This window comes from Cervus canadensis, chromosome 9 (genome assembly GCF_019320065.1).
Source record: "Cervus canadensis isolate Bull #8, Minnesota chromosome 9, ASM1932006v1, whole genome shotgun sequence".
Lineage (NCBI taxonomy): Eukaryota > Metazoa > Chordata > Mammalia > Artiodactyla > Cervidae > Cervus > Cervus canadensis.
In genome coordinates this window covers 82,910,970-82,982,342 of record NC_057394.1, presented here as the reverse complement: position 1 = coordinate 82,982,342, position 71,373 = coordinate 82,910,970, and the positions used below count along the sequence as shown (strand labels likewise).

Here is a 71,373-nt window from a genome sequence, read left to right as displayed (position 1 = left end):
AAGAATAGAAAATTCAGGTTTTCTATTCAGTCCCAATGGAAAACTCTTTCCACAGCAATATACCATTCTTCAAATTTACACTGCAGTCAGTTAACTGATATATGGAATCTAAAAATATGATACAAATAAACTTATTTACAAAACAGACTCATAGTCATAGGAAACAAACTTTGGTTATGCAAGGGGGAAAGGGTGGGGGAGGGGTTGGATAAATTAGGAGTTTGGGATTAGCAGATACACACTACCATATACAAAATAGAGAAACAGCAAGGTCCTACTGTACAGCACAGGCAACTCTACTCAATATCTTGTAATAACATATAATGGAAGAGAATGTAAAAAAAGGAAAATATTTATTTATGTATGTATAGCTGAATCACTCTTCTGTATACCTGAAACTAATACAACACTGTAAATTAACTACATGTCAATAATAAAATAAAATAATGATTAATTAGTCAATTTATGAGCTTTTTACAAATGATCCTCTGGAGGAGAGCATGGAAACCCACTCCAGTATTCTTGCCTGGAGAATCCCATGGACAGAGGAGCCTGGTGGGCTACAGTCCATGGGGTTTCAAAGAGTTGGACTGAGCACGCACATACGAATTCATCTGATTTTTAAAAAATGTATATTATTTCTTTCTGAATGATATATCTTCCACAGTCCTCTGGACGCCCCCCTGGCCAGCTCCTTTTTCACTTTTTATAGAATGTCTAGAAAATCCCTCTGTAGGTAGTAGCTGTTAAGAAATGCCAACTCCCTGTCATCACAGGTCATTGCAAATACCAGATGGAAATTCCAGGAGGAACCGGATCATCCAGTCTTGTGATAAAATTCCTTTCAGTAATGGATTATCCGAATGGCTGAACGGTGGGTTTCTCTGCAACTTCATCAACTCCCCCAGACTCGCCCCTTCACTGCCAGGGGATGTTCTGCAGGTTTTGAGGCTGGTGGACAACAGAGTGTGCGCAGACGGATGGCTGTTCACTGTCTCCTGGTCAGGCCAGAGCTTGAGGGTGAGGAAGAGGGAGATGAAAGCCATGAACAGGCCTGGCATTCTCTCAAAAACAGTCCAGAGCTGTGCTCTCCTGTACAGGAGACCCTGACCACTTGCGGCTGATTTTTTTTTTTAAGATTTTTTTTTTAATGTGGGCCATTTTTAAAGTCTTTATTGAATTTTGTTACAATATTGCTTTTGTTTTATGTTTTGTTTTTTTGGCCCTGAGGCATGTGGGAATCTTAGCTCCCCAACTAGGGATCGAACCTCTATTTCGTACCCCCTGCATTGGAAGGCAAAGTCTTAAACACTGGACCACCAGGGAAGTCCCCAGTTGTGGCTGTTTAATTAACATTAAATGAAAAATGTAAATTCAGTTCTGCAGTTACACTGAGTACGTTTCAGGTTCACGTGGTTAGTAGATTCTGCCGGGTTAGAGGTGCAGATATAGGATATTTTCATCATCCCAGAAGGTTCTGTTGGACCCAGGGGGCAAAAAAGGAATGGAAGCTCAATTCATGCGGTGGCAGGAAGTTATTGAAGAAACGTTCAACTAGACAGATTGCTTGATGACAGCATTTTAGCTGAGAGCAGGGTAATGAAATGGGGCAGGTTTAATTTGGGGAGAAAGGAGAGGGGGGATAAAATTAATTGCTCATATCATAATCAATTATTTTGACTTTTAATTTTTTTATTTTAAAATTTTTTATTGGAGTACAATTGATATACAATGTTAGTTTCTGCTGTACAACAAATTGATTCAGTTACACATATACATGTATCCACTCTTTTTCAGAATCTTTTCTCATACCTGTCATTACAGAGTATTGAATAGAGTTCCCTGAGTTAGAGAATAGGTCCTCAGTTATCTATTTTATGTGTAGTAGTGTATATATGTCAATCCCAATCTCCCAATTTAAACCTCCTGGCCTTACCCCCAGTAAGTAAGTATGTAAGTAAGTAAAGTCACTCAGTCGTGTCCGACTTTTTGCGACCCCACGGCCTGTAGCCTACCAGGCTCCTCTGTCCATGGGATTTTCCAGGCAAGAGTACTGGAGTGGGTTGCCATTTCCTTCTCCAGGGGATCTTCCCGACCCAGGGATCAAACCTGGGTCTCCAGCATTGCAGACAGGTGCTTTACCGTCTGAGCCACCAGGGAAGCCCTACCCCCGGTAACCACATGTTTATTTTCTACATTTGTAAATATACTTCAGTTTTGTAGATAAGTTCGTTTATAGCCTTTAAAAAAATTCCATATATAAGCGATATCATATGGTATTTGTCTTTCTTGGTATGACTTACTGCACTCAGTACAAGAATCTATAGATCCATCAGTTTTGACTTTTCACATTTTTCACCCTGAGCAGGGAGTACACACTACTGATCTGTCCTGGGAACCATCCACTTAGGAAGACATTTAATTTCCTTGATCATATAGGGCTTTCTGCAGTGCTGTCATGTATTACTTTACGCATATTTTATGTTATACAAACAGCTCTTGACTTGGTGGATCTCTAGTCTTAAGCCTGTGCTCTCGTGTAGCTCAGCTCAGCTTGTGAAAGCTTTTTATGCTGGCAGATGAGAGGCTCTGACTTTATGTCTTACGATGTCTTCTGATAATTCTATTTCCATTCGCTTCACTCGTTCACTTGATGAGTGCTTATTAAATACCTACTAGGTGCCAGGCATTTGTTAATTCTTCTTCTTTCTTCTCTTCTTCCAAGACAGCTTCTTTCTTCCACTGGAGATTTTAAACAGTGATAAAATGAAATTGCCTAGCTAGAACTTAGTATTACAGAGTATTTTCTAAGTAGAGCAAGCCACGTTCTTTAGCCATCTGGGTAAATGGGTTAACTTTGATCTTAGGAGGAGACGACTTTGACAGCCTTCTTCTAGGGTCTGAGATTCCCTCCAACAGCTTGGGGTTCTCAGTGCCTGTACTGGTTTCTCGGGGCTGCCATACAAAGTACCACGAACTGGGGGGCTTCAAACATCAAGAGCGTGTTCCTCACACTCCAGAGGTCTGAAGTCAGGTGTCGGCAGGGCCATGCTCCCTCTAAGGCTTCAGGGAGGAGATCTTCTTGCCTCTTCCCACCTGGGAATCCTGGGCTAACAGCCATATCCTCCAATCTCTGCCTCTGTGCATCAGTGTGTCTGTGTCCAAACCTCCTTCTCTTTTCTCTTACAAAGGCAGCAGCCACTGGCTTCAGGTCCATTTCAGTCCACTGTAACCTCATCCTGTGACCTGGTTACACCTCAAGGACTATTTCCAAACAAGGTCATGGTTGCCAGGACTGGAGCCTCTTGTTGGAGAGCACAAAGGCTCTTCCTGGTGGCTCAGTGGGTAAAGAACCCACCTGCAGTGCAGCAGACACAGGTAGACATGGGTTCAGTCCATCACTGGGTTGGGACGATCCCCTGGAGGAGGAAATGGCAAACTACTCCAGTATTCTTGCCTGGGAAATCCCATGGACAGAGGAGCCAGGTGGGCTACAGTCCAACGCAAAAGAGTTGGACATGACTGAGCACACACAAGCAAAATTCACTCGGCAACAATGTGCAGGTTGTTGATTTTAGCCCCAGTAAAAGCAGCAAGGAAGCAGGACTCCGGGGAGAGCTGAGGTTCGACCAGGGAACTACTAACATTGCTCTGACCCTTGGTCCCTCCAGCTTCTCCAGAGAGCAGATGGGATGAGCTGCTAGGAAGATCAAAGCCAGCCGGGGACCAGAGGGCAGAGCGCTGAGCGCACTGGACACCAGCCGGGTTGTAAATCACTTCTGGTCCTTTCATTCTCTCCCACCACTCTTCCCCAGCCCGTCGCTCTCCTCCCCTCCTTCCTTTTCCTTTCAGTCTCTCTGTCATCCCTTTTCTTTGAGTCCAAAAACAAAGAAGAAATATATTATGTGACTGAAGAACTTCTGAGGGACTCTTGCATATTTCCCATTAAGTTCTAAGTATTTATGAAATTTTTTCTTTTACAAGGGAAACAACCCAAATCCAGCATTCTGGAGAAGCTAATAGAGAGGGTTTGTATATATTTTTTACGTTTGTCATCAACCAAGTTTTGGTGGAACTGATTTTCTCCACCAGTTTTCTCTTTTCTCCTGTCTTATTAATTTCCATAGCACACGGTAGCAATGTACAACATCTTGTTCATCAATATATAGACTTAAAAATATAAAGAGAAAAACAAGACATCTTTTCTTAACATTTCCTAAAAAGCTGATTCATCTTATAGGTTAGTCTACTCTGAATTTCATGAGACTTTTGTCCATTCTTATCACAAATACTTAAAAAGCACCCACTATAAACTATTTTGCTAGAATTTGTGGTCGATGCAGAAATAAATGTGACATAGTTTCTGCTTTCAGGAAGTTTCCAGTTTGAAGGGAGAAAGACTCAGATATAAAATAAATAACTGTGGTATAAAGTAAGATAGGACAAATGCTGCAATCCAGGTTCAGATGTTTGGGGAATGAGGGTTGATGATAACCGGGGGTACCTTGGAAGAGGTCAGGGGTTTGCACCAGGAATTCAAGAAGGAGAAGGTATCAACCAGAATCAGTTCCTTGAAGGACGTGGCCCTCTGAACACGGGGCAAATGTGCTGATCTGGACAGAGCGGGGCAGGTCCTGGGAAGGCGGCAACCAAAGAGTTAGATGGACAAGGCATGGAAATAGGGCTGGAAGAAGCCCGAATGATTCAGAAGAGAAGGGTTTTCTTTGAATTCCAGATGGAAGTGTTAGGACTTCATCACATGTTGCATGAAGAGACAGCAAAGTGTCTCACTGGAGGACCAGAAGGTCACCTGGGAAGCTGCTGAAGTGGCTCTGAGTCAGATATGAAGGAGGAAATGGCAGCCCACATAGTATTCTTGCCTGGAGAATCCCATGGACAGAGGAGCCTGGTGGGCTACAGTCCATGGGGTTGCAAAGAGTCAGCCATGACTGAGCAACTGAGCACAACATAACAGGTATGAAGATCTGACCCAGGAAGGGGAGGAGGACGTGAGAACAGGGGAAGCAAAGACAAAGCAGACATAGACCCAGGAGAAGTTGGCCATTGATGAGGAGGAGGGTGTCCTGGCAGCACCGTGGAGACGCCTGATGCCCTGCAGGACCCTCATGCAGGAACAGTGAGCTGGCCGTGGATAGTCCACGTGGGCTTCTGGTATTCTTGAAACAGTGATGTAGGGAAGTCCAGGGGAAAAGAAACATGCATGTTTGGAGTCATGAAGAGCAGTCAGAGCTCAAGGATGGAGGTTATCAACTAAGGAACAGATTTTACAGACAAAGTGGATACCGAGCCCTTTACTGCAGGAATATTGTATTATCCATGCTTAGTGCCAACATCTGCTGGATCATCAAAAAAGCAAGAGAGTTCCAGAAAAACATCTACTTCTGCTTTATTGACTACGCCAAAGCCTTTAACTGTGTGGATCACAATAAAGTGTGGAAAATTCTGGAAGAGATGGGAATACCAGACCACCTGACCTGCCTCTTGAGAAACCTGTATGCAGGGCAGGAAGCAACAGCTAGAACTGGACACGGAACAACAGACTGGTTCCAAATAGGAAAAGGAGTACGTCAAGGCTGTATATTGTCACCCTGCTTATTTAACTTATATGCAGAATGCATCATGAGAAATGCTGGCTGGATGAAGCATAAGCTGGAATCAAGGTTGCTGAGAGGAATATCAATAACCTCAGATATGTGGATGACACCACCCTTATGGCAGAAAGTGAAGAAGAACTAAAGAGCCTCTTGATGAAAGTGAAAGAGGAGAGTGAAAAAGTTGGCTTAAAACTCAACATTCAGAAAACTAAGATCATGGCATCTGGTCCCATCACTTCATGGCAAATAGATGCAGAAACAATGGAAACAGTGAGAGGCTTTATAAAAAAATAGTCTCAAAAAAGGGCTCCAAAATCACTGCAGATGGTGACTGCAGCCATGAAATTAAAAGACGCTTGCTCCTTGGAAGAAAAGCTATGACCAACCTAGAGAGCGTGTTGAAAAGCAGAGACATTACTTTCCCAACAAAGGTCCATCTAGTCAAAGCTATGGTTTTTCCAGTAGTCATGTATGGATGTGAGAGTTGGACTATAAAAAAAGCTGAGTGCCAAAGAATTGATGCTTTTGAACTTTGGTGTTAGAGAAGACTCTTGAGAGTCGCTTGGACTGCAAGGAGATCAAAGCAGTCAATACTAAAGGAAATCAGTCCTGAATATTCATTGGATGGACTGATGCTGAAGCTGGAACTCCAATACTTTGGCCACCTGATGGGAAGAACTGACTCATTTGAGAAGACCCTGATGTTGGGCAAGATTGAAGGCAGGAGAAGAAGGGGACGACAGAGAGATTGTTGGATAGTATCATTAACTCGATGGACATGAGTTTGAGCAAGCTCTGGGAGTGATGGACTGGGAAGCCTGGCATGCTGCAGTCCATGGGGTTGCAAAGAATCGGACATGACTGAGCGATTGAACTAAATTCTATACCACCACATAAAAAACTAACTGCTGATAAGATTTTTCTTTAAACTAAAATCTTGGTTTTTTACTGTTAAGAGAATAACAATTAATGGACTTATTGAATACATTTGGATCTTCTTTTCCTTATGTAAAATGTAAGGTAATGTGTACCGGCTCAATCATTTTCAATATTCTTGCTCTGTTCTATGATATTACACATAAGAGTGATATATGACTTAGGTCAAGATTTAAATAAATGTGAAGACCCAAGGTACAACTAAGTATTTAACATTAAAGTTTTAAATTTAATATTTTCCATTTTCCCCTCTAGTTATAAGTTCACAAACTCATTTTGAATCTATCCTAATGTCAAAGAACTAAGGTGTACGGTGTACTTTAATTGTTCCTGAATTTCCACGGTCTTTGGAATAAAAATATATTGCTTTGAATATATTTAATATTTACATTATTTGAAGACCTTCTGCTCATAAAATATTTCTATTACCTACTTTTCCTGCTTGCCTCAGATATTTAAGATTAGCAATTCTCCTTAATAATTTCTCCAGGATTATAGTTTTTATCACATGTTGTTGTTCTTATTTGGTTTCTTAGTCATGTCTTTCGCGACCCTGTAGACTGTAGCCTGCCAGGCTCCTCTGTCCATGTGATTCCCCAGGCAAGAATACTGGAGTGGGTTGCCATTTCCTTCTCTAGGGGATCTTCCTGACCCAGGGATCGAAACCTGAATTGCAGGCAGATACCTTACCCTTGAGTCACCAGGGAAGTCATCTGTTTAATAATTTGATAAGTTTTGCAACCTACCTTGGGATACCCATCAATGATGCAAACTACTTTAGAAAGTGAAGCATTAAAGAACCACTGATTTGTGTACTTTAAATGAGTGAATTGTATGATCTGTGAATTACATCTCAATAAATCTGTTACTCAAAAAGGAAAAAAAACAAAAACAAAACTCTTGCTACCCATGTAACATAGGAGGGTAAGGGACTTGGTCAATTTCTACTTCTTTTCTAGAATCTTTCTTTATGTTGTGTTACTTGTTACCCAGCTTGACAGCTTGGTAATCAACATCTTCATTTGTACATGTATCCGTCGAACTACATCGTAAGGCACTTGAAGCCAAGTTACATTAAAGCCCTTACATATGAACCTCTAAGTTGTAAACTTTCAAAGATGGGGATGTCCATCTGGTTCCAGCGAGGAGCCACACCTTGCCATCAGCATCACACGTGAGTGATACTGCAGTTTGCCCCCTGTCTCCTATTGCAGACGGCCCTCCAGCTCTGCCATCTCCCACCTCCTCCAGTCAGTCACTCTTCTTGCCTGTTCACCCAATACCAGCCCCTGTGTACCATCTGTTGTTCGGAACTACTGTACTTTTCAGGGTACTGTAATATAAGATTAAAAATGTTTTCTTTATCTCATTTTTAAATGTATTACTTGTGTGAAAAGTATTATAAACCTATTACAGTACAGTACTGTATAGTCAATTGTGTTAGTTAGGTATCTTGTTCAGTTGCTAATTCATGTCTGGATCTTTGTGACCCTATGAACTGCAGCACGCCAGGTTCCTTGGAGTTTGCTCAAACTGATGTCCATTGAGTTGGTGATGCCATGCAACCATCTCATCCTCTGTTGTTCCCTTCTCCTCCTGCCTTCAATCTTTTTCAGAGTCAGGGTCTTTTCAAATGAGTCAGTTCTTCCTATAAGGTGGCCAAAGTATTGGAGCTTCAGTTTCAGCAGCAGTCCTTCCAGTGAATATTCAGGGTTGATCTCCTTTGGGATGGACTGGTTTGATCTCCTTGCTGTCTAAGAAATTCTCAAGAGTTCTCCAACACCACAGTTAAAAAGCATCAGTTTTTTGGAACTCAGCCTTCTTTATGCTCCAATTTTATGGTTGGATACCTGGGCTAACTTTGTTGGACTTAACGAACAAATTGGACTTGAGAACGTTCTCTTGGAACAGAACTCGTTTGAATGTTAAGGGAATACTGTATTTTCTTGTATCTCTCACTAATTCTGCTTTTCTCTCTTCTCTCCCCCACAACCGCCCTCCACCCTGCAGCTCCAATTCGTCTGATCTCACCCACCCCAGCTTGATCCCGATCCCCTTGGAGTCCTGCTGGGAGCCACAAAGGACCGTCTAGTCTTTATGGAGGATGTGGCTTTGCCACCACTCCCTCCAGCACCTTCTTCCAGACTTTGTTTTACTTTCTTATCTATTGACTTTCATTATTACCTGGGTTTACCTTTTTTTTTAATTTATTTTTTGTTGAAGGCTCTTGATGAAAGTGAAAAAGGAGAGTGAAAAATTTGGCTTAAAGCTCAACATTCAGAAAACTAAGATCATGGCATCCAGTCCCATCACTTCATGGCAAATAGATGGGGAAACAGAAACAGTGGCTGACTTCATTTTCTTGGGCTCCAAAATCACTGCGGATGGTGATTGCAGCCTTGAAATTAAAAGACACCTACTCCTTGGAAGAAAAGTTATGACCAACCTAGATAGCATATTAAAAAGCAGAGACATTACTTTGTCAACAAAGATCCATCTAGTCAAGGCTATGGTTTTTCCAGTGGTCATGTATGGATGTGAGAGTTGGACTATAAAGAAAGCTGAGCACTGAAGAATTGATGCTTTTGAAGTGTGGTATTGGAGAAGACTTTTTTTTTTTTTTTTTGGAGAAGACTCTTGAGAGTCCCTTGGACTGCAAGGAGATCCAACCAGTCCATCCTAACGGAGATCAGTCCTGGGTGTTCATTGGAAGGACTGATGCTGAAGCTGAAACACCAGTACTTTGGCCACCTGATGCGGAGAGCTGACTCATTGGAAAAGACCCTGATGCTGGGAGGGATTGGGGGCAGGAGGAGAAGGGGATGACAGAGGATGAGATAGTTGGATGGCATCACCGACTCAATGGACATGGGTTTGGGGGTAGACTCCGGCAGTTGGTGATGGACAGGGAGGCCTGGCGTGCTGCGGTTCATGGGGTGGCAAAGAGTCAGATACTATTGAGAGACTGAACTGAACTGAATTGCTTTACAGAAATTCATTGTTTTCTGTCAAACCTCAACATGAATCAGCCATAGGTATACATATATCCTCTTCCTTTTGAACCTCCCTCCCATCTCCCTCCCCATCCCACTCTTGAGGTTGATAACCTCCTGTTGAGTTTCCTGAGCCAAACAGCAAATTCCAGTTGGCTATCTATTTTACATATGGTAATGTAAGTTTCCATGTTACTCTTTCCATACATCTCACCCAGTTTCTCTTCAGATCGTATAAATCTTTCGCCTTTTACCTGGATTTACCTTTTAGCAGAGTCTCAGAAGGGAGAGAAGATATATGTGTATGTGCAATCTGTCTTCAATAACTGGATTTAAAAGTGCTTTTACAGTTATTTTGGTTAGGATTTAAAGACATTAACTCAAATTCATGATTCTTAAAGCATGGTCCCCGGACAAGCAGCACCACCACCACCTGGGAGTCTGTTAGAAATGTAGAGTCTTGGGCCCCTCCGGGACCTACAGACTCATAAACTGTGGGGATGATTCTGAACAGTCCACATTTTAACAAGCCCTCCACGTGATCTCTTGCAAATTGAAGTTTGAAAGCCACTGATTTAGATAATTGGATAAGAGGACAATTTCTTTGTTATCTTCTGTGTTTTCCTATTAAGTTAATATTTATTTTGCTCTTTTATTTTCCCTTCTTTCTACTTTGTCTCATTTCTATTTTTCCCTATTTACTAACTGATCTGTACACTTAAATTTCAGTCTTCATTCTTTTCTAAAATAAGTATCTAAGTCTTTAAATTTTCATGAATTACTGCCTTTGTTATATCCCAGCAGGCTTTCAAATATGGTATTTCTATTATTTATTTACAAACATTAAAAAAATTCCACTATGGTATCTTCTTTGACCCATTTTCAGAAGTCTTTAATTTCTAAATAGAGGGACTTTTTTTTTCTTTTGTTAACCCATTGTCTTCTTTAGCAAATGTGACTTATATGTTATTTCTGTAAAATGTAAAGGCTTGTTTTATATTACTTTTTGTAAATGTTCCATTTGTGCTTGAGGAGAACATTTATTTTTTAATTATCAAATCCATCCTACATCCGTCAAATAATTCATGCTTGTTTGTTGTGTCCAAATTCTTCCATAGCTATAGTTGCTATTGTTTTTAGTTTTGTTTACTTGACATGTCTTGTTTGAGAAGGATATGTTGAAATCTTTCCACTTTGCATATATATTGTGCGATGGTAGTTTTACTTTGTTCCTGGAGTTTTAGCAATATTTGCTTTTTACATTTTGAGTGGTATAAGTTTTGAAATTGGAGTAACTTTTTGGTACACTGAACCTTATCATCATGTATCCTTAATACTGGGATTTCTACGTGGCTCAGTGGTAAAGAATCTCCCTGCCAATGAAGGAAAAGCAGGAGACATGTGTTTGAACCCTGGGTGGGGAAGATTTCCTGGAGTAGAAAATGGCAACCCACTCCAGTATTCTTGCCTGGAGAATCCCATGGACAGAGGAGCCTGGTGGAGCCTGGTGGGCTACAGTCCAGTTCAGTTCAGTTCAGTCACTTAGTCACGTTTGACTCTCTGCAACCCCATGGACTGCAGCACGCCAGGCTTCCCTATCTATCACTAACTCCCAGAGCTTGCTCAAACTCATGTCCTCATGTCCATTGAGTTGGTGATGCCATCTCAACCATCTCATCCACTGTTGTCTCCTTCTCTTGTCTTCAGTCCCTCCCAGCATCAGGGTCTTTTCTAAGGAGTCAGCTCTTCCCATCAGGTGGCCAAAGTATTGGAGTTTCAGCTTCAGCATCAATCCTTCCAATGAATACTCAGGACTGATTTCCTTTAGGATGGACTGGTTGGATCTCCTTGCTGTCCAAGGGACTCTCAAGAGTCTTCTCCAACACCACAGTTCAAAAGCATCAATTCTTCAGGGCTCAGCTTTCTTTATGGCCCAACTCTCATATCCATACATGACTACTTGAAAAAACATAGCTTTGACTAGACGGACCTTTGTTGGTAAAGTAATGTCTCTGCTTTTTAATACGCTGTCTAGGTTGGTCATAGCTTTTCTTCCAAGGAGCAAGCATCTTTTAATTTCATGGCTGCCGTCACCATCTGCAGTGATTTTGGAGCCCAAGAAAATAAAATCTGTCACTGTTTCCATTGTTTCCCCATCGATTTGCCATGAAGTGAGGGAACCAGATGCCATGATCTTAGTTTTCTGAATGTTGAGTTTTAAGCCAACTTTTTCACTCTCCTCTTTCACTTTCATCAAGAGGCTCTTCAATTCCTCTTTACTTTCTGCTATAAGGGTGGTGTCATCTGCATATCTGAGGTTATTAATATTTCTCCCAGCAATCCTAATTCCACTTTGCACTGCATCCAGCCCAGCATTTCACATGATGTACTCTTCATATGGGGACTTCCCTCATAGCTCAGTTAGTAAATCATCTGCGTGCAATGCAGGAGACCCGGGTTAGATTTCTGGGTCAGGAAGATCCCCTGGAGCAGGAAATGGCAACCCACTCCAGTATTCTTGCCTGGAAAATCCCATGGATAGAGGAGCCTGACGGGCTACAGTCCATGGGATGGAAAGAGTCGGACACAACTTAGGGACTAAACCACCACCACTGCCACTCTGCATATAAGTTAAAGAAGCAGGGTGACAATACACAGCCTTAACATACTCCTTTCCCAATTTGGAATCAGTCTGTTGTTCCATGTCCTGTTCTAACTGTTGCTTCTTGGCCAGCATACAGATTTCTCAGGAGGCAGGTAAAATGGTCTGATATTCCCATCTCTTGAAGAATTTCCCACAGGTGGTTGTGATCCACAGTCAAAGGCTTTGGCATAGTCAATAAAGCAGAAGTAGATGTTTTTCTGGAACTCTCTTGCTTTCTCTATGATCCAATGGATGTTGGCAATTTGATTTCTGGTTTCTCTGCCTTTTCTAAATTAGCTTGAACATCTGAAGTTCTTGGTTCACGTACTGTTGAAACCTCACTTGGAGAATTTTACAGTCTATAGGGTGGCAAAGAATTGTACATGACTGAGTGACTGAGGATGCATATATATATATAGATACATACATACATATACATACACACATATACATATATATGCATATACATACATACACACATACGTATATATATATATATACACACACATATATATTTGTCTCTAGGCTCTAAAATAAACTTAATGAAGAAGCATAATAAATCATGTCAGGTTTAACAATGTTAATTGATATATTTTACTCCAAACTCCAGAAAGATTTATTGTGGTCTCTGGATATAAGCCTAATGTGAATTACAGAGTTTTGGGTAATTGCTATGTATGCAGCTGGAAGAAACTAAGTAGGAAAGAAATCTATTACGTCACTATTAAGGATATAAATACAGAATTACTAGTGTTTAAATCTATTTTCAGTATTTCAAAATTGTATGTTTCATGGAAATGCTAAACTCAAAGAAGCTCATTGAGTCTTTAGTTTCTCTGTGTGAGCAGCTGCCAAGGGCTAATGATCATAATTAGCATTATTATTGTTAATAGTAATAATTAATAGTAAAGTCTATCTTAAAATGTGATGCTTTTAAAAAATGATACTGGAGATGACAAAAAGTATGTAATTTTTTCCTCAATATAGTTTAAGATTGTAAAGCTACATCATAATTATTGTTTCCTATAAAACACATCACATTTTAACTGAGATTATTTCCTGTAGTCAAGATATTTAAAGAAAATACTTTTGAGAAACACATCGAACTCCTTGGGAAAAGAGGTGCTATCTGAATAGAGGAAAAGGTATTATCATTCTTCTAATATTTGTACTAATGACATGAGAAAAAGACCCATTTGTCCTTTATGTGTAATGATAGAAATGTTTGAATTCTCTGGAAGTTAATTTTATTTCTGAATGACTCATTGAGCAGAAAATTTTAAAAACTCTTTTTTTCACGATAAACTTTGTTTTGAAAATTTCTTATATGCTGACTGTGTTCGTGTGCTCAGTTGCTAAGTCATGTCTGACCTTTTATGACCCCATGGACTATAGTCCAACAGGCTCCTCTGTCCATGGGATTCTCTAGGCAAGAATACTGGAGTGAGCTACCATTTCCTCCTACAGGGGATCTTCCCCCCCACCCAGGAACTGAACCCTTGTTTTCCTGTGACTCTCACACGCAGGAGGATTCTTTACCACTGAGCCCCCTGGAAGCCCTGTATACTAAGAAGAAGAAAAAGCTTTTCCTTAGAACTAGTGTGGGAAGTAATGGCTGATTTAAGTGGCTTCACACGGCTGGCAGGATGCTCTGGGTGTGAGACCCTTCATGTATCCCAGCCGCCGGAGAAGTACACGTCGTCAGACTGGGTGCAGCGGGGCCGAGGCTAGGAGCCTAGGGGAGTCTGATCCAATTGTCCTCCCTGATCTTGAGGCTGTGCTCCCCTCAACCTGGGAGAAGGTTGAGGAACCACATTACTGATTTACTGTCTTTTCAGAGCTGACCCTCCCCCAACTGAGTCATTTTCGGTAGGGTCATAGCTCACTCGTGTACATGCCATAAAAATGAGGCAGAATATTGGATATACAAAACTAGAGTTAAGAAAAGTAAAAGATGGAAATTGAAAATTCTTGTTGAGTTGTTAGAGGCAGTATATAATTTTAGATTTGGAAGAAGCCTTGGAAAATTTTAAATTAACCCTCTAATTTTACAAAGGAAGTAATATGAGCCCAGAGATTGGATGTTTCTATACTGCTCTTGCACTAGTCCAGACTTACCGACTCCTCATTAGGGACTTCCCTCTAGATAAAAAGTTCACTTAAAAAAAAAAAAGAAACAAAGACAAAACACCATCGTGTTACCAGGCTTTAATAATTTTGCATTCTACACACAGACTAGCAAATGCAAAGCCTGTTGTGTTAGGGTGTTAACGACTGAAGTCTTGTTTACTCCTTCCCTACCTTCAACTCTCCTTGTTTTCTTATCTGTCTTAATGGATGGATTCTTGTACAACATGCACACAGCTTCTCTAAATGGACGGTGGCCATAGATGTGTCTCCTGCCTTGACAGATGATAAAAAATCGATTTTCTGGGCCGTACGGTAGGCAGGTCCTCAGCTTGGATCCCACAGACGGGAAGGAGAGGCCAGGTGTGTCCTGGCCCCTACTCCTCCCCGCCCACCAGGCCATTGTGTGTCCAGCTGCCACTGAGGGACCCTGCTTCCCTTTCAGTTTAGGTGTCGCTGCTAACCTCTGTCACCTCCTCATGCCTCCATCCAAGTGCATTTGACTTGGATGGATTTTTTTTAAGAAAGTGTTTTTTTCATTTATCACAAACTCTCATTTTTAAAAATTTTATTTATTTATTAAAAAAATTTATATTTGGCTGCACTGCGTCTTCGTTGCTGTGCTTTCTCTAGTTGCAGAGAGAGGGGGCCACTCTCTAGTTGTGGTCGATGGGCTTCTCATTGCGGTGGCTTCTCTTGTTGTAGAGCACGGGCTCTAGGGCCCCCTGGCTTCGGTAGCTGCAGCTCTTGGGCTCTAGAGCACAGGCTCAGTAGTTGTGGTACATGGGCTTAGTTGCCCTGTGGCATGTGGGATCTTCTTGGACCAGGGATGGAACCAGTGTCCTCTGCACTGCAGGGCAGGTTCTTAACCACTGAGCCACCAGGGAAGCCCTGGGTGCCCTGAGAGGGGGACAGCCACAGAGCCACTAGCACTTGGGGCTCGGGAGACCCACAGTGGGTCTGCTAGGGAGACTTTGGGGGTCAAGGACCCTGATTACATAGCACACGAAGCTCTGATGTTCTTGCCTAGAGGGTGCGTGTTCATCTGAGCAGTAATTACGAAGGTGAAGATCTTGGAAAAGTTACTTGCCATTTAGGCCCTAGGCATTCCTGGTGGCTCAGACGGTAAAGAATCTGCCTGCAATACAAGAAACCCGGGTTCAATCCCTGGGTTGGGAAGATCCCCTGGAGAAGGGAATGGCAAAGAGTCGGACATGACTGAGCGACTAACCCTTGTAACATAAATGGGGTTTCCCTGCAGGCTCAGTGGTAAAGAACCCATCTGCAATGCAGGAGACGTAAGAGACATGGGTTCAATCCCTGGGTCTGGAAGATCCCTTGGAGGAGGGCATGGCACTCCAGTGTTCTTGCCTGGAGAATCCCAGGGACAGAGGAGCCTGGCAGGCTACAGACCACGGGGTCGCTCAGACAGGACTGAGCTCACACATTCACTGATGCAAAGGAGGCACCTGGAGGGCAGTGATGGCTCTGTCCACAAGGGGGCGCCTACATTCTTTGGTTTCATTTTCCACCTGGAAACCACCATTTACATCCTCACCCTGTCGCAGAAGAAACCGAAGAGGGTCTTAGCTTTGGCTGTCTGTACAGCTGATTTTGTGTCGCTTTCGGTAGTTCTGTTACTTTACAAACAGTTGTGACTTTTTTCCACTGGGACTATGGGATGTTAGTTTAGGACATCAGGAAGCGTGGGCTCTGCCTCTCCTGACCATCGGTGTCCCTCTAAAGCATGGGCTCCACGCTGTTTGGATGATCTGTGAAGACACCCCCTTCATCAGTGCCCATGAACTAGATCTGCCCATAAAATAACAGTTTCCAAAATGTGCTGCTGCGTCTTTGAAAGAGTATTGACATGACAGAGAAAACAAGTGGATTCATTTAAGATAGTGAAACAATGAGATGATCCATTTTCTCATGACAGGGACAGCCCTGGAGACATTCCCTGAATAGGGTCAGATGTGAGTCACGTGACATTTCTCAGTGGCACCAGGTATAAGGCAGGAGCTGCAGGTGAGGGCACAGGTAATCAAACACAAACTGCTTGACATGGCCAGGAAGCTGGAAATTAAAGAATGTGGTTTTCATCCAGGTGCCTATTGACAGATGAATGGATAAAGAAGTTATGGTAATATATACAGTGGAATATCACTCAGGCATAAAAAAGAACACATTTGAGTCAATCCTAATGAGGTGGATGAACCTAGAGCCTATTATACAGATTGAAGTAAGTCAGAAAGAGAAAAACAAAGATTGTATATTAATGCATATATATGGAATCCAGAAAGATGGTACTGATGAATCTATCTGCAGGACAGCAATGGAGACACAGACAATAGAGAACAGACTTGTGGACACAGCAGGGGAAGGAGAGGGTGAGATGAATTGAGAGAGTAGCGTGGAAACATATGCATTACCATATGTAAAATCGACAGCCAGTGGGAATTTGCTGTATGATGCAAGACGCTCAAACCTGGTGCTCTGTGACAACCTGGAGGGGCGGGATGGGGTGGGAGGTGGGAGGGAGGTTCAAGAGGGAGGGGACATATGTACACTTATGGCTGATTCATCTTGATGTGTGGCAGAAGCCAACACAATATTGTAAAGCAGTTGTCTTCTAATTAAAAATAAATAAATTAAAAAACAAACAACAACTTTGGTCACCTGATGTGAAGAGCCGACTCATCGGAAAAGACCCTGATGCTGGGAAAGATTGAGGGCAGGAGGAGCAGGGGATGACAGAGGATGAGATGGGTGGATGGCGTCACCGACTCAATGAACATGAGTTTGAGCAAGCTCCAAGAGATAGAGGACAGGGGAGCCTGGAGTGCTGAAGTTCATGGGGTTGCGAAGAGTCGGACATGACTGAGCCACTGAACAACAACAAAAAAACAAATGAAACAGCCGTGGCTTTCGAACTCAGTGTGAACTTGCAGCATAGATAGCGAAGTACGCAGGTCAGAGAGCGAGGGGCAAGTTAAGCTTGCTGATAGCGGACAAAAGTATGTGCACAGCGGTGCCTGAGCCCAGGGCCTCCATCCAGAGGCTCAACACGCAGTCCCTGGTGAGGAGGCAGCTTTTGAACAGATTCAGGCTGCTTTTCTGGGAAGTGTTTCCCTCTCTCGTTCCTGGCTCCGCTACCGCTCCTTTTGGTAGTGTCGGTTTAGTCACCAAGTCATGTCCCACTCTTGCGACCCCAGGGAATGTGTCGTCTGGCCTCTGTCCTTGGGATTTCCCAGCCAAGAACACTGGAAGGGGTTGCCATTTCCTTTTCCAGTCATTCCTCTTACTCCTAAACTAATACGACATGGGGAGGGGCTCAGGCTGGCTTTTTCTTCTGTAGTGTTTTCTGAAAGAAGAGACACGGCAACCTCTGCCACTCACAGCCTGCTCCCCTGGAAGAGGACGACTGGGGCTCCTCCACCGGCCGGCTCTGGGGGGGCACCCCACCCCCTTTCCGACCCGCACTGGACAGAGACCCACGCTGGGGGCCGAGTTCCCAGGCTGGTGGGGGGAGGCCAGGCCTGGGTGAGGATGCGCGGGCCGGGAGGACGGGCAGGCAGAGCGTGGCCGGGCCGTCATTATCTGGGGGTAATTGGCGTTGAGAGGGGAGGACCTCTAATGAGCTGCTTCACTCCCTAATGGCCAGGGGCCTGGGAATGAGCGCGGCCGCCCTTCCACATGAGCGGGCCCGGCACCGCTGCCAGGGCAGTTCTCGCCACCGCCCGCCGCGGCCCCGCTGACCGCAACAATGCCAGTGGGCCGGAGTGCCGGTGAGCCCTGGGGGCTGGCTGGGGTCCCCCCGAGAGCCAGGGTCCAGACAAACGCACCCAGCCTGTCTGCCCCCGTGTACACGACTCCCGAGTTCTGCCTGCAGAGTGCAAAGACATCTCTGCACCTCCAACCAGCACAGAGCCCCCCACCTCCACCCACATTTCCCTGGAACAGTGGACAGGGAGGGAGGGCTCCTACTGAAAGGACTCGCCCAGCTCAGCGTTACAGGTTAAACAGCAGGAGGGGGTGCACGGGGGCTTCCAGTTCTGGCTGTGAGGGCCACCGTCTGTGAGAGGGACCAGCCCTGTCTGGCCCCCTCATCCTTGAGGACTCCAGAGTGACCCCGACTTGGGGGAGGGAGGAAGCTGGCCTCCTGCTTGGGGTCCCTCCAGGGCAGGGCCAGCTCCCCAAAGCTCCACTAAATTCTGCATCCTTGGTCCCTCATGTGCCCACCCCAGTTCCTCCCCAGACGAGCCCCTTGGGTTCTAGTCATGGGCACTTTCTCTAAGTGAGTTCATTCATTTGTCTTTATTGCACTTAAGACCTTGGTAAGCTTGCGGTAACATGGACACATATACCACTTCCTCTGTGCAGAAAGACAGGAGTTGCGGGAAATACAGACTATTTTTAAACACAAAAACTCAGAAAAAAATAGGACAATATTTTTACTGAGTGGATTTGGAGATAAGCTGGGTCATTTTCATCACAGGAATTTTTCTTAAGCATAACTGATAGACTTAAACCCAGACCTCTTTTTTTGGGAAAACAAAACACGTGAGACTTTGAATTTATTTTAGCTGTTTTTGATTTTGCTTGTGTGGCAAGTGTTAATTTATCATCTTAGAAAAGCAAGGAGGGGAGAAAATGACAAACACGTTTTGTGTTTTGCTAAGTTTTAAGGAGAGCGGTTGCTGTTGTTTTTGCAGTGGTTCATTTCAGCTCTTGCATGCAGACACAAAAATTGCTTGTAAAATATAATTTCACTAGAAGATGATTCTGATGCAGTCAAAATAAGGAACCAGTGCTGAGTTCAGCTCACAAGCGACCAATTTTACTTCTATTACTGAGCCTGAAAATAGTTGCAGGTGCGAAAATTGGGGAGGCATTTTGAGTATTGGCCTTCCCATGCTGGGTCCCGAAATGTGCCTTCTCTGCTTTGGCTGAGTTGTTTTGGTGATTTCTAGCTTTTAAGTAGTGGAAGGAAGAAAAACAGACTTTACCTGATTTAAGAGCTTTCTATAGACTGGGTTTATTCTTTTCTTTGCAGAGTTTATTTATTTATTTATTTTTTCTTTGCAGAGTTGAGAGAAAGTGAGCACAGAGCACCAATTTCTGATTTGAAACACAACTTGTGGTTTCCTACTTGTTAAACACGTGCTGTTTAAGACACTTTGCCTAAGAGTTGATAAAGTGCTTGTAACGTCATGGTTGTTGGGGGAAATTCCCTGAGGAACCAATTTCTTGCTGTTGTTGTTCACCAAACAGAAGGGGAGTTGGGCTGCGAGGGTCCTGGTTTCCTGCAGCGATTTCTAAATTGGAAGTGGATTCAGGGTACGCGTGTGTGTGTGTGTGTGTGTGTGTGTGTAGTCTTGGGGTGAAGAAGCAAATCCCTCACTTTGAAAGCTCAAACGAATGCTTTCCTCTGGAGAAATAGAACAAAAAATGCAGTGGGCTCAGTAAGCATCCTTGACGCAATCTGTAGACGGAAGCTCGCCTCACAGTTAAGTGGTCCTGACGTGGGGTGGCGGTCAGCCCTCGGTCCACGGAGAACCCCCAGCACATGAGCAGAATGGTGGCCATGGGCAACCCTCAGGCCAGGAAAGCAAGATGCAGTTACTGGGGAGGACGTACAGCTAGCAGTTTCTACATATCCATCAGGAGGTATGAAAAAAAGAGTGCATGCATTTTAAAATGTAGCGCATTTCTTCTGCTCAATAAATGTATCATAGAAATCATCACCACATGTTTATTAGACACCATGCATTTATGAGCGAGCTTGGTGGTCTCCTTGGGCCTCTGCCAGGGCCTAATGGAGCCGTCAGGGCTGCTCAGGTTCCTCCTGAAGGGTTTCCTCTCCTTCCCGCACAGGCTGAGAAACAACAGCAAATGTCCCTGCATGGAGGGAGAGGAGGGAGGAGCTCCTAGTTCCCCTAAGGGGCAATGTGTCCCCGCTTTTCCAAGCTGGAGACCTTCTTCCGGAAGTCACTGTGCTCAGGAGCGAACGCGAGGAGGAGATAACCACTCACACAGGAAGAGGAAGATGTTAGCATCAGCCTTGGTTCAAAACTGGTTTCTGACCCAGTGTCAAGAGTCTCTGGTCCATCATGCCAGAGGGCATGCTGACCCAGCAATGAGGGTATACCTGGGGCTTGGCATGAAACATTGCCACCGTTCCTTCTGGAAACCAGGAAGGAAACATGCTAGGGGCAAAGTTAGCGCTATAATCTCAAGGCTGATGTGCATAAGACAGCTTGAGTGCAAAAGGAACACTCTGGAAAGAAGTCACAGGTACTAGCTCATAGAACTTGAGAATGTCTCCTCTTGTGGTGGTGTTGTTTAGATGCTTCAATCTTTCCCGACTCTTCGTGACCCCATGCACTGCAGCCTGCCAGATTCCTCTGTCCATGGGATTCTCCAGGCAAGAATACTGGAGTGGGTTGCCATTTCCTTCTCCAGGGTCTCCTCTTGTGTGGTGTCATCAAACACCCTGACAACCAGCGCTGTCGTGTCAGGAGAGGGCAACTGAATTTTTCTGGTGCAGAGTTTACTTGTCACGTGGAATCAGGCCTGGAAGGTGGCAGATCTTCTTTGCTGAGCCCCTGTGATGGGGCAGCCCCTTCTGGGGGGCTGAATGTGCGGGTGACCGCAGGGCTCACCCCGGGGTGGTGTTGGGAGCACGTCCTCTTCTATGGGAGGTGCAGAGAAAACCCAAGACACAGGGTAAGGTCAGAAATGAGGACAATGAAAGTGGGATGACAGAATCGGCGGAGAGGAGACTTAGGGTGGTATTCATATTAGGAAGAACTGTCATCTGGAGACGACAGTGACTCTGAGGACAAAGCAGAGGGACAAGTCAACTAGGAGAGAAATCTGAATTCAAGGAGGTGCAGGGACGGGGTACGGAGACAGTGGAGGAAAAACAAGGAGATCAATGGCACCTGATCCAGTCCTAACGTACTGAACGTGGCTCACTAACGGATCCTCTTAGAGAGAGAAACACGGAACGTGAATCAGGCGCAGCTCTGCAGATTAGAGCGCGCTTCGTGCCTGACTCCCAGGTGAGGATGCGCTTCCGGGAAGGGACTTGTTCTTCCGGAGAGCTAAGGCGTCCATGCCGTCCGCGTGCGGGGGGCTGGGTCACACTTCCAGGTGTGCTGTCTGTGAGCCCACCTCCACTCTCAGTGCAGGTTTCTGTGGTGTGTATTTATGAGCTTGTTTATTTCCTTTCTCATTGAGGATGTACAGCCAGCACCTGCCAGAGGAAAACTGGGTGGGACGCACTTGGGCGATTTCACCCCTGGGGAAGTTGAGTGCAGGGGGGCGTGGTTACAGGAGGTTTGCAGGGGGCGGCTGGTCCAGGGGGAGTGGTTAGTGGAGGTTTGCGCTGGCAGAGCGGCTGGGTCCTGGGGGCGTGATTAGCAGAGGTTTGCAGGGTCACAGGGTCCTCGGAGACCGTCGCCCCCGCCTCTGCTCTCCCTCTTCTCCCTTTTAAAATAAATTTTAAAAAAGTTTATTTTTTGGCTGTGCTGGATCTTCCTTTCTGCGAGGATTCTTTTCCAGCAGGTGAGCAAGGCTACTCTCTAGTTGAGATCCGCAGGCTTCTCACTGCAGTGGCTTCTCTTGTTGCAACTCCCGGGCTCTGGAGCACAGGCTCAGCAGTTGTGGGGCAAGGGTTTAATTGTCCTGCGACTTATGGGATCTTCCTGAATCAGGGATCAAACCCGTGTCTCCTGCATTGGCAGGTCGTTTCTTTACCACTAGTGCCACCTGGGAAGCCCCTACATATATATACATGCACACATATGTCATATTGATTATATTTCTTTAGAGAACCCTGGTTCTCTATGCAATGAAATTCAAAGATGCTTGCTCCTTGGAAGAAAAGCTATGACCAACCTAGACAGCATATTAAAAAGCAGAGACATTACTTGGCTGACAAAGGTCCGTCTAGTCAAAGCTATGATTTCTCCAGTAGTTATGTATGGATGTGAGAGTTGGACTATAAAGAAAGCTGAGCACTGAAGAATTGATGCTTTTGAACTGTGGTGTTGGAGAAGACTCTTGAGAGTCCCTTGGACTGCAAGGAAATCCAACCAGTCCATCCTAAAGGAAATCAGTCCTGAGTATTCATTGGAAGTACTGATGCTGAAGCTGGAGCTCCAATACTTTGGCCACCTGATGGGAAGAGCTGACTCACTGAAAAAGACCCTGATGCTGGGAGGGACTGAAGGCGGGAGGAGAAGGGGATGACAGAGGATGAGATGGTTGGATGGCATCACCCACTCGATGGACATGAGGTTGAGCAAGCTCTGGGAGTTGGTGATGGACAGGGAAGCCTGGCGAGCTGCAGTCCACAGGGTCACAAAGAGCCAGACATGACTGAGCAACTGAACTGGACTGAGAGAACTCTGATTAACACAATGGGGAGTGAAAAGTTCACAGTATTTCATGTATTTTTAGCCTTTATTTTTTTTTCCCTCAATGATAAACATATCAGATTGTTAGAAGAAAAGTAGATGTTGTGTTACTTGTAAATCAGAACCATTGGGCATAAGGATGCTACATTGTGATCTGGAAAACTTCCTCTCCATCCACATTTGAGATGAAACGCGTTTTGAAAGGAGTAAATAACTTAATGTAGGTTCAGTTAAAATATAAATGAAAATTGAATAAATCACTTGAAACATGTTACTTAACCTCAACAACATAAATTGTCTCATGAAAAACTAACAACAGTGTGGTAGACATCTCATACACATGATCACATTTAAAACTCTTACCACAACCAGTTACTTTCACTCAGAACATTAGTATTTTCAGCTAGTTTAAAAGCAGACATAGTTTCATCTTCTTATGCTTTCAAAATCACTAAAAACTCTAACATAATTTTGAAGGGCAATTTCAGCAATGTCTGGAAACTAAAAGTTGAGAAATTTCAACAAGTTGTTTTTCTGTGTAGCTTTCGTTTTTGAGGCACTTGATTGGAATTTGTGGCAGAACTCACACTAGACCAGGGTTTATTAACCTCAGCATCGGTGCATCTGGTTGGATAATGCTTCCTCGGGGGTCCTGCCCAGGGTAGAGGGTGCACCTCTACCCTGTAGGTGCCAGCAGCACCCCTGCTCCCCCATTGGTGGCAGCCAAACAGATCTCCAGATGTTGCCTGGAATCCCTGGGGATAGAATGACTGCAGTGTAGACACAGATGCCGTGAGCAAGGCCAGGTATGTGACTAAGTGAGGGACCACAGCCTCAAGTAAGTCCAAACAAGAGCCTGCTTGATAGAAAGGTAAAAGTTAATGAATCCCTTGGCCTCCCTGGTGGCTCAGTGGTAAAGAATCAGCTGCCAATGCCTGGAGTCACAGGAGATGGGAGTTCGATCCCTGGGTGGGGAAGATCCCCTGGAGAAGGAAATGGTAACCCACTCCAGTATTCTTGCCTGGAGAATCCCATGGACAGAGGAGCCTGGAGGGCTACATTCCATGGGTTGCAATGAGTCGGACACGACTGAGCAAGCACAAGGAATCTCAGAACATTTGGAGCCGGCAGTGTTGGCTCCTCACACTTGACATGTGGCTAACAGGCAGGGGTTTTGCTGTGCGTGACTTCCCTGGTCCCTCTCCAGCCTAGTTTCACCAAGATCAAGGCTGCAACCTACCCAGAATAAGAACACCATCTAGTGAGAGAGCTCTTACACCCTGTAGTAATGACACTGTGTTTGAGTAACGATGGTTCAGTTCCATGGAAAGTTCCACAACAACCAAGTGTGGGTCCTGCCGGTCCTGGGAGGGAAGACCGAGGGTCAGCAAGAATGTTGTTTGCTGAGAGCCCTCTTTCTGAAATGAGCTGAGATATGAGTGGCTTTAAGCAAAGGAGGAAGTAGGAGAAGATGAGGGAGAGGAAAGTTGGGTGCCCGGGTGGTCAGTGTGAGGTGTCCACCTGGAGAGGCTGCAGCCCCCTGTCACCCAGTCAAACCATCCACCAGGCTTGCTCTCCAGTATGTGTGATGTCGTTAATGTCTGGACCACATGGCTTGAAGCAGGAGAGATGATCCTAGCTAACCTGGCTGGCCTGATCCAGTCAATTTAACCTTAGAAGCAGAAGTGAGGAGACTTCTCTGGAAGTTCAGTGGTTAAGACTCCATGCTTCCATTGCAGAGGGCACAAGTTCGATCCCTGGTCAGGGAACTAAGCTGCCACATGCTGCTCAGCATGGTTAAAAAATAGAAAAAATAAGTAAAAATTAAAAAAAAAGAATGCTCATTCTTAAACAACAACAACAATAACAACAAAAACAACAAAAACACACAAAAAAAGAAGAAGAAGGAGAAGCAGAAGTGAGGTTTCCCTGAAGTGCAGGAAATTTCTGCTGTGCTCCAGAGTTTCAGCCTGCAAGCCTGCCCAACTTGGAATTTGCCAAGACAGCCCCCACAGTGCCTTTCAATCACCCTCCCACCCCTCCCCCCTTCTCTGTTTCCCTGGAAGCCTAATGAACAAACTGATTTACAATAGGAGAACCACCACCATTGTTATTGTCAAGGGACATAATGAGGACAGGACCCTATCTCATTTATTTTGTTTCCTCCTGGACCCTGGCACACGGGCGCTCAATAAATGATGAACTGAATGAAATTATTATGAGCAATTATGCAAACAGCTCTGGAGTATAGAAAACAATATTTTGAATGTCTCTGCTAGGAAGGAGGTGATTTTTATGGAAAAGGGCATCGTTTAGCTTTCAAAATTCAAAAACAGTGTTTTTCATTATGTAAGTAACATTCAGCCCACCATTGAAAGTCTGTGAACTAGAGCACAAATACACGGAGAGTTCATGGTTGTGACCAGCAGGGCCAGGCATCCCGCAGGTCCACCAGGGTTCCCTCCTGCCCTCCCGCCCCAGGCAAACGTGCGTCTGTGTGGTGGGGGTCATACTGTCTTAAAAGGTTTCTTGTTTTGTTGCTTTTCCCTTTGTTATGAATAGTCTTCATACATATCATTTCCTCTTTATTGTTCCTTTGTTGAAAATAGCTTTACTGTGTACATAACATTAATTTATGCTCATTAATAACTTTTACTGAGTCTCTTTTAGGCACCAGGCATTTTCCATGGTCTCTCTGTTTTTATTCTCAAAACAAGTACGTGGCAAATACCATCTGATGAGGAAACTGGTCTCAGGATTATTCATGAACTTGTCCAGCCTGCCAGGTAGCAGGGTTCTGAAGACTGTCCTCTTTCTACCTTGCTATGTTGTCTTGTTTTGCTTTTTTCACTTGATCTTCTGTAGATCCAGGAGTTTCGAATTGTGGGGAACATCCCTTTGCATCTTGTTCTGTGGAAAAGAATATGTCAGAGACTCAGGATCTGGCCCTGTATTTTATGTTATAGTGCAAATGGTTTTCTACAACTCAGCAAAGGGGAGCATGCCTTTTTTCTTTAAGTGCATGAATATTGGTGTTTTGCTTCAATTTATGTTTTCAAATTTAGTTCGCATTCCAATCATTTTTTTGCAGAGGAAAAAGCCATAGTTTTTATGTTTGGGTTCATCGCTGGTTAACTATCCCATTTGAAATCCACATAGTCAGATACATACTTGAAACCCCTTCCATGGACACCCAACCCTGTTTGGAAGGATGGAAAGCACACTAAGAAAAATCTAGCTGTCATTAAAAAAACATTCAAAGACTACTAATGGGCACCATCAAATGGATCTCATTGTAGCTTTTCACTGAGAACTGATTCAAAATGTAGCATTCTCTCCATGTTGGCGTATGCTTAGAAACACTAAGAATTCTTCATTGTCCTTTCACTGTGTATATAACATATTGAGGTAAACGATGCCATCCTAAACAGCCCTAAACATGGACGATGGATTAAAACACAGCCCTGTGGAGGAGGGAGTGTCAGCACTGTTGGTGTTTAGAACATGCATCCACCTCCTCTGCCCTCAAGTCACTCCTGTATATTGCAAAGAAGAATGCCTCACCAACATTAACCACTCGCTGCGATGCAGTGTGCTGGGTGCGGCTCCGTTTTCCTCCTTTTCTCTGAGCTCATGCTATTTAGTTATTCCTGAGTAAATGCTCACCCTCTCTCTCTCTCTTTAGTTGCTTAGTTGTGTCCGACTCTTGGGACCCCATGAACTGTAGCCTGCCAGGCTCCTCTGTCCATGGGATTCTCCAGGCAAGAATACTGGAGTGGGTTGCCATTTCCTTCTTCAGGGGATCTTCCTGACTCAGGAATCTAACCCGGGTCTCCGGCATTGCAGACAGATTCTTTACCGACTGAGCTATGAGGGAAGCCCTGTAAATGCTCACATACCACTGATATTAATGGTGTCCTCAGTGTCTGACCAGTCTGAATAAGACCACAGTCCTTCCCCCTCTGATTTGCTCTTGTTGTTTGTTTGTTGTTTTAATTTTCTATTGTAGGATAATTCCTTTACAATATCGTGCTAGTTTCTGCCATACATCAACATGAATATTGTTTGGTTTTAATTGCATTAGTCCAAGGGGAGAAGTTCTGGGCAGGGAGACTTTCTAGATCGCGTCCAGAGGTCAGTGCAGAAGCCCTGCTGACTGCCATGCTGAGGACCAGCTGACCCAGAAGCAGAAGGACCAGCTGTGTGCTAGGGCAAGGGCTTTGCTGGCCTGGCTCAGCTGTCCACAAGAAGGTGCTTAAAGATGCTGTGTCTTCTGCTTTCTCCTCAGGCCAGCCTGGTAAGGCTCTCTAGAGAGACAGGAAGGATAAACATGTCTTCAGACATGTTTATCAAGCTGGCCTTAGGAGAAAGCAGAAGACACAGCTTGGCCAGGTCAGTGAAGCCCTTGGACAAGCCCCTCCTGGCCCTTCTCATGAATTATAAGGTTTTTGCTAGGAGAGATAACAGGAATTAGATGCCCCTATTTTCTTTGTTAATATTCTCTTTGGAATTCCCTGGTGGTCCATGGTAAGGACTCCACACTTCCACTGCAGGGGGCACAGGCTTGATCCCTGGTTGAGGAACTAAGATCCCAAATGCCACATGGCCAAAAATAAATAAATAATAAAAAGTACTTTAAAAAATAATGAATTTCTCTTTACCCTTCTTTCGTTTTCCACTTATCCTTTACCACATTTGATGTATGGCTTCTAGAAATTTAAGCCACAACCTCTAATACTATTTTTTCTCCTTAATATAATTTATGCTTTTATAGTTTTTCTCTTCTTCCTATGTCTTATGTTCTTAGGTACTTGTTATAAAAAACAGCAACTCGGTAATTACCTGTTGAATCGCTGAAAGGCATAGAACTTTGAGAAACAAGGTAGCTGGATGTTTCATTAACGATAAGGTTCCGAGGCAGGAAATATGAGTGGGGGACATGGACAGATGATGCAGTGGGCGCCTGGCTACAAATTAAGCTTCGGTTGGGGAGAAGTGGGTGTGGGGAAACCTGGGGAAATATAGTCTTGGGAAAGAATATGGAGTCACAGGAAGTACTGGGAAAGATAAGGACTGATTCTAATGAGTTAATAAAATTCCAGAGGACACCCATGGTGTTTTTAAACCCTGCTCTGCGTCTGTTATGTCTGAAAAGAGAAATAAGTGCAGTGTGAAGCCCACTGGGTGGACCCTTGCAAGGGAATTGTCGTCAGTCACAGTGGTTGTGCACCACAACCTGGAATGATTTCTCGTTTCTTATCAAGGTGTCCCTGGTTTTGTGGCTTCCCAGGGCGCTCAGTGGTAAAGAACCTACCTGCCCACACATGAGGTGCAAGACACTTGGGTTTGATCCCTGACTTGGGAAGATCCCATGGAGAAGGAAATGGCAACCCATTCCAGGATTCTAGACTGGGAAGTCCCATGGACAGAAGGAGCCTGGTGGGCTACAGTCCATGGGGTCGCAAGAAATCCAGTGTGACTGAGCCTCTGAGCACATTCTTTGGAGATTGGTTCAGAGCTGTATAAGAAAACTTCCCCTATTTTTTTTTTTTTTCCTTTAACAAACGGCTCAAGGTTTTACTTTATGGATTTATTATGATTCACATGACCAGTTAGTTATTTGTGATGGGTATTCTTGATGGGCTGCTTCCAGTCTTTTGCTAACATGAAGAGTGCTACAGGGAGGAGTCTCCCAAGCACATGATTTTGCATATGTATGTACAGGTATTTAAGATAAGTTTCCAGAAGAGAGATTGTTGCATCAAAGACATTGTTGTGCATTTGTAATTTTAATAAATACTACCAAACTGCCCTTCATAAAGTCTGTGTCAATTTCACCTCCATGGTAATGTATGAAAGTACCTGAATTTCCAAACTCTAACACCATTTCATATTATTTCTAGTATTTGTCAAATTTATAGGGAAGAAACAGTGTATCAGCAGCTTTTTTTTTAATTTCTTGTTATGAATGGAATTGAGCATGTTTACTAATGTTTAAGAACCATTTACATTTTCTTTTCTGTAAACTATTTTATCCTATTGTTAGTATTTTTCTTTTTTCTTTCAGCACTTGAAATATTTTATTCCACTCTTTTCTTGCTTGCATAGTTTCTTAAGAGAAGTCTGATGTAATTCCTACTCTTGTTCCTCTATAGGCAAGATTTTTTTTCCCTCTCTGGCCACTTGCAAGATTTTCTCTTTGTCCTTGGTTGTCTACACTGTAGACATGGAATATGATATGTGGAATATGGGATACAGCATAGATTTTTTGGTATTTATCCTACTTACTATCTCTGAGCTTCCTAGATCTGTGGCTTAGAATTTGTCATCAATTTTGGGAACTTCTCAACTATTATCATTTCAAGTATTTCTGCTTTTTCTTCTCCTTCTGATCTTCCCATTACATATATGTTATACCTTTCATAATTGTCCCACAGTTATTGGATATTCTGTTCCATTCCTTTCTTCTATGTTTGCATTTCTGCTTGAGAAACCTCTATTAACGTATGTTCAAACTCACTTGTTCTTTCCTTGGCTGTGTCCAGTCTATGAATGAATCCATCAAAGGCATTCTTCATTCTGTTACAGTGGTTTTATTTGTAGCATTTCCTTCCAATTCTTTCCTTTAGCCTTGATCTCTCTGTTTACATTGTCTGTCTGTTCTCACATGTTGCCCATTTCCCCCAGATAGATCCCTTAGCATATTAATCATGGTTATATCAGATTCCTGGTGTGATAATTCTAAATTCCCTATCATGTCTGAGTCTGTTTGGGTCTGATTCCAATGAGTCCTTTGTCTCTTCATAGTACAGGCTTAAAAAATTATTTTTTAGCACACCTTGTAATTTTTTGTTGAAAGCTAGTTGTATTGGGTAAAAACTGCTGAGGTCAATAGTCCCTTAGTGTGAGGTTTTATATTTATCTGTCTGGGAGCTAGGCTGCTTTCACTGTTTGTAGTAGCTATGGTGTCAGGGGCTAAAATTTCTTCTGGTGTCCTTGTTTTTGCCTCCCCTGTTGTTTTTGGGTTTCCCTGGAGACTCCTTAAATAGGGTCTGAGCCATGTAGTTCTTTTAGCTCTGAGCCTTGTTATCACACAGAAGCCCTGTGGATGCAGCCAGTGAGGTGTGCGGGCAGGGTGTGCACCAAGTATTCTGTGGTCCCATGACTAGGTCTCAGTCTCTCAGCGATCTTGAGTCTGGGATTTCCCCTCCCCCACGTTGAAGGCTGGAGGGGCTGGACTTGGATATTCCCCTCCCTGCAGGTATGTTAGGTGCTGGTAAAATAGTTCCCCTTGAAGGCAAGCTGTGTTAAGGAGAACAGAGAGCTCTGGGCATGTTTCAAAATGGTTACTTTCTTTCCTCTTCTGAAGGAAGCAGGAAGGAATTTTTCTCAGATCTCCTCAGTGATAACCTGGTAGGGCTTCTGGAAGTAAATCTCAGGAAAGTGTGGGGCCCCTTCTAAGATTTGGGCTCTTCTGAGTTTTTAATTGTCAAACTTGTCCACACTGAGCCCCCAGAAATTCATCAATTATAGTTTAAAATGTTCCTACTGATCCTGGTTCCAGCTGTGGGCTTCTGCTCCAATTAAGAATTCTCTGCATCTGTCTGTCTCTCCAGTTTCCAGACCAGCAGTTTGTCCTGTGACCTCAATTCTCTGATGGATCTAAGAAGAGCTGTTGACTTTCACTTTGTTCAACCTTTTCCTTTCTGTGAAGAGAGACTTCCAAGCTCTGCATGTCAGACTGAGACCAGAAATCATATTTACCTTATTGATTTGTAGGAGCTCTTTGCATATAAGGAAAATCAGTCCTTTGTCTTGATATAAGATGACCATTTCTTCCCATTTTGTCCTTTATATTTTAAATTTGTGTTTTCTCCCCATGCAGTTAAACAAATATTTTGTGTGTGTTGAATTTATTATTACTCTTTTAGACATTTAAATTCTGTGACACAATTAGTAAGGCCTTCATAACTCAGATGATAAAGGAACTCTTCCATTATTCCTTCTAGTACTTGTTATGGTTTTATATTTTATGTTTAAATATTTGCTCCATTTAGGTTTCATCCTCATGTAGAATGTGAAGTATGGATACTACTATATGTTATTTAGATATCTACTCTCTATTCAGTTGTTTCAAAATCATTTACTAAATAGTTCACATTCCCCGCCCCCCCCAACACTGCCTATTATGTATTAAATTCCAATATGCATTTGGGTCTATTTCTATGATTCCTATTCTGTGTTATTGCTTCATCTCTTTATTCACATGCTAAAATGAATGTTATAGGATAATGCTACTGTTTTAATTAGCACAGCTTTAAAATATTTATGGCTGCTAGTTACTTTCTCATTTTTAATGTCAATTTCAAACATTTTTTGTCCATTTAAAATTTCTATATTAATTTTAGCATCAATTCTTCTAATAAAAACAGTTGATGGTGTTTTTATTACGATGCTGTTGTTTTTAGATTAATTTAGGAATGATTGCATATTTATGAAATTGAGTTTTTCCATTTAAGGACATTGTGTGGCATTCCATTTGTTCACGTTTTCTTTTGTGTCCCTAGAGAGCTTTAAACACATTTATTCATATAAATCTTGTGCACTTCTGTTAAGTTCTTTCCTATGAATCTTATCTTTCTTTTCCTATTTTAAGTGTGGCCTTTATCTCTTCCTTACCTATTTTAATTGGTTGTTTTTATGTGTATATGTTTATTTTATGGAAACATGCTATTTCTAAATGTTTACGAGCATATGTGCAGTAAAACAGAGGGCAGCTGGGGTCTGCACCATAGGGGTCTGAGGCCTGTGGACTTGGCTCCACGACTTAGGAGCACCGTGGCACTGGGTACTGTTACTTAACTTTTATAAGACAATTTCCTCTGGTGTAAAATGGGATAGTAACAGTACCTACCTCGTAAGGTAGTTTGAGGATTAAAAAGATAAAGCAGGAGAGCCCTTAGTAGAGTCTCTGGAGCACAGGAAGCCATGGCTCAATGTTGGCTACTGGGGTTCTGTCTTCACCATTAAAGCTCAAATCTAGTCCATGGGGGTCAGAGTGGGAACTGACTCCAACCTGCGGGGAACCACTACCCCCCCTCCCAGTTCTCACACGAAGCCCATCAGTAGAAGAAGGGCTGTTGTGTAGGGGGATGGGGGGATGGAGATGGAAGGACAGAGATCCCTTAGCTGGTTGTTGTAGGAAAAGAATGAAAGGGTTCTGGATGGTCTGCGTTTGGGTGTCCAAGGAAATCAAAGGAGACAAACGCGGATGGAGTAAGCAGTGGAGGTGGGCAGAGCACTGTTTCCAATGTCTCTTTCGGTTTGTATCGAGTCAATAGCTTCAGGTTACTTTTACACACAGGTATCCTAGCCCCATCTTTGCATCCGCTCAGCAGGACCGCGAGGGAGGAACCGGAAGTCGCAGGGAGCGGGTGGGTTGGGAAAGCCGGGTGCAGACGTGCCACCTCATTCTAGTGCGCATTCCTCTCCGAATCTCCACTTCCCTTGTCAAGTCTCCTGTTTGGGTCCGAGGACTAAATTATCAGCAGGAAAGACAGGGGGCAAACTGGAAGGCAGGGAACCCAGAAGGATGAACGTACTGGGAAGAGGTAGTCTAACGGGGGCTTTGTGTTCAAATCAGTAACAGTTTGCTGAATACCCCGCGCGCAGATGAAGCCACGGAACTGTGCTAGGAAGAGTGTGGCCACAGCCACCACGTCTTAAGCGTCTATTGTGTACTGCCTGTTCCATGGGCATTTTCTCTTTTATTCCTAACAACAGTTTTCCGAGGCGGTGACACCGCGTGCCTCTAAGAAAGCAAGGCCCGGGTCCTCTCGGAGCTGAGCCTCTGTGCACTAATTGAAGAATACCCGTGCAGCACACGCACAGGCCAGGGCAGGGGAGTCGTGCACCACGGCGGAGTCGGGAAGGTCTGCAGGGCGTTCGCCCGGGGCGGTGGGTGAGGTCCGAAGAAACGGGGTGTGATGGGCGAGAGGAAGGACACAGCGTCCGTGCCTGCACGAGGGGCAGGGGGAGCTAGCCGGTGGGTGAGGGAAGCCGCGCACGCTGCCCGCAGCCGGGGGTGGAGCCGCAGAGGAGCGCGGGCGGAGCCACTGCGGCGGAGAGGGGCGCCCGGCGGCTGGGAAGGCGCTCCACCGGCTCGCGGGGGCTCGCCCGCCGCCGCAGCGCTTTTACAGGGGCCGTCACGCGGCTGCGGGGTTCGGAAGCGGAAATGCTGTCGGCTCATTGGCTGCCGGGCCAAATCTAGACCGAAAGAATGCGCTCGGGCCGGCGGGTGGGAAGCGTCCCCGGCCCGGCCTCAGGGCCCGCGCCCACGTGCCGCTCGGCCTGCCTAGGCTGGCGGCTCCCTCTCTCTGCATCTCTCCTTCCGTCTGCTCGCCCGCCTGTCTTTCTTCATTAGGTTTTACCAAAAAAAAAAAAAAAAGTAAGCAACCCGGCGCATTGTACCCAAGTGGTCCAGTAAGGCCCCCACCTAGCCCAGCGCCGCTGGCCGCCTCCGTGGTGGATGCGAGCAGCTCGGGTGGTTTCTGAGAAGGGACACTTCCTCCCCCGCCTCTGGTGTCTGCCGCCGGGCAGTTCAGGTTCAAGCCCACCGTCGACGTGACTGCTGTGCAGGCCGCGGGGCAGGGCTCCGGAGCTCCGCGCACACGTAAGCGAGACGCACGAGGCAGCCCCGGACGCGCAGTGACCCGGGACTGCGGCGGCGGGTGTGGGCACTGAGGGGCAGGACGCCGCGCCCCTTCCCTCCCCCCCGGCAGGCCGAGCACGCCTTCCAGCCTGGGGGGCAGGGGCAGGTCGCTCCGGGTCGCCGGCACCTCCGGCGCCCGAGAAATCTGCAGATTCATTGCTCCCTTTCGTCTTCCGGCGACAGCCCTCCGTGCCGAGGAGGGCCAGCCCGGTCCTTCGCCGCCAGCCGTGAGCCGGCCGCAGAGGCGGACCCGACTTCTCCCCCATAAAAACGCTGCGGTTCCTTCTCCCAGCGCCGGGGCCCTGGGTTGCGTCCCACCTTGCTTCTCCCTGGCACGTCCCGCGGCCTGGAGCGGTGCTCAGTCTCGGCAGCTTTCACCGTATGGCTCCGAGAGTCTGGCCGTTTCTAAGACAATGTGAACAAAGGGGAGCAGGGGCGAGCGGGGCGCGCGGGCGGGCTGGGGGCGGGCGTGGGGGCGCCGCGCTCCAACCGGCCCCGCGGGGATCGGGCGCAGGGCGCGCCGCGCGGCTCCCCGGCCGCTCGGGCGCTGGATTTCTTTGTCCCGAGCCCGGGGCTGGGCGCGAGGGCCGCCGGCCGCGAGCAGAACCGAGCCCTGGGCTCGGGGCTCCGGCTTCCACGTGCGTCCCGCGGGTTTAGAACAGGAAGCATAGTCCGCGACCCCCGGGCGCTCCCCGTACCGGGCTCCCTCAGCTCGGCGGCGGCTTCGGGGCCGCGAGGGACCCGGGGTCCTTGGCTTTCTCATCCCATGAGGGCGGGCCCAGCTCGCCCCTCGGAGCGCGGTCCAGGGTTCCAGGGTAGGGGAAGTCCCCGGCGCGCGCTCCTGCACCCGGACTCTCTGCAGACGCAGGCGAGCTCGGGGAGCGAGGCGGTGCTCCGGCGCCCCCCCACCCAAGCCGGCCGCGCCGCGGGGCGGGACCTAAACGCAGCGCCGGCTCTAGAGAACGCCGGGAGAGCCCCGAACCCGGCCAGGAGCGGTCACTGCGGCCGGTGTGCGCGCGTGGAAGGGGGCTGGGCGCATAGCCCCCCGCCCCCGCCTCCCCAGTCCCACCTGCCGCGTCGCTTGCTGCTGTCTGCAGGAGAGATGAGAGCGGAACTGTGGGGTCCGTTCAAGCTTATTAAATCAGCCCCCTTCACTCCAACTCTTAGCTAAGTTTTATTTCGTAACTCAAAGCAGCCCCCAAGCCCCAAGTGGGAAAACTAGTTCTCCCGATTCAGTCTGCACCTCCGCCGCCGCATCGAACGAGGGGTTCACTTCGCGGCTGCGACTCCGCGTGAGTGACACGGCCGCAGAGGCCCAGGGGGCCGCGGCCTCGCGCTTCCTTTGTGAGACCGGGGGCTCCGGGCGCCCCCGGGTCCCCGCGCTCGGGCGCGAGGCGCAGGGCCTGCCGCAGCGCGGCGGGCGCGGCGGGCGCTAGGACCGCGGGGAGCGCGGGCGGCGCGGCGCTACCTTAAACCCGGCCCAATGCCGCCGCCTGCGCCACTCTGCGCGCCGCGGGGCTGCGCAGGAGGAGCGCTCCGGCCACCTCGCCCCGCGCCCCGGCGACACCTGTTCGCGGCCGCCGGCGGCACGCGGGTCCCGCCGCGGCGCCCCTCGCTCCCGCCGCCACCGCCGCCCGCCTCCCGCGCCCGGCCGATGGACGCCAGCCGAGCCCCTGGAGGACTCTGGACACCAGCCTCGGACGCCTAAAGTTTTCCCTTCTTTTTGTTTTATTATCATCCTTCTCATTTTTGGAGGAGGGGACGGGGCTGCAGATTCGTCGCCGCCACCAACGTGAGATTTTTTTTTTTCCCCCTCCCTTGAAGGATTCCTGCTGATGTCTGCAGAGTCGGTTAGAGTAAAAACAGCGCATGCCTTCCTGGAGTCAGGATCCGTAAATTCTGACGTAGCCCGTGCATCTTAAAAACCCCTATAATAACGCCTAGGCATTTAAGTTGCTATGGTCATTCTGGTCGCAAGCCTAATGGAGAAACTCCGGATTTTTTTCCCTCCCTACGGTCGGATGAGATGAAGACCTGCCTGCCTGCCGAGAGCTGGGGATCTGTGTGTAGAGATACATAGATACGTTTATCAATATGTCAGTGTGCGAGTATAAAGTGGTGCTTGCTTAGACTATCCGCGGTTTGACCTTGAACCTGAGCCAGCGAAACGGCAGGTTACTTTTATTGATGCATTTCATGGATTGAAGAAAAGGACCTTTTTTTCTTCTTCTTCTTCTCTCTGCAACTGCAGTGAGGGACGGGAGTTGGATTTACCTCGCCGAGTACCTCCTGGGTTGGCACCATCATCATTGTTTATCGCTGTGCTCGGAACGCCCGCCGACTGTGCCGATGGCTCCCCTGGGTGAAGTTGGGAACTATTTCGGCGTGCAGGATGCGGTGCCGTTCGGGAACGGGCCGGTGTTGCCGGTGGACAGCCCGGTCTTGCTAAGTGACCACCTGGGTCAGTCCGAAGCAGGGGGGCTTCCCAGGGGACCCGCGGTCACGGACTTGGATCATTTAAAGGGGATTCTCAGGCGGAGGCAGCTGTACTGCAGGACTGGATTTCACTTAGAAATCTTCCCCAACGGTACTATCCAGGGAACCAGGAAGGACCACAGCCGGTTCGGTAGGTGCACCGTTAACCCTTGAGGGCCCGAGCTGGCAGGCTCGGACCGCAGCTGCCCAGAAGGCGGCCAGGCGCGGGCGGGGGATGCGGGAAGGGGTCTGCCTCCTTTGGGCTCGGCCTGACTCGGTCTCGTTAGCTCCAGGGGAGAAAAAAACCTCTGGAATTGCAGACCTGCCTCTGGCACTGATGCGGGACTACACTGAAAGGCTTTTTTTTTTTTTTTAAAGGAGGGCATGATTTATAAATATAACACATACCTATAGTTCTTTTGCATCAGATAGGCGGGCAAGATCGGGTTTAGGAAGTTTCTTTTGAATGGACTGATTCCACGAGTTTCAAGCTTTAATCATTAACCACGGAGAACTTAAAATGCATTTTGCTCAAGGCAGTGGTTATCATCTCGTGCCAAATGAAGTTTTTGCCCCTTCCCTCTATTCCTCCAAGAAGTGTCCTGCTTAAATTGTAAATGAAGCGTATTGCTGATTCCCACCGGGGAATGGGACTGGGGCGCTTTAGGCGAAGGTTGCAGATTGTTCCGTGGGAGGAGAGACTGAAGTCGTATTTCATACTCCGGGGCTGCAGGGGCAGGGCGCAGGGGGTGGGGTGTGGTGGTGGGGGACGGCCTCTGGCAGGGACAGGGCCCTGTCCAGGGTCGTTTGTCCTTCCAGCCATCGACTCATGCCCTGTGATCTGTCCAGTTCCCACCGCGCGCAGCCCTGTGAGGGATTCCTGGGTGCCTCTGGTGTGCGTGTGTGCGCGCGTGCAAAAGCGGCGAGCTAATTTTAAAGGGCACTCCGAGGGCTTCATCTCCCCAGGAGGGTGTCTGTGACTCAGCACGAGGGCTGCAGACCCGGGGGCTGGAGACAGTCCTCTCTAATGATTGCACACACGTGCCTGCTGAGCCGCCGGGCCCGACGGCAGCGCCCCGGGGGTGGTGGGTGGAGGGGCTTCTCCTGGTTTTTCCCCCCCCATACTTACAAAATAAAGCGGGGGGTGGGAGGTGGGGGTGGCGGCGTTTGGGCAACCGGACTGTTGGAAGGAGTTAACTTACTGAGCGAACCCACCTGACAACTTAAACTAGGTCGTAAAAGCAAAGTCCTATGGTGCTTTTTCTTCGTCAACCTTCACGCCAGATGTTGAGCACGGTCTGAACTGTCCGTGTAGCTCGTGGGCTGCAGACGATGGCCGAGGTGAGGCCGGCCCGGGGTTTCCTGCCTCTGTTCTCCCTCCCCGAGCCTCGGCCCGGAGCGACCCACCAGGGAGACGGCTCAGGGTCCTCCCCCCGCCCGGGGCCCCGTCCGCTTTGCAGTCTCCAGTTACCCAGAGGAGGCTCGAGAAGTGGAGGCGGCTCCGGCCGCTGCGGAGCGAGGACGAAACTTCGCGCAAGTGCTCACCCCGGTCACCCCCGGGCCGCCAGCGCTCGCGCCGCGCTCCGGACTAGGGCGGGCGGCCTGGTGCGGGGACGTCGCGCCCAGCCCGGGCCCCCGCGCGCCGGTCGGCAGGTGCCACTCGGCCGCCCGGGCCCCGCGCGCACTCGGCTGCCGCCGGCCTGCTCCGCGCGGTCCTAGACGCGCTCGGGTTCGGCGGCTCGCCCCCGCCCCGCGCGCCCTGGGCTGCTGGGACCGCCGAGTCCGGGTCGCCGGCCCCGGGCGCGCTCCGGCCGCGTGTAGGAATCGGGCTCCTTGAGCCCGGGGCCGAGTCCCTTCGCGCTCGCGGCGTGAGAACGCAGGTCCAGAGGATCGGGCTGCCGCCGGGAGCAGCGTGATCGCGCGCGGGGCGGGAGCCGCTGGAGGCGCGCGCGGCGGGGCCGGGGCCCCGGAGCCCCGTCCCGTCTCGGACCCCTCTCCGTCCTTCGGAGCGCACAGCCGGGCCCCGGAGCGGTGGGGTCGCGGCGCGGGAGGTGGGTCGGGCCGGCCGGCAGGGCCGGGGCCGCGGGGGAGAGAGGGGGGACAAAAGGCGGCGTAGGCAGGGGGCTGCGTGCCATTGTTGCGGACCCGCCGCCCTTCTCCGCCTGGGGAACCCGCGATGGGCGCCCGCGTGCGGCCGGGGACCTCCGGTGCGGAGCAACCGAGCCCGGCCCGGGAGACCGGGAGGCTCCGCTTGGGGCTTCCCCTCCCCTCCGTGCGCTTTTTATTTTTCTGTTTTTTAAACGCAGTCGCCTTTCGGGTAGGACGTTCGCTACACACAACCCAGTCATTAGGAATCCGGTGCCTCTGCCTCGGGGACAGCGAGGGACCGGGGTGGACGGAGGAGGCCGGGGACCGGAGCGGGGGGCGGCCGAGAGGCGCTCTCTGGGGTCAGCCGACAAGGACGTGGGCCCGGCGGCTGCACGGAGACCGTAAAACAAAACGCGGCCTCGGCACCCCCGCCCCCAATCCCGGAGGTGACGCGTCCTCTCTCCGTCCGCCCGCGCGGCCGGCGGGCAGCTGGGGGCGGCGCTGGCAGGGGGGCCGGGCAGCGGAAGCCCGGGCCAGGGGCGGGGCGGGTTGGGGGCCTGGCCCGGAGCGGGGGTCGGCAGCAGCGGGCGGCGAGGGAGGGGCGCGCCCGCGCGGGGTTCGGATGCTGCGGAGCGGGTGGCGCGCGCGGTGGGGGCGGGGAGGAGGGCGCGGCGGCCGGCTTCTTGCGGCTTTCATCCGGGGGCGGCGCGGAGAAGCCCCCACGGGAGCCGTCAGCTGCAGGTCCGGGTGTCAGCAACGTCCGCGGCGCGGCGCCGGCCGCCCACCCTGGCTCGGGGCCCCGCCCGGGGGCGCGCGCGGGCGAGGGCGCTAGGACCCTGCGCGGGGCGGGGGGTGGGTGCGGCCAGCACACCTGGCGCCCACCTCGCCCCGCCCGCAGCATCTAGGACACCCCCCATCTCCCCCGCGCGCGCCGACCCTCCCACCGTGCCCTGCGGACCTCGAGTGCACCCCTAGTTTCTCTTCCGAGCCTCTAGAGGAGAGGAGCTGTGGGTAGGGGGCCAAGGGGGCTTGCACCTCGGTTAAAACGGAAGGTGCGTTTTCCACCTGACACGGGAAATGGCAGAGGAAGCGGGAGAGACGCCCCCCCCCCGCCCCCACGCAGGTGACTGCGGCTGCGGCGGTGACACAGCAGCGGCAGTGCGGGCGGGGGGCGGGGAGCCTCGCGGCGGTGCCTGTGGGAGCTGTGCGGCCGTGACGCGGGCACGGGGGGCGCGGGGGGCCCTTTGTTTTCCTCGGGTGGGGGGCGCTGGCTTGGCGCGGAGGCCAGGCCTGGAGAACGGGACCGGGATCCCATCTGGGGTGATAGGCCCAGGGGAACCAGACGGTTCGTTCCCTAATACTGCTGGACGGAAAAAGTGAGCAGAAAAATCAATGGAGGAAATGGTAATGTGGATAATAAAAACAAGGAGCCTGGGGCCTGATCCGCTATTTGACTTGGCGCGAGGAACCGGAGCCTGGTGACCCAGCCTGGTGCGGAGCTGGCTGGTCCTCGCCGGGGCCTTGGGGCGGCCGGTCCCGGGGTCAGGTGTAGTAGTAGTGCCAGAGGGGAGAAATATGATCAATAGCCGTGCTTTAAAAACAGAGGTTAAACAACCCTATTTTCAGGTGTCTCGCTTGGAACAACTTAGTTATGTGTATCTGTTCTTCAGTATCTCAGTCAGGGAAAGGATGCTGCTCTTAGGATAGGCCCAGATTCTGGAAAAATCGGTGAGATGATGGCTCCCGTGCAGCTAGTCATTTCCCAAATAAACCCTGGGCTTTGCTCAAGGCCTCAGGCTCTGAGACGACTGATCTGGCAGCCCTGGTGTGTGGTTCTCCCCCGAGCAGGGGGCTGGAGGGGGGAGGTTAATCTATTTTAGAGAGCCTGCCCTGGTGCCTCTCTGCACAGCCTGCACACATTCTTGTTCTCTAAAGAATGCACGTCTGTTAAGTGTTGGGGGCTTTTAGGTTGGAGGGTTGTTTCACACGGCCCACCCACTTCCCAGGGCCACCGGAGGTGCGGCCCAGGGCTGAGGGGCTCCTGGGAGCGGGGCCAGCTCTGGGGTAATGGTTCCTGTGAACAGAGCCTGGGGCCAAACACCGCTTACCTGGTGAGTCTCGGGTCAGGGGGATGCTCTCCCGAGGTCAGACCTGGCCTTTTGTGGACCACAGATGACCGTGGGCTCCATCAGACCCCACCAGGCCTCCTGGGCCCGGGGACTGCATCCTCATGGGAGTGCTTACCTGCTGTGGAAGGGCACAGCTAGATGCCAGCATCACGGAGCGTGGCTGCCCAGGTCACTCCATCAGTGCCTATGGCTGTGGCCCTTCTGCACTGCTTAAGAGAGACGGGCCACTCCCTCCCTCCCTCCCTTCTCTTCCTAGTTCTTTCCTTCTTGCCCTTCTGTGTCTACACAGAAGCCTTCTCCCCAGGTTCTTCCTGAGCCAACAGCCACCCCCCACCCCACGTCTCATGCTGATGGAAACAGCCGTGGAGGGGGGCAACCCCGCTCAGATCAGTGCAGTCCGAAGCAGATGCTTGGCACTGGCTCGGGCCCAGAGAGAAGGTAACCTACTTGCTGGAGGTTCTGGAGTTCCTGGTGGACAGGATGGTTCCAGGAATGTCAAGGATTCCAGTCTGGGTAGGGCGGGGTCTTGTTGCCATGTTGCCAGGTCTTCCTGGCCTTGCAGCTCTGATGCGCTCTGCATATGGGGGAGCAGCTGTGACTCAGATGTTCTAGATTCTGTTTGCCCTCAGATCACAAGGTGACCTCATGAAAAGCTGGGCTGTTCTTTTGAGGTCTCTGTGTCTCAAGGGGCTGCAGAGCTAAGGATGCTAGTTTGAGGTAATGACATCCTTTCCATCTGGGGTCCCTAGATGTAGCTCCTTCTCATCTAGAGTCTCTCTCCTTGGAGACTTGTCTCTGGTCTTAACCCTTGGAAGCACCCCAGACTCCCCTTCCCTAGCCTGAGTAAGCTGCCTGCCTACCATGAATACCCAACTCTCATTGCATTGCCCCCCCGCCCCCCCCCGGCCCCCGCATTGTTATTACACTTACCTGGTTGTCTGTCCTTCTGCCCACTAGATGGGAAGCTCTTTGAGGTCATAGTCTAGTCCTTGCTCATGGTCATATTCTCAACAAAGGGTGTGGCTTACAATTTGTTGTTGTTCAGTTACTCACTGGTGTCTGACTCCTTTGTGACCCCATGGACTGTAGCCCTCCAGGCTCCTCTGTCCATGGAATTTCCCAGACAAGAATACTGGTGCGGGTTGCCATTTCCTTCTCCAGGGGATCTTCCAGATCCGGAGTTCGAACCTTGCCTTGACAGGCAGATTCTTTACTGCTGAACCATCGGGGATGCCCATTGGCTTACTCCTTAGTTTGTTGATTTAATGAATGAGTGCATGTCTTACTGATGCCAGGAGATAACAAGATTGATCTCTTAGCACTTTCATTTCCAAAATATGTAATAATCATTTCAGAACTTATGTTGTGTGTGCACAAAACCAGTATGTTAACATGCGGAGCTGCCCACCTTCCCACGTCCTGTGTGAGGAGAGTGCAGACACAGGAGCCTGCCTGCTCTTCATTTCCTCTGCTCCTACTTGTCCTGAGCACTGGCTTGGTCAAGTCTCATCTCCATTTCACATCTTCCATTTCACTAGTGAGGGAATGACCATATATATCAGCAGACGAATGGATAAGAAACCTGTGGTACATATACACAATGGAACATTACTCAGCTATTAAAAGGAATGCATTTGAATCAGTTCTAATGAGGTGGATGAAACTGGAGCCTATTATACAGAGTGAAGGAAGTCAGAAAGAAAAACACCAATACGTTATATTAACGCATATACATGGAATTTAGAAAGATGCTAACGATGACCCTATATGTGAGACAGCAAAAGAGACACAGATGTAAAGAACGACGTTTGGACTCTGTGGGAGAAGGTGAGGGTGGGGTGATTTGAGAGAACAGCATTGAAACATGTATATTATCATATGGGAAATAGATCACCAGTCCAAGTTCAATGCATGAGACAGGGTGCTCAGGGCTGGTGTACTTCGATGACCCTGAGGGGTGGGATGGGAAGGGAGGTGGGAGGGGGTTCAGGATGGGGAACACATGTAAAACCATGGCTGATTCATGTCAATGTATGGCAAAAACCACTACAATATTGTAAAGTAATTAGCCTCCAATTAAAAAGAAAAAAGTGGTACAGAAATCCCAGACTCTTGAGGAAAAAAGGTAAAGCTGATGGGAAATGTGCATGGTCACTAAGGACCTAGGCATTGGAGTCTGATTGCTCCTGGGGAGGTTGTCCTTAAGCCTAGCGTCCCCATATGTCATCTGAGGGCTTGCATGTGATGACACCTTGGGCTCTTATGTGGCCCGAGTGGCAGGCCTCTCACTGGGCACATACTAGATGCTGGAGGACCCCAGCTGTTGGGGTTGTCACTGATAAGACTGGTGCTCCTGATGTCCTGTAGACCAGCCAGGCACATGGCTTTGTGAGAGCTCATGTACTTAGGTTTTGTTTGGGCTGATGGGCAACATTGGTTGATAACTGTTACTAGTTCTCTCAGAGCTGCCTCATGTTAGGGAAAGCAAAGATCATCAAATGCCCTCTTAGAAGGTACAAGTATCTTTTAGTTTTATGACTTTCAGTTGACATAGTGTATTGTTCAGCTGCAATGGGGCAAAATGTTTCCATTTTACAATGAAAATTGGATGTTAATGAATTTCTTATCCTATTTCAGGATTACTGTGATTTATAGTGTGTGTTTTCAGGTAGCTAAGAAGAGACTCACACTGTAGTATGTGACTCCTTTAGTAATAAAATGCCACAATGTAAGTTATTTTTAATCCTAAGAGTTGGATGTGGCATAATGAAATAAAATGATTCATCAATAAGGGCGTGCATCTCACATGAACTGACTCTCATGGAAATATTGCCTTATTTGTCTTCCATTTGCTTTGTGAGGTAGGGAATGGCTGATTAATGAACTTATTTCAGATGTGTTTTTCATTTGAGACTCACCGGTTATCAGATTCAGAAGGCAATTTCTCATCATATTTTCCCACACACTATTTCACATTCTGTTAAAATACAAAGTTTTTTTTTTTTCTTGCAGGTTCAGATGGACAGTCTGTAAACTAAGATCAAAGAATTTGTTACATTTTGTGCTTATAACAGGACTAGGAACACCCTTTTATAAGCAGTCTCTCTCTTTGTCCATCACCTTGGAACCTTTGCTTTATTAGATTTATGTAGTCCATGTCTTACTATGATTGCTGCACAGTCTGTTTTGTGAGAGTTGCAAAATTAATTGTTTAAAAATCCACGTAAGTGCTTTTTTACAAGTCACAGGAGACTGACTGTAGCACAATGTTATCCCTATTTTTTTCTAAACTTTTTAAATGTAAGTAAATTATTTTAATATTTGCAGATATTTCTAAAACAGCCTAGTATTTGGTATGTGTTAATGCAAGGTTTACACAGAGTGTAGCACTTTAATACAAAATGTGGAGAAAATGGCTGAGCATGAGTGTCTTACTATCGTCCCCAAAATGCCGTTGGATAATCATGTTGAAACAACACTATTGTTATGGAACCTAGAGCTGCTGTTGTGTGACTATAAAATTTCTGGATTTATGCCCAGCTTAGGCAATGTTATTCTTAGTGAGGTAAGCAAGAGGAAAGAAGGAAATAAGATTGTTATGTTGATTTGATTTTGGGTTATAGTAATCCATGCCTATTTTAAATCAAGAGCATTTTTTTGGAATGAGCATTTTTTTTCCCTCCAAATATTGTGTTATCTTAATTGCTTAACTATCTCTTTGTGGTTTAGATAAGCACAGAGAAAAATCAATACTTTAAGCAGAAATATTTGGGATGTAGGCCTTTTAGTTTTCCAGATGGAGCATAATACTCTTATATTGGATAGAGAGAGCCGGATAATTTTCGATGTAAACCAGACAAGTCTTTGGTTGGCATCTCCATTCTTACTTGAAGAGACGTAGACTTTTCTCTGAATAGAACTTTTTTCCAATCCATGCCCATACACGGATACTTCATTTCACAGTTTTAAAGTAGAAGTAAGTTTTCTCGTACATTATACTTGTATAAGTTAGTTAGGACATGTACACTGGCTTATCTGACCTGTCATTTCTTACCATATCTATGTAAATACCAGGTTTTTTCTTAGAGAATGAACTTATGGTTATGGGGGTGGGGGAAGGTTGGGGGGAAGATTAGGGGGAAGGGATAGTTGGGGGGAGTTGGGGATGGGCATGTCCACACGGCTACAGTTAAAATGGGTAACCAGCAGAGACCTCCTGTATAGCACAGGGAACCCTGCTCAGTGTTATGTGGTAACCTGGATGGGAGGGGAGTTTAGGGGAGAATGGATACATGGATATGTATGGCTGAATCCCTTTGCTGTCCACCTGAAACTGTCACAACATTGCTAATCAGCTATACTCCAATAGAAGATTATAAGAAGTTTAAAAGAAAAATGCTGGCTTTTTATTTAAAAACATTGCTTTTTTGGTTATATGTCATGTTGATAAGTGTTTTTGTCTCATAACTAGAAGCTATTGATCTAGAAAAATCAATTCTTTGGGGCACTGGTTTTAAGAGAAGACGGTTCCCGAGTAAGTGCTCCTCTTCGGTGCTCCCGGGCTTGTGGACGCCCGGAGGGCAGTGCTCCAGGCCCTGACCTGTGTCCCTCTGTCTCGGTCTTGCAGGGATCCTGGAGTTCATCAGTATAGCCGTGGGTCTGGTCAGCATCCGCGGCGTGGACAGTGGACTCTACCTCGGCATGAATGAGAAGGGGGAGCTGTATGGATCGGTAAGTGCAGCGGCCACCTTGCCAGCCTCCCTGACTCACGTTTGCTGGGAACCACTCTTTCTCTAGGTTATAAATAGAAATGAAACTGGTGGTGGTGGGAAGGGGAGTGTAGGCTTTCACTTTTTGAAGAAAACCACTTCACTGTTATGAATAGATGTCAGCCCTGGATCTTCACTAGACCAAAGTTTCTAAAGCAAATGCTTTATTTATATGCTGAGCCATTTTCATTACCCAGTAAATAAAAAATTCACAACTGTGAAAAATCCCATCTTCTGGTATTGAATGGGAGTTATTTTTGAAATGAATTGAAATGATCTCTCCCCAGCTTTGGCAAGCATTGTAATTAAAACTAGAAATAGACCTTGCAGTGAGTATCAGCCCTTTTTCTGAGCTACATAAGATTTTCATTATGTAGAGACAAGGGAGATGGAAATTACTGTCAGATATTCTTGTAGGCGAGAAGGAATAGAAAAATATAATAATCATTTGTAAGTATTATGAGTTTCTTTTTTCTTGTGTCTTCTGTCCTGTCTCCAGTGGGTTGGAAGCTCCCTGTGGAGGCAGAGAGCACTTACTGCAGCTGACCGGGCACCTGGAATGGTGGTCTCCAGAGTTTTCTGAGCGTAGATCTCAGTGCCTCATGTCAAATTGTTTAAAAGTTGTGTACATAAAGTGTAGCCCATATATGTTATGTTGTTTTATGCAGCACGCGTTAAGGTGAAGTGCTCTGAAGGCAGGGATGGACGAGTGGGCAGTCAGAGGCCACATTCTGTCCACAGCAGATGGACCTGTGTCCTCGAAGCCGTGGCCTGTTGTGGAGGCTTCTCCAGGGGCCGCCCTTCCCCTTTCTTGCCCCTACCCTTTCTGCATGTCCCCAGTTGAGCCCCGCTGGGGCAGAGACCTGGTGACCATGAGGAGGCGGGGAGGCCTGACTGCGGGCTTGTGAGGCCCGCTGCCTGGTTCAGAGCCTGAGGTGCCCAGTAGAGGTGGGATGGCCCCCTTTGTATCCTTGCTCGCCTGGAGGTGTCCTCAGGCTGGGGCCCTGCTGGGTGGGCAGGTGACCAGGGCTGCATTTTCCCACCCCCTCGTTTCCTTCCTCAGCCTCCAGCCTCCCCCGTGCCCACCCTGGTTCCGCCGACAGAGGGTCCCTCAGCCCCCAACACCGCCGCTTCCCGCTCAGACCGCTTGAGCTTCTGCCCTTGAAGGCGGTGGCCACCTGCTTGCATCCACTCGCCCCGCCGAGCCTCGCTGCCCGGGTCTGCTCTGCTGGGCCATCTCCTGTCCCTGTCCCATGTGCCTCGAATCTGCCTCCCTGCTCTTCTCTGGTCACTTGTCGTCCGATGGGCTGTGGGGTCGGGTCCCCCACCCCACCCTGCCGTCCTCTCCTCCCTGTGTCTCAGGAGGCAGCTTTTTTTCTTTAGGATTCGGTGACAATACTGCCTCTTCTGCAAAACCTTCCACACCCAGCTGGAGCCTGAGTTCCTGGTCAGCATCTCGTGTGTGTGTGTGTGTGTATGTGTGTGTGTCCTCGGGGCTCTGGTGGTGCCTTCTTTATGTTTCCATCCTCACCTGAGGAATGTGGACTTCTGGTGTGACTGTGTGTCCAGGTCGGTTGTGTGTCCATGTCGGTCGTGTCCGTGTTCGTTATGTGTCCACTCCAGGAATGTAGACTTCTGATGTGGTTGTGTCTCTGTGTTGGTTGTGGGTCCGTGTTCCCTAGTGTGTGAGGTGGGGGCTGCAGGTTTCCTTTCAGGGTTGCTCTGCACACAGCCTGGGCCTGCACCGGCGAGGGTCCTCATCGGGTTGCAGTGGATTGAACATTGTGGTTTATTTGTGGCTTCCTGACCCTCGAGGTGTGGCCCTGGCTGTCTCTGCCTGTGTGGTCAGTGTGTCCCTTGGGCCCTGCTGGAGGGAAATGTCCCTCTCTGCTGTCCCCCCGCTGAGCCGTGCTGTGACATGCTGTCCGAGTGTCCATCCCTGGGGGAGGGGCAGAGGCTGGAGAGGGTGAAATCCAGGGAGGGTGGTGGCCATCGGGACGCCAGGCTCCCCCGCCTGCTCCTCCTGTCCAGACAAGGGCTGGACTCAGGTGGCCTCACGGCTCCTGTGCGCTGGGTCTCGGCCTTTCATGCCTTGGGCTCCCAGGGCTTCACTCCCGTCTTCCCTGCCTGTCCTGTGATGTTCTCCATGTGCCCATGATGTTACACAGCAGGATCGCCTCTTCCGAGCTGCCTGCCTGGTTTGCCTGTATCCACACCTCACACAGGTGTGAGGGAGTCCATCTCCTCAGTGGCCAGAGCCACACTGCGCTGTGGTTGTCATCATCCTTGTGTGGGAGTGAGAATGGGGTGACCCGCACATCCCCCCTCCATCCCAAAGAGACTGAGAGAAGGAAAGAGAAGCAGGCAGCGGTTCTGTTATTAGCACGCCGGAAACCGTAGCTGAGAAGTTTACTTGTATGAGGTTGTGTGAAGCTCAGCGGAGTGGAGAAGATGTGTTTCTAAACATTGAGGAAACCTTGAAAAGACTGATCTCACTGGGAAAGAAGGTGAACAGGAGATTTGGGGAATTAGCTGTCACTTTTATAAAGTCTATGCATGTGTAAGTGCAGCTAAAATTAATGTAAAATGTATTCAGGATTGCTTTTTCTCTTTTCATTTATGTGATTCTTTTGCTTCCAAGACTACCTTAGTATTAGATCTAAAAGGTCAGAGGTGAATGGGGTAATACTTCTTCAGAAAAATACGTAGGATTCTGAACCCTGTTAGAGGGCTTCCCAGATGGCGCTAGTGGTAAAGAACCCAACTGCCAGTGCAGGAGACATGAGAGATGTGGGTTCGATCCCTGGGTTGGGAAGATCCCCTGGAGAAGGGAATGGCTACCCACTCCAGTTATTCTTGCCTGGAGAATTCCCATGGACAGAGGAGCCTGGCGGGCTATGGTCGGTACGGTTGCAAAGAGTCGAACACAACTGAAGTGACTTAGCATGCACACACCCTGTCATACTGTGGAAATAGGAAAAACTCTATTGCTGATGTATATTATGATGTGATTTAAGGAAAATCTGAGCCATTCGATTTCTGGGATGGAGTTTGATTATTGTAATCATGTTTTGAATTCATCCCTATGTCCATTCATCTGCTCATTTCTTCACAAACATTTATACTTAATATGTGCCCAGCGTTGTGCTAAGTGCATGACAACACAGTAAGTATCTCAGACTCTGGTGGGAGAAATATACCTGTAAATAATTCAGTGCAGTGTGAACTGCACTGTGTTAGAGGAATCACAAATATCTTGGGAATCCAGAAGAGTGTCTCAGTAATTGCTTGGGGAATTTGGGTGGTAGCATTTCACTGGGTTTTGAGGGATGAATAGGCGTCTCACAAAAGGGAGGCAGAAAAGGAAGGGTACGTAATTTTTCAAATGTAAGGATTAGAATACCCTGCCTGGGTGAGATTTAGGAAGGGTATTAGATCTCTCTTTCTCTCTCTCTCTCACACACACACATATATGAGTGCGTACTTGGGCAGAGAATTAAAATGTTAGAGTATTAGTTTACATCTTTCACTTTTGTTCTCATGACAGAGTAGATGTAAGGCTTTGTTACCTTTAGGGTCTTAATCTAAATCATCTGAGCATCATCAGGTTACTTCAAAGTGTCAAGAATAATTGATTGTAATAAATACCTCTTTAAAAAAGAATGCCTTGAAAACAATTAATCTGTTTCAAGGAGCCTGCATTTAATGAGAGTTGTTGACATTTTCATTAAAAAGAGGCAGCACAGTCTCTAAAACTGTAGTGGTGCAAGAAAGGGGAGCATGGGACCTGAAAACGTGGTGAGGAGGATGACAGACGCCTGTTTGTATCCTTTTCAGCACCCACTGTTTTCTGTCTGGAGTTTTCATTCCCGTTGGTCTTTCCCACTGAATTTGGCTCTTAGGAGCCGGTCTCGGTCTCCTGAAGGCCCCGCTGTGTGTGTCACACGCCATTGGCACGTAGGCTCGTCACCCCAGCCATTTGGCTGGTCACGCCTGCATCCGTATAGTACGTCACACGTAGACAGTGTGACCTGGGCCATCACTGTCCACCTCCACTGTCCTGGGTTTCCACCTGGGCCACCCTGGTTTTCTGCTGGTGGGACCCTGCTTAGCTGTTAAGCCTGAAAGAGAGGAGGTGGGGTAACTTGCTCCTGGGCCAGAGCTTGTGGGGCAGAGTGAGGACTCAGACCAGTGCTGGAGTGCGGGAGCCTGGCCACCACCTGCCAGAGACGCTGGTCACACAGGCACCTGTGGACCGTTGGTTAGTTGTTACATTTTCAGATACACAGGTGTGCCCGGCTGGGTCCATGTGAGTCTGTGTAATCAGTAACCAGGGTGTGCTGGGTTCAGACTGTGTTTCCACTGTGTAGAAACTTTAAGGCCCGACATCACGTGGGATGCCTGTCCGCACTGGCTGGGCCTGTGTGAACCGGAGCTGTCCCTTGTGCGGTGTCTCCACGGAGGGGGGCAGTGGTTGGGGGGCTTCAAGGACCACCCATCCCCGGATGAAGGTGTATGTCCACCCCTGTAAGAGGAAACGGTGAAATATCTCAGATCCCAAAATCCCATTTGCCTTAAATTCTTTTTGTTTTAATTGAATATGTACAAACATAGACACTTTGTGCTCCTTTGGTGACTGCAACGCAAAACACTCGTGTATTAAAATTCACCCTGGACTGTGGAACTGCTGGACTCTGGAGCAGCGAGTGGGGTCTGATGTGATGGGTGAAGCTACCTGAGTGGGGCTGAGATACAGCTTCATGCGCGGCACACCTGTCCCCAGGGCTCCAGGGGGGGCTGGCCTCCCCCCACGGCCTCCTGGGTGAATTGCTGGGAAGCCAGGTGTCACCTGGCCCTCACGGACGGTCCAAGGATGTCGTTTCTCTTCCCATGAGTCCCAGTGGTGAGGGTTTTGCTGCTTTGCACTAAAGGTGATGTCAGATACAGACACATTCTTGGGCGACCATGTGTGGTTATAGGCAGGCCTCAGGAGGGTCTTGAGTGGCCTTAAAAGGATTCCTTTACTTTTTGGGGGATGAAAAAGTCTGAGATGATGCTCCTGCAGGAAGCGTGGTGCCCCTGGATTAGCCTTTATCTTCCTGGGACGTGCAGCTGTGGAAACGTGCCAGAATTGGGGGGCTCCCTGTGGTCTCCGTGAGGCATCTGCAGTGCCCGTGTGAGCAGTGTGGGCACACACAGAATGAGCGTGTACTTGTGCAACAGGACACCATGCCTGGTGGCCAGTCCCTGCTGGACTCTGTGGTTTGTCTGTGTGTTGTGTCGGTCGAGACAACTCTGGCAGCGGCCATGCCAGCGGGTCCTGGACGTTGAGTCCGAGGGGTGTCATTCCTGCAGAGGAAATGGCAAGAGTCTTCTGTGTTGTGGCCTCCCTGGGGCGGGCGTGCTCTGCAAGCGGGTGGCTTTAAGTAGACACCGAGTGATAGAGCCCGGCCTCCCATCCTATGCACAGGTTGCCGGCCGTCAGAGGACCGTGAGGCGGTTCTTTGTGAAGGAGGGCAGCGCCTCAGGAGACCATTCCTACTATATTAGCCAGTTTAGCTCATAGAGCATCCTTGTGCTGGAGGTGAGGAGATGGGGGTTGGTGGCTTAGTGACGGACTCAAGGTCACACAGAGGGTAAGGAAGGAGTTTGGTTTGAATGCAGGTGAATTAATCTTGTCTGATACACACGAGTGGTCATCTGCTTTTGTGAATTAAAAAAATCTATCTATCTATCTATAGATATATGTATATTTTCCTCCAAAAATAACCCCTTTATTAGAGCAGGGTCTAGTCTGCCCTTCACAGACATGATTTTGAAACAATTGTTTCCTTCTAGCAGCCTAGTTTTTACTTAGTGGTTCATTTGTTTCCTTAACATCTATACTCTTGGCTGTTAGTTAGTGGAAAATCATCTTTTATAAAAAAATTTATCTTCTTCTTTATGTAACTGTAGTCAAGTTTCTGTTGTTAAGCAGCGAGCTGACTCCCCTGATGGTCTGAGGCCTGCGTGGATAACCTGGCAAGCGGTGGCAGGGCTCACAGGTAGGGAGGCATCACAGTCTCTGAAAAGTGAAGTTGCTAAGTCATGTCCAACTCTTTGAGACCCCCATGGACTGTGGCCCGCCAGGCTCCTCTGTCCACGGGATTCTCCAGGCAAGAATACTGGAGTGGGTTGCCATTTCCTCCTCCAGGGGATCTTCCTGACCCAGGGATCGAACCCAGGTCTCCTGCGTTGCAGGCAGACGATCTATCGTCTGAGCCACCAGGGACCTGGTTTTCATCGTCAGGCCCACGGGCTGGGCTCGGTGCACCTATGTGCACAGAGAGGGGAAGAGAGGGATGACCTGAGACTGGGGTTCGTGCTCAGCGGCAGCCTTCCTTCAGGCTCCGGGATCTCGGCACAGAAGCTTCCTGAGTCGTAGAACAGGCGGGGCCTGGCCCAGGGCTTAGATGCTGGGGACATGGCCTTCTGTTTCTCTCCAGTAGTTGCATCCCTGCGTTTCTTGCACTGATGCTGTGGGGCAGCCGTGCACACTCCCTGCCACACGTGCCCACACGTGAGTGCACACTCACTCGTTTTCATAACCCCGCAGGTTTTGGCGGTGTCATTGCCCACACAGGCCAGCACTTCTGCAGGTGCTGGAGAACAGTTGACTCGCGTGACTGCAGGTCACGTGCTTGCACGTTTGTCCACCAGCTGGAGTTTGTGTACCCAATTGTATGACCCTGGAATGGTGTGACTCACAAACCTGCCAAGAGCAGCAGCAGAAGCTCCTGCCGGCCAGGGCCCCATGAGGCCGTGTGGCCTTGTGCCTTCAGCTCCTGCTGAGTGAGCATCCTCTCCTGCATCTGTTTAGTGCCTGGGGTCTCATGTTTTTGTGCTTTTCCAGGGTGGTTTCTCTGATCAGAATGCCCCCGAGGCCTAGTTCTGAGATGCTGTGCATGTCCCAAGTGCAGGAGGCTGGGCTTGTGTCACAGAGGAAACACGGGCCTCACAGGAGTCTCAGCTGGCCTGAGTCACTGCCCTGCGTCCACAGCTGACAAATCCACGATATTAACTTAAATGGAGACAGAACAAAGCAAGGCTATGTATTGGTTGTTTGACAAGCATGTGATGAGAGAGAAACAGGCTCTGAACCTCTGTTTCCCCAGGAGCTGCAGTTCAGGGCCTGATCCACATGGAGCGGCCTCGCGCGTCAGGCTACTTCCTCCTGGGGCGATCTTGGCTCTGGTTCAAGGGGAACTTGCCACGCTGGGGGGAGTTGGATGTGCAAACGTGGCTGAGGTAACAGAATTGTGTCCAGAGAGGGCTGGGGGTGGGGCTTCATCTCAGGCTGGAAGGGAAGTCTGGATGGTTTACAGAGAAGGCAGTTTGGGAGGGGCCGGTGTGAAGGCAGCCTTGGGGCTGCAGGATTTGGAGACGTCTGCTTGCCCAGCACCTCCGCTGAGTGCCCCACAAGGATGGCGAGGCAGTGGTGTCGAGTGGAGCCCATGAAGGGCTTGTGAGCGCTTATGATCCTGACCAAGCTCGTCCCCTCCTCCCTCAGCCCTTTGTCGTCCTTGTCACTGTCCTGACACCACTGCCGCGGTTTGCTTCTCCTTTGTGGGAAGTGCCCGTGTGCTGTGAGCGCGGACCCGCCAAGGTCATGCCAAAGGCGCCCCCCTACGTCGCCACCGGGCAGCTCCATGTGGCCTGCAGGGGCCTTCCCCTGGACGTGAACACGGGCTTGCTGTCCGCTCCCCACCTGGGGTTGATCTCTGTGCCCCCTCCTCCCCCCGCCACCCCGTTTTCCTTCAGCCTCGCTGTCTGCAGGGGCTTGTCTCTGGGTCCTCGAGCGGCTGGTGTCCCTTTTCCTTCCCTCCCAGTCTTTTGAGTTGGTTTTCAGCTTGCTGTGTCTCAGTGGAAGGTTCCTTCCTGTCCTTGCATCCTGAAGACTTTGAACTTGGAGATAGAGTGTGGAGGGGGGGAAGCACAGGGCTGGGACCCCAGATCTAGGGCCGCTGCCTCAGGGTTGCGGACTGGAGTAGGAACCAGGGTTGACGACAGCCTGTCTTGAGGACGGTGGGTGCCATCTGGGCTCCCAGGGGCTGAGCAGCAGCTCCTCAGCTTCCTTCAGGACCGCGTGCTGCCACGACGGACATGCTGTCCTGTCCGACCGCAGAGCTCCCTGTGCAAGACCCATGGAAGTCGTGTTTCTTGCACGTTTGAATTCAGAAGTTAAGAGTTAGGACATCATGTTTGAAAGGAAATAAGCATTTTCCTTCAGATCAAACTATGACATCCCTTGTGTTATCCTTCAAACTGTTAACCATAAAGCTGTGTTTGCCGAGGTTAATTTTCTATACTTTCTTCTCAAGTGCAGCACGTTAGTATGTTATGTTCTTAGTTAAATTAAATAGTTGAATTTCTTTATTAAGGACAAGGTTCCATCACTGATGGTGGCGAGGATGGTTTCTCCTGTCCACATGCTGGCGAAGTCTACCAGCCGTGGCAGCACCAAAGTGTCCACCCCCAGAGTTGGTGTCTCGGGATGAAGGCACTGTTTTGAAAATGGCCTGTGATGGCCTGTGGATCTGGTGCCTGGGGGGAGCAGGGTGACTGACAGTGTCAGCTCGAATTTGTCCTGGAAGTGGGCTGTTAGCAGAGGGGCCCTGAGAGAGTGAGACAGCCACCTGCGTGTTGCCCAGAGGAAGGGACAGTGGCACTGGTAACTTTCCACGCGCATGGGGCTATTTCTCTACAACCAGGAGGGGGCTGGGAGGATGAGTTTGGATCTAGAGGAGTCTGGGTTGATATGAATCCAGTTGGAGCTGAGTGGTGGGGGCACCCGGGGAGTCAGGAAGTAGCAGAGACACGTGTGTGTGTGTGTGTGTGTGACCCTCACGAGGGGTTTCTCTGTGCATCTTGGGGGGATGACTGTGTGCGTCTGAGAAGTTCCCAGTCCTCGGTCACTTCTCTTCGGGGCCACCTTTCCTCTGCCTTGTGTGACATGTCCAGCTTTGCCCCCAGCTCTAGGCCCTCCCTAGGCTTCCCAGGTGCTCAGCGGGTAAAGAATCCCCCTGCCAATGCAGGAGACACATGAGATGTGGGTTCGATCTCTGGGTCAGGAAGATCCCCTAGAGAAGGAAGTGGTAACCCACTCCTGGGAAATCCCATCGACAGAGGCACCTGGCGGGCTACAGTCCGTGGGGTCGTAAAGAGTTGGACACAACTAACTGACTAAGCACGCATGTGCTTTGGATACTCTGTGACTTTGAGAACTGTTATCCTACAGGTTTTGGTTTTTCTTCCCTCTCTTCTCTTGGGGCAGCTCATGACACAGGTTTTGTTGGTCAGGCAGACGTTCATTCATGAGCTGTGATTATTGAGGTCAACACAGGGAAGAGGTCAGCAGTGGTCCCCCAACATAAGACACCCTGTAAGGGGGGGATCTCCCAGGGAGGGAAGGAGGGGTCCCTGGTGCCACAGCCCTGTCTTCGTCCCCGTCCTTTTTTCCCTGAAACAGCAGCTTCCCTGCTTGGCTGCTGCCGGAAGCATCACTTGGCCGCGTATCTGCGTTGGCAACGGATGCTGCACAAGTTAGTTGGTTTCTTTCCTACTTTCCAGTGACACTGCAGCTTCTTATTCATTTCCTGTTCAGTGTGTCCTTCTCCAGTCATTGTGGGCATCTTGGCCTCCACACTGGATGCTCCAAGGCTGGACCATTTGATCTTCGGCTCAGAGAGACCCTAGATGTCTCTGGGTCCTGTCTCCTTTCTTCACAGAGGAGGAACCTGAGGCCCAGGATGGCTGATCAACCCCATTTGGGGTGTGTGTGTGTGTGTGAGGTCACCATCACTTCACTGCAGAGATTCTGTGAATCTTGTAGTTCTTCCGAAATTGCCTTTGGGTTTACACAGCCATTGTCTTTGTTAATCTTTCTGTTTCTCTAATTTCATTTCCGCAACCCAAGGCCTGAATTTTGCCTGTTTTGTCTACCACAGAAAATCTTTGGTACATTTTTCTGTTTTGACTCCACCCCCTGCAGTGTGTCTGTTGATTGTCCTGCAGACTGGGTGCCTGGGTCCCACTGTTTCTAGGGGGTGTCCTTAACAACAGGAATTGTTTCCTTCATTCCACCTCCCTGCCTTGAAGCTCTCCACTTCTCCTTCATTGTCTGTGCTTCTACTTTCAGTTTTTAGAGAAAGTAATATTTAGCTTGAAGTTTTTTCAGTTTTTGCAAGTCTTTGATGTGCATTTTAAGTGGTCATTGAATGACTTCTCTCATCAAGATAGTCATTATGGTAAGAAATGTTACATAGCTTTCTTTTTAACTAGGTGTTCTAAGATCCTGAAAGAAATTTCATGAACTTTTCCTGTAGAGTTCTTGGCAGATGAATCAAATGTGCATTGTCTAGACACTGAGACAGAAGTAAGAATATTGCCTACAGTGAATATTAAACTTCTCAAATTGGAATTCTCTTCAACCTTGGGCGGGACTTTCCCCTGTGGGGCTCCATCTCTGAAAATACATTGCAAGTATGTGAAGTAACATGATGTACCAAACAAATGTCTGTCTCTGGGGGTAGCTGTGAAGACTACCTCTAAGTAGTCTTGTCTGCCCTGTAGTACTCTTGTCAGGTCCTGTCCTTGGCTGCATTGTGGGTGCCATGTGGCTGGTGAGCACACAGCCTAGGAGATGTCGGTGTGTTCCTCCAGATTCAGACTGGGCCCTGCCTTCAAGTCTACAGATGCTTAAGCTGCTTCTGGAGGGTTTGGTTTGGTTTGGTGGGAGGAGTGGAGAGAATGTAGGAATTCTTAATTTTCTGTATGTTTGATGACACAGTGTTGCCTGTCCACTTTGTTCTGTGTGCATTCACCAGACACACCTGCTTCACATGTTCCCTCAATTCCAGTGGCACATTTGTTGGCCAGGATCGCGGGTGTAAAAGCAGGCCCATTGGGGATGGTGAGGATTTTAAAGAGGTTTTGAAAAATGAGGCTGGAGGTGAGATATGTTAAGGGACTGGACCTAAATGGAGCTTCTAATCAAATGAGACACAGTGCCTTCCCACCTGTTCTCTGTGTTTGTTGCTTTCTGTTTGGGGACTTCTCCCAGGAGAGAAGCATTAAAAGACCTGGCTTCTTATTAATGGTCCTTTCATCATTATATTTAATCACCCCAATCCTTGCAACAATTCCCACTAAGACTTTCCAGCTAGATTATTAATGAGGAAGGTGCATCTATACAAGTAATTGTAGTTAAGGGAGGTCTAAATACCATGACTGGGATAAACGATAGGCAGAAGGCTGAATGCTAAAGAATTGATGCTTTTGAACTGTGGTGTTGGAGAAGACTCTTGAGAGTCCCTTGGACTGCAAGGAGATCAAACCAGTCAATCCTAAAGGAAATCAACCCTGAATATTCATTGGAAGAACTGAAGCTGAAGCTCCAATGCTTTGGCCACCTGATGCGAAGAGCTGACTCATTGGAAAAGACCCTGATGCTGGGAAAGACTGAAGGCAGGAAGAGAAGGGGTTGACAGAGGATGAGATGGTTGGATGGCATCATGGACTCAATAGACATGAGTTTGAGCAAACTTCAGGAGACAGTGAAGGACAGGGAAGCCTGGTGTGCTGTAGTCAATGGGGTCGCAAAGAGTCAGACACGACTTGGTGACTGAACAAGAAGGAGGTAAGGAGAACAGGGTCGCTGAATCTATAAGCCTGCACGTGGGAACCTTGGTGATGGATGAGAAAGATCTTAGCAACTGGGCAACAACAACAGAGAATGAGAGATTACATCAAATCATTAACTTATAAAAGGTCGGGAACTCTCCTATCAATGTGACTTCTGACCTTGGGATTTACATGTTGTGAGTTTATGCTGGGGGTTTAAACAGCTCTTTGAGTTGACACAAGCAACCATTTGGATGGTGTGGTTAGAACTACACCATATGTTTATATGTATAAAAATGGAATCATGTTTTAAAATAGCAGCATAAGTCTATGTATTTTCAATGAGAACTCTTGACTCTCAAAGTTTGAAAACTTCTGATTTCAGTTTTTAAATGGGGACTTGGGCATGGTAACGCCCATGTGAATTACACATTTTCCAATTGTCAAATAGTTGAAATTAGTGTCCATATGAGTTTATGTCGTATAACATTCCTAAACATTCTCTGGGGCATACTATAATTTTCACATTATTATCTCATACTTTGGTTTTAATAGGATTGGTAAAAGTTTTGAAGTTTTAATTTCAGTTTTTCCCACTGCTTAGAATTTGATGATATAAAATGAAAAGAGGTTTCCATAGTTGCTAACATTCACCAGATTTTGTTCCAAAGCATGGGCTTTAGAAGACTTTTGAATTAAAGCCACATTCTCCACCCAAGCCTAGTGACATAATCCAGCAGTTCAAAGATAGGTATGCCATAAACAGCTACAGTTAAATAATCTAAAAAAAAAAAATTAAAACATGGAAATACAATAAAACAAGAATTGATCACTTTATAGTGGAATACTCTATAAACCATCTGCATTGGAAACATGTGGTGAGTTTTAAAACATCTGAGTTCTGTAATTCTAAAGTGTATAGTTTATTTGAAGGCAGAAACTGTTTCTTCTCCTCTGTGTATATATATATATATATATATGTATATAAATACAGGTTAATATGTATTTTTTTGCTGTCCTGATTTGCATCCATTTACTCATTTTTAATTTAGATAAATCACTTTGGACTACACATTCCTAACATAAATATATTCACCTCAACTAAATATTTTATTGCTAAGTACTGAAGTCTGGTGATGAAGAGATTAATTCTGTAAGTCTTGCTACTTTGTCTGTGTTTGTCTAAAACAAAAATCACACATTAACATAAACCAAAATAGTAACAAGAAATTATTTGAAAGCATATATATGGTATAGAAAGGTATCAGGGTCTTTAATTTTTATGATCCTTTAAATTAGAAAAAGTTTTTAAGATCTGCAGGTTTATCTGAGCGGCATTATAATCCTTGCATAATAACTAGAGGAGCTCAACTGGACCAGGCGTTTGGCAGTGTATTGTCTGCATGCCTCATTTAACTAGTTAACTGAAGTTATCTAACCCTCCCAAGAATGAGATGATTGACCTTTCAACCATCACAAAAACTGCCATCTGGAGATCATAGTGGAACAGTTTACTTCATTTTCTGAGTTGTCTAAAAAGTTATATTGTATGTGTAATGACGCTACAACAGCCTCATAAGGGGAACAGAGCCTTGTTTGTGGAGCAGTGAAAAGGTTAGTTCAGTTTCTTAGCCACGTTCAACGTTTTTAAAAATGTTTTTTTTGTAAACTGACAATACCCCCAAAACATGTAAAGCCCTTTGGAGGGGCCTTGGAAGTCCCTGGATGGACAGGGTATCTGGAGGGAGCCTCTGTAAGTGGGAGGTGGGCAGTCTGGGCAGGGCTCCAGGAGATGCCCCTTCACCATGATGACAGGATCCTGAGCAGCGACCCCCATCTAGGGCATTTTCGGGGGAAAGACGCACTTGGCTGTTGGCTGAGGTTTGCTCCAGTTCTGAGAGGTTCTGACGTCAAGTGTCCACAGCCACCTTGGTGACCAGCGGTGTACTGAGCTCTGGACACCAGTCCCCAGCTGTGGGCCTGACCTGGCCCCGCCCCAGATGTGGCACTGACCTGCTCCAGGAGGGGCTGTGGAGGCCGAAACTAGGAGCATGCCTGTGGCTCCAAAGGCAGGCCCCTCCTGGGTGCAGACCCTGAGGTGGCGTGTCTTGTCCTGATCCATGGAGGGCCAGTGCCCAGCAGGTGTGACCCATATTCAGAGCAGACAGAAGCGGGGGCACAGCTCAGGGTCCAGGAGGACAAGGGGAACCCTGTTTCATAAACAAAGTATCTGCCAGGGCTTCCCAGGTGGTGCAGTGGTAAAGAACTCGCCTGCTGATGCAGGAGCTGTCAAGAGACCTGGGTTCCATCCCTGGGTTGGGAAGATCCCCTGGAGTGGGGTATGGCAACCCGCTCCAGTGTTCTGGCCTGGAGAATCTCATGGACAGAGGAGCCTGGCAGACTACAGTACAGGGGGCCACACAAAGTCAGACACGACTGAAGTGACTTAGCACACACATGCATCTGTCAGGTAATGTGGTTTCCTGCTGAGAAAAAGAAAGCTGGATTTGAATTCCGTTTTTGATTTCCTTGGTAGAACTGAAGGCTCTACAATTCCATTCTTTGGTCCACTTTATTAAGCAGAAAGTAAATGAACATCGCCTGCTTAGAAAACTTACTTAATCACTGCAAACTCAAACCAGACCTTTTAAGCCAGGAGTAATCTTGTCTGTGGGGAGAATATTTATTATACAGATGGAAGTAAAGTCTGAAGTAGCTGTTAATGTCTTTAACACTAGTTTTATTTTGTCCACTTTAATGGAGATGGAAGAGAAATCACATTCAGCCCGGTCTCCCCAGTGCAGGGCTTTCCTCTGGGTTTGCTCATGGAGGGAGGTGGGGGCCTTTCTGTTAGTTCCCAGGGGAGGGCCTGCCACTCACCCTGCAACCCCCTCGTCTCCGTAGACCTGGCTTCAGCGGTCCAGTGTTTCCCCATCGGTCTGTTTTGCTCGATCCTTTCCCCTGGTTCAGCTCGCTTAACAGAGACTTGTCCAAGGACATATTTTGTTACCAACCCACTCAGTGCGTTTTGATCACCCAGAAGTGCCCCTCCTAGGAGGTGTGGGTCCTGTGTGCCTCGGGTGGTTTAAGCGTTTGGTGAACGGATGAACGATGTCAGGAAGCTGGCTCACGAGGCCTCTGGTTTTCAGCATCCTCAGCAGGACTCACCCCCTTGTCCCCACCCTCACTGTCCATCAGGCTGGCTGTGAATCAGTGCGCTGAGTTGTGTCCTCAAGTGTGTAACTGTGTGGACATATATTTGTAGGTTTTCTTACTTATATAAGGGGCCAGGTGTGCAAGAGCAAGGGGAATATTTTCAAAAGTCATTTTAGTGTTTATTTTTTACACTACCACCTGGGAAGGTGTGGACCCTGAAGTTTCAGCACGGTGAGAAGAGCAGCCCCCCAACCCACCCCGCATTGCCTCATTTGTGTCTGCCTGGAGTGAGCTCATGGTGGGGGTGAGATGTGAGCAGGGCCTCCGGTCCTTACTCCTTTTGGTGCTCAGGATACATGACTGTAGGGGCCCTGGTTGTGTGGTTCCTGGGAATCCAGGCTTTCATAAAGGTCCACTGAAGGGCAAAGTGCAATACATTTACGAAAATGTGAATCCTTTCTGCTTTTGAACCGGGATGGGGATGGTTCTTCTGTCTAAGATCAAGGAAGTCCGAGGGCTGGGATGTTTGTCTTCACTTCTTTGTACTAAGGAAGACCCAGTCCTGATAGAAAGCTTTGTATCTCAAAATGTGGACCTGGTGGTGACTGCCTCCAAATTTCCCAAGGGCCTGTTCAAAATGTGTATTTCCAGACTTTCTGGCTCAGAATTTTAAAGGGCTGGGGATTGGAACTCTACACTGAAAGAAAAAACGTATCCCAAAGTGATTCTTCTGCATGCTGAAGTTTGAAAACCACTCTTCTAGAGTAATAAATAACTTCCACTGCTTCAAAGGGAAGAAAACTTGTAACGTCATGGGCGATTTGGTCCACACAGCAAGGACTCTGAAAGGACGCTGACGATGAAGCAGCTCCCTGAAACTGTCCACGAGAAGGTTCCCCACCCCCAGGATGGTCTCCATCCTAACTCTTGTGGTGAAAACAGGAACAGCTCATGGTGTTAGTTGCCTTTGCCTGCTGACTCATTCAGATAATTGGCACTTGGAAAAGTTTAACTAGAAAAAATTTAGATTCTTTTTGTGCTTTAATCGTTACAAAAAAATTAAAACATAGTTGAATTTATAGAGGTAAGTAGCTTTTGCAGAGTGCCTTTAAAGTGGGTTAAAATGGGTATTTTCTCACCATTTATGTAACAACTTTTAAATACAGAAAGGAGCTAATTTTGCAAAATACTTGCTTTTGTTTTTTAACAGGAAAAACTCACGCAAGAGTGTGTCTTCAGAGAACAGTTTGAAGAGAACTGGTACAACACGTACTCCTCCAACCTGTATAAGCATGTGGACACTGGACGGAGGTTCTACGTCGCGTTAAATAAGGACGGGACCCCCCGGGAAGGAACCAGGACTAAGCGGCACCAGAAATTCACCCATTTTTTACCCAGACCCGTGGACCCCGACAAAGTACCCGAACTCTATAAGGATATCCTAAGCCAAAGTTGACAAAGACCGTTTCTTCACTTGAGCCCTTAAAAAAGTAACCACTATAAAGGTTTCACGCGGTGGGTCCCTATTGATTTGCTGTGTCATCACATCCATTGTTGCCAAACTCTGTCGCATGCATAGCCTGACGGAGGCGTGGAGGGGACATGTGACTGCTGCGCCCCGGGCTCGTCCTCCCGCGGGACCCCTGCCCGCTGTGCTGCCGGGTGGGTCTTGGGGCAGAGGGCGGCCGGGGATGCGGGGTGGGGGGCACGTGGGGGCAGGGCCTGCAGAGAGCGGGGAGCAGAGAGGACAGGCCATGCATGTACCCGCCCTGTCTGTCCTTTCTCATCCTGGTCAGCACAGCCGCTCCACCTGGACACGTCGGGACTGGCCGGTGGCCACGGGCCCGCTGCGTCTCCGCAGGTGCGGTGGGCGCAGTCTTACCGACAAGACTTTCTCAGTTCCTTGTCACGGGTGTCATCCCAGTGAATTTAAAGCAAAGACCTCTTAGTAAAAAAAAAAAAAGAAAAAGAAAAAAAGTTAAATTTATTTATAGAGATTCCAAAGGCGACATTTTATTTATTTTATATATTTATTTATTATATAGAGTTTATTTTTAATGAAATATGTACAGGCCAGATAGGCATTTGGAAGCTTTAGGCTCTGTAAGCATTAAATGGCAAGTCCGCTAGAACCTGTGGTGAGTCCACGTGTGAACGTGGCGTGCATGGATTTCAGACACTCGAATGGCCCTGTGTCCCGAAGGCGACAGCCGCTGTCGTGCCCATGTTACTGTAAACTAACGCGTACCGCTCATGACACCGAGTATCCACTCTTCAGACTGCTTGTCCCATAGCTTATCCCAGAGGATTAAAGATTAACTGGGTCTCAAACGTTTATTCTGTGTCTGGACTATTTCCTCTCTCTTAAGTGGCTTCCTCCATCACAGTTGGAGAACATGACGGTTGGTATATATCCTACTTGTCTAAATCTATTGCAGAATATACCAAAGCTAAACAATGACTGTGCTTTTGTTTTAGTCGAGCTCCAGAACAACAGGACTCATTTCAAACATGTACTGGTTTAGAATTCTCAAAAAGGAAAAAAAAAATTACTTGGTACAGATTTTTTTTTAGGGGACAAGAATCTGAATCAAAACTGCAGGGTAATTCTTATAAACTTGGCTCTCAGATATTAAATTACACAAGCACCATAGGGGTCATTGTAACATCTTTTATAGAAAATTGCTTTCGGTGTGACCTGTCATAATACCTGGTAAAAACACCCTTCAAATAAGACTTGCATAATGAAACTAATAAGTCTCCATCAATCATGACAATGAGAGGGAAAATAAATACTTGTTGACTGTGTTTTGTTTTTTAAAAGGGTCTTCACAAGCACTTGATTTTTTTAGAGGGGAAGTTACTATATAATATCTCTTTTACTAGCCTTTTATAACATTTTATGCTGAAAAGCATAAGAATACATATTTCTTTAGTAGCAATAACTTTGAAACCTGCCCTTGGGCAAGGGAGACTATTTCTTACTCTATACTAAGGAGAAGAGAGCCAAATTCTTAAAGCAATATTTAAGAAAAAGAAATTTATAACAAATTCAAATACCACATATAGCATTTTTCTAGCCAGTTACATGGGAAATTGAAAGTGACAGTTAAAAAATGTGTTGGGATTTATATAACTAATTTTAAAGTTTAATATTCCAACTTTGTTTTGCTCTGATGCACATTCTCTATGAAAAATAAAACTATGTCACTGGTGAGTCAAAGCTGTTTTGAGGTAGAAGCTCATGGCTTCTTGTCATGAGCACAGGGGCCCCTTCCCTGACCCAAAGTGGAGAACGGGCAGGTTCACTGATGTGCATTAAGGAAAAACCAACTCCAGTGTTTGGAATTAAGAAATGTTGTGGGGGAGGGGGCAGGAGCAATGTAAAATATCTGATTTATGATAAAGGTCAGAATGTCCTCTTCATTTATTTTCTTTTTTTCTCTAAACAGAAGCTGCATTTAATCCCAAGATGTAGTATTCTTATTTATTATTTAACCCTTTGCTGCTGCTAATATGTGCACATATTCAGGCTGTAGATTTTCCAAAAGGCATTTAATATTTTTGGCTGAGAAACACCAAGCCTCTGACCACAGGGAAGGATCACGTCTCTAGGATGTCGTGGGTACAATGTTTAGCACTGAAGAAACTGATTTTAGGAGACAGCCAAAAGTGATCTTAAGGTAGCACTAGATGCTGGATTGACCCATCAGAGAGAGAGAAAATCATCTGCGAAAAAGACAAAGCTCCCCATGGGTTCCTGGAAAGTGCTACTTTAATGTCGATTTTTGGAGGTTTTTGTTTTTTTTCAGTGACTTTTTTTTTTTTAAAGAAAAACAAAATGTTATATGCTTTGGCAACTGATATAATAAACTGTAATGGTGTGTAAATAAATAAATACTGACTTATGCAATTTCTGTACATAAGTGTGCTGGGGGAGTGGATGGCTCAGGTCTGGGGCCGGCACTGTCCTGTGGGGCCATGGAGTGAGCCCCCCAGCTCCTGGCTTTGCACCCGGTTCTTGTCGTAAGGCACCCAAGGCCGTGGACAGCTGACCCCCCCGCCCCCCCACTTCTGGAGTGGTGGGTCCAGTTTTCACAAACGTGAACCTGGCCGGCCAAACCGCTGTCTTAACTGGTGCCAAACACTGCACCTCAGTCACAGACTTAACGGGCATGGACTGATCACCCCCCATCTGTCATGCAGATGTCCTCAGGCCATGCCGACGGACATGCCAGCTCACCTTGGGGCACCTGTCCCCAGGCCGTGCCGAAGGACATGCCAGGCCACCCCAGGGCAGCTGTCCCCGCCATGTCCTGCCAGGTCATCCCCGGGCACCTGTCCCCACCATGTCCTGCGCTGTGGGTCAGTGAACGGCTTCAGTTTATGGTTTTCATGCGATTTCATCTCACTGACACTATGCTGTGTTATTTACTTGATAATCTGTAATTGTATGTAAATACATACAGGATTATGTAATTTGTGTAAATACATAATTACAGACTTTGGAAAACTGGTATTTTTTACTCGATGTCCATGTTGGAGCTGCTTCCGACTCTGTGCCTACACCAACCGATGGAATTTTAAAAACACGATCTCCTTGCTCTTACAGCTGTTGCGTGTGTGTTGGGGGGGACAAGGGGGGGGGCGTTGGGAGGGGGGAGCAGACCCACCCAGGTGTCTGTCTTTTCTGTGAGCCTGAGATGAAGGAGCAGGGGGTGCCAGGGTTAGAGAGGCGCGGGCATGCCTCGGGCAGCACTCGGAGCTGTGTGCAGGCCTCCATGGATGGTGAGGGAACAAAGGCACTGTCTGAGGTCACGTTCTGTGTGTGCTGCGTCATTTGACCTCGAAACGTGCCAGATTTAGATCCACTGTTTGTGGCCACTTGCGCGAAAGCGCAATGAAATGGTGGGGGTTGGGGAATGCACCAGATGGACTCAAAACATGCGTTAGCCACCAAGCCCGTGTGTCTCTGTGCATGCATCTGTGATACATGCAGTGTCATACTGTGTCCACAGGCATTTCATGTTTTAAAACTGATATTTTATTGTTGCCAGTGGGACAGGGAGGAATTATGAGACTGCAAGGTGCCTGCCTCTGTCACTAAGAGTACTGCATCCTGGGGAATGTGTAGGGCTGGTCAGGTGGGAGCAGAGCCCCACCTGGCTTCTCCTCTCCCTGCCCTGTGCCTGGGCGGCCAGCCTCCTTAGGTCATTAGAAGAATTTTTGTTGGACGTTTTCTTCACTGGGTTGGTAGGGGGAGCAGGCAGAAATGAGACACGGCCTTTTCTATCATCTTCTTTGGGAAGAAAGTGGTAATGAGTGTTCCCCACGTGGGTCCTACCCCTTGGCACTGCGCCAGCTCACACTCATTAGGGCGGTGGGTCGGGCTCTAAGGTTGGATGGTGTTTTGATGGTGACCAGGGAGGCTGGGAAGACACTGAAGAGAGGCTTCTTTGCTGGTTGGTTGATAGTCAAAGAGAAAATTCATCTTTAGGTTTCTCATTATTCTCTGAATATATTCCAGCTTATGTCTTGGAAAACATTTTTAAAACAACTTGAATTTAAAATGTTGCAGGCATCCCCAGTATCTAAAAATTCCCAGGTGGCGCTAGTGGTAAAGAACCCACCTGCCAATGCAGCAGACATAAGCGACCCAGGTTCAACCCTTGGGCTGGGAAGATCCGCTGCAGAAGGGCACGGCAACCTACTCCAGTCTTCTTGCCTGGAGAATCCCCATGAACAGAGGAGCTTGGCAGGCTACAGTCCAGGGGTTTGGAAAGAGTTGGACACGACTGAGCACAGCACCAGGTATCTCAACAACCCTTGGCCAACTGTGCTTGTAACTGGCTGTTGTTTTTCCCAGCTCTTCTGAAGATCCTTCTGATTACCTTGTGGTTTTGGTTGTGATTCCCATTGTTTTTCATGGACTGAACCAGGCACATTTGATCCTGGGAATGAAGGATTTACAAGATTGTGTATCAGCCCATGTTGGGTTGAGCTGCTGAGTTTGCCTGCCTTGCTCAGGGCCTCCAGGGATGGGCAAGTGGTCCTGACCATGTCCGTGGCCTGGCTTGGGGGACCTTGCTGTGAGCACATTCTGGCAGGCTTCTTCCTGAACACTTCGTGGGATGCGGCAGAGCACTCCGGAGGCTCCACCTGGCTGTTGTCTCTGGCTTCCAGTGTCTGCAGGTGTGCAGGGCGAGTGCATGGCAGCTCTGCGGGATTTCTGCTTCCGATGAATAAAAAGAGGGCTTCTGACCCGTGAGGATGCTGAGGACTATAACTGCTCTTTCAGAAGGAGGCAGTCCTCTGAACCTCTCTTCACTCCACGGCCGAGCAAATCCTGCCCTCTCTCCCCCCCTTTCTGTTTTCCTTTTCCTCACACCTTCCCTCCCCCTTTCTTTGGTTGTGTGGAGCCGGCATCAGCAATAAAGAGACAGGCGGGGTCCCCCAGGGGTCACGGAGCTTAAACCACAGGCACCCTGGTGTATTGTGATGAACCTGGGGATGGGAGGGGCCGGGGGCCGGGATATGCCCGTGCGCCTCACATGGCCTTTTGAGGATCTGAGGTCGTCATGTCTGAGATGAAACATAAAAGAGCAGGAGTGACAGGAGAGAGAGCTTATAGCTGCCGGCCCTCTGGCTGTGTCGATGGTGCTTTGTTTGTGGAGAATCTGGGCTCGTTGCGTCTTTTACTGGAGTTTCCTGGACGCCTGTGATGGACCCTGAGAAAGTGGAGAGGGCTGGCCGATTGGCCAGCACCGGTCGGGGCCTTGGTTCCTGGAGATGCAGGCAGCCGGCCTGCAGTCAGGCCAGCTCGGCTGCACGGTGTCTTTGGGGGCTGCACGCATAGACTTTCGTTGTGTTTAGAGGAAGGTGACCCTATTAGTTTTTGTTAATATTACTTTAATGTCCCCCTCTCATTTACGTCATGTCACAGGCACAGTTCACAACAAGATAGCACTAAAAATACAGAATAATAAAAGAGGTGAAAATGCAAGCTTTAAAATATCCATATCATTCTTTCAATAAATACGTATTGAGCAGCTGCTATATGACGTGAAACAGTGCTAAAGATGTAGTGGAGGAAAAGAAGTCAAATTCAGAGCTTGTTACTTAAATTCAGGCTGGGTTCTATGTCGACTGTTATATAAGCACGCAGTTTGGATCCCATTGGACTGGGGTGCCCACATGAGAAGGCAATTAGGACAATGTTCCATGAACTTCACCCATCTTCAACTATGTATCCAATTTACAGGAATATATAAGAACACAGTTAGATGCACCCCTGCTCAAGTCCTATTGTTTTAAGACAATGTTTTTTTTTTCCTTTTTTTCATATTCTTTTGCATTACGGTTTATCGCAGGATTGAATATAGCTCCATGTGCTATACATTAGGACCTTTTGCTAGCCATTCTATATATGTTTACATCTGCTAGACCCACCCTCTCACTCCACCCCTCTCCTACTCCACTGCTCCCCGAGGGCAGTGTTTTAAGAGAGTGTCCTTGAATTTGATGGTACAGATTCTTTCTGTAGATGATCTGCTCCTGGGCAGTAAATGGGTTTCTTCTGAAAAAGAGACAGCCCCATTTTTCCTTCTGTGGGAAAATCCACAGGAAAACCCACCAGAATTTCAAAATGTTATCAGTTCCACATTTATGATATCTTTTAAGGATACCAGGACTCTGAAGGTACAAGAACCATGACGCTTTGGAACTACCTCATGTCCCATACATCCAACCTCACTGAAATATAAAGAAAGGGGCAGTAGAGAGAGGAGCATGGAAACATATACAACACCATGTGTGAAATAGATAGCCAGTGGGAATTTGCAGTATGACTCAGGGAACTCAAGCCGGTGCTCTGTAACAACCTAGAGCACTGGGATGAGGTGGAAGGTGGGAGGGAGGTTCAAGAAGGAGGAGACATACGTATACCTGTGGCTGATTCATGCTGATGAATGGCAGAAACCAGCACAATGTTGTAAAACAATTTAACCTCCAATTAAAAGTAAATAAAAGAGAAATATAAAGAGGTATCTAATAGCAGCTTTTATACCATAGAGATGAAATTACACTTTGTGGTTAGAGAGATAAAACTTCTCATTTTGTCTTCTCCAGAATTAAAAATATGTAGTTAATCCTTTTCTAGTTTAGGGGGCCCTGGCTTCCTGCTTTCCTGGGTCTTCCCTCTTCGTCCCATATTTGAAGAGTAGAGATGCTTCAGTGCCTGCTGCAGAGTAAATGGAACGAGTGGGATGTGGTGGGTGGCCTTTAGAATTTCTCTGGAGGAGTTTATGATGTGTTTGGTTTAGGGGATGAGGGCTAATTGAATTAGAGCAGCATTCATAGCAGGGCTTCCCTGGTGGCTCGGATGGTAAAGAATCCACCGCAATGCAGGAGACCCAGGTTGGATTCCTGGGTTGGGAAGATCCCCTGCAGAAGGGAATGGCAATCCACTCCAATATTCTTTCCTGGCGAATCCTATTGGCTATGGTCCGTGGGGTTGCAAAGAGTCAGACACGACTGAACAACTAACCAGCACCAACTACCACCAGGGGCATTCAAAGCAGAGCGTAGTGGCGAGGAGAGAGAGCGCCATCCTCAGGAGACACACGTGACCAGCCTTGAATGGAGAGAACCCGAGGGCAGAACAATTCCTTGACACAGACGTCCACCAGTGTGGTGCCATCCAGTGATCAATCTGAGTCCTGAAATGCTACTTTGGTGCTTGCCTGTGCTCGCTTAGTTGTGGCTGACTCTTTTCAACTCCACTGACCTTAGCCCACCAGGCTTCTCTGTCCATGGGGTTCTCCAGGCAAGAGTACTGAAGTGGGTTGCCATTTCCTACTCTAGGGGATCTTCCCAACCCAGGGATTGGACCTGGATTTCCTGCATTGGCAGGCAGATTCTTTACTGTGGGGCCACCAGGGAGGGTGAAAAATTTGGATTTCTTCTGATGATCTGCTTCCATGCTTCCTGTTCCCTCCTCCTGGTGTATTTCCTATTCAAGAAGGCTGGATTCTGCTGTTCTCATCTCAGAGCTTTCATTTGGTTTCAGATGCAAAACGCTCGCTTCTGTTAAAATGTGGATTATTAAGGGGAAGAGTCGTATCGGCAGTGCTTCTTGTCAAAGTACGTGAATTAATGTGCTTGAAAATAAGTCTAGTCACATTGAGTCCTCATCTGAGAACCACTGCCCTGTTCTGCATTCTACGTGGTCCTACACGTGTTGCCAAACACATCAACTCCTCAAAACAGTCAAACTGTGCTCCATCAGCTGCTCTGTATCCTAATTAGCTGGTTGCTATGGACACTTGGGTCATGGTTTTTTTTTTCAAATAGCAGGAGCTCAAATTATAGGAAAACTAAAACTAAAATAGAAAGAATAAATATTATTATTGTAGCTTGGATAAATAGAAGTTTTTTTTTTTTATAGTCATAAGGTCACATTTGGTGCTTTAAATTTTTAAGCCATTTAAAATTGGTCAACTATTGAGTTTTATTCTTAGAGAAACTCATGATCTTTCAACATAATATGCACTGGATTATTTAGAATCTGGCCAAAATTTAAGTGAAGGGAAATTTTCAACTGAGACTCCTTAATTTATTCATCAAGCAAATATTGATATATTTGGGGGATTATAAAGCAGAACAGAATTGTTAAAACTTGTTTTCATATACAGTATGAATCTATATGGACTCACTTAGCTCTGCCTGCAGAAGGAAATGGTAAACCACCCCAGTATTCTTGCCTGGAGAATCCCATGGATGGAGGAGCCTGGCAAGTTACAGTCCATGTCGCAAAAAGTCAAACATGACTGAGCACCTAGCACTACTAGCGCCTACCTCTTGTAAAAATGTCATGAGTTCATCGTTGTAACTTTTCTTCTTGTTCCTTTATATAAAATATCACTTCTTTCTGGAGAAGAGGACTGGGATGTGGTTTAAAGCAGAGTGTCATCTGGTGCTTTATAATATAATAGATATTTGGGTCGCTTGGAGATCTTCTTTGGATTCCCATTCAACTGGATGTTTAGAATTGTTCTCAAAGGTATTCCTTCTTGGTTTACTTGGAATTGAAAAATGTCTCCAAAAAATGAAACATACATAAAGTCAGTATGATGTAACTTGGCATATATTTTGGGCACATTTTATAATGATTAGTCTATATTTGTAACTCAGAACAGTCGTTAAGTTTCCAAATTCTTGTGTGACTGTTTTTATCTCAGAAACATGTGATGGTTCATCATGAGGCTCTCTTACTGGGGAGCCACACCCAGTGGTTCTGAGTGCACTGAAGGGACTATATTAAGGAGTGTGTGACAGATGTATGAACAATTTATAAATACATTTGATTAGTAATTGCCCTCCAGAAAGGGTAAAGGAATAGACTAAAAAATCTCAGGATTCACAGAGCTTTGGGTGGAGTACACAGAAAGGTCTGATCCAGTCAGTGGTGGAGAGTAATTAGCCTTAGACTAAACACTGTTCCAGCTCTACCTAATATATTTTAAAAGAAACACCAAAAAGGATCAAACTATTTTAAAGTAAGCTTAATTTTATCCCAGAACAATGCTCAACAGTATCTATGGAAATAAAAAATATCAAGCAACCAGTAAGATAAAATACTTTCTGACCACAATGGAATCCAATTTAGCAGAAAGGTCTCTGGATAATCCATAAACACTGAAAACTAAGAAAACATAACTTCTAAATATTCTGACTTTGAACCCATGGTTCAAAGAAGTCAGATGTGAAACTATAAAGTAGTTTGAACTAAATGAAAATTAAAATGCAACAGCTCAAAAACTGTGGCACACTGCTAAGTTAATACTTAGGGGAAATTGATATTTACTAAATTCCTTTATTAGAAAAAGGAAGAAACGAAAGAAGAAAATCCTCAAACCAATGAACTCAACTTCCATCTTAAGAAACTAGAAAAAGAAGAGAAAATTTGGCCTAAAGTGAGCAGGACAAAAGACATATAAAGATCAGAGTAGAAATGAATGAAATAGAAAACATAGAAACAACAGAAAAAAATTAATGAAACAAAAAACTGGTTCTTTGACAAGATCAATAAAATTAATATACCTTTAGCCAAACTGATCAGAGAAAAAAGTAAGAAGACACAAGTTATAGATATAAAAATGGAGAGGTCACATTACTATAGATTCTATAGATGTTAAAATGAAATAAGGGAATACTAGGAACAATTGATGCCAAAGTTTAATGTTGAATAAATTAAAACATTTAAATTAGATGGACAAATTACCTGAGAAACATAAACTACAAAATACCAAGCTTACTCAGGAAGAAATAGATAACATGAATAGCCCTATTTTTACTAATAGGATTAATATTATTGCTATTAATATTTAAATGTGAAATATTATCTTTACTGACAGATATAGATACTCATATTAATTACAAAATTAATAAATGAATTTGCAGTTAATAACCTTCCCACAAATAAAACTCTAGACTCAGAAGCATCACTAGTAAATTCTACCAAATGTTTAAGGAGAAAGAATTATCACTTTAAGATAAATGCAGAAAATTGAAGAGAAGGAAATATTTAAAACTCATTTTATGAATTAAGTCAGAGAAGGACTTTACAAAAAGAGAAAATGACCG

The 71,373-nt window shown here is 47.3% G+C and overlaps 1 protein-coding gene across 2 annotated transcripts; it reads left to right on the top strand.

Annotated features, from left to right (window-relative positions):
* The first annotated feature begins 34,957 nt into the window (after positions 1 to 34,957).
* On the top strand, positions 34,958 to 63,643 carry FGF9 (fibroblast growth factor 9). Of its 2 annotated transcripts, none has more exons than XM_043478106.1 (3): positions 34,958 to 36,078; positions 44,772 to 44,875; positions 60,941 to 63,643. In XM_043478106.1, the coding sequence occupies exons 1-3, from the start codon at positions 35,802 to 35,804 to the stop codon at positions 61,184 to 61,186; spliced, it is 627 nt and encodes a 208-aa protein (XP_043334041.1). In that variant the 5' UTR covers positions 34,958 to 35,801; the 3' UTR covers positions 61,187 to 63,643. The 2 variants fall into 2 exon arrangements, with proteins under 2 accessions (XP_043334041.1, XP_043334040.1); XM_043478105.1 differs by lacking the exon at positions 34,958 to 36,078 and adding an exon at positions 38,037 to 38,461.
* Positions 63,644 to 71,373: the final 7,730 nt, after the last annotated feature.

What these genes read in the sequence shown, in the direction of transcription:
- FGF9 (XM_043478105.1), top strand. Translation starts at nt 38,104, where the DNA reads ATGGGCGCCCGCGTGCGGCCGGGGACCTCCGGTGCGGAGCAACCGAGC. An exon ending in CCCCGCCCCCAATCCCGGAG is followed by an intron (nt 38,462 to 44,771) that starts GTGACGCGTCCT and finishes TCGGTCTTGCAG; the next exon opens with GGATCCTGGAGTTCATCAGT. An exon ending in AGGGGGAGCTGTATGGATCG is followed by an intron (nt 44,876 to 60,940) that starts GTAAGTGCAGCG and finishes GTTTTTTAACAG; the next exon opens with GAAAAACTCACGCAAGAGTG.